This window comes from Eumetopias jubatus, unplaced genomic scaffold, assembly GCF_037043125.1.
Source record: "Eumetopias jubatus isolate StellerSeaLion01/CBP00866 unplaced genomic scaffold, mEumJub1_p1.0 scaffold_129, whole genome shotgun sequence".
In the NCBI taxonomy this organism is placed as follows: Eukaryota; Metazoa; Chordata; class Mammalia; order Carnivora; family Otariidae; genus Eumetopias; species Eumetopias jubatus.
Window position 1 is genome coordinate 261,802 of NW_028274935.1, and position 72,089 is coordinate 333,890.

Sequence of the window (72,089 nt, forward strand, 5' to 3'; positions counted from 1 at the left end):
TGGTTGTACTCACTCCGTGGGGTGGAAATCTCATCTGGTCTCAGGGCTTTAGCTATCTATCTGCTTATGTCCCCCCTGCTCCTCAGCTTAAAAAAAAATTCTAGCCAGGCTCCTTTCCTTGGACTGTACAGATTTGTATATCCAACAGCTCATCCACCCTCTCCACCTGAGTGAATAATAAGTATTTCACATTCATCAGTGTAAACCGTACTTTTTATTTCCAGCACAAAATAACTTAGTCATAATTTTTCCTGACTCAGGAAATGGCCACTCTCTCTTTCCAGTTTCTTCGGCCAAGCCTTAATGCCTGCAAGCCCTCTCAAGTCTGTTTTCAAAACATACCTAGAACTTAATAATTTTTGATATTTCTACTACACAGGTCCAAGTGACCTGTCTTCTGGATGATTGCAGGGCACTCCTAACTGGTCTCTCTGCTTCTGACCTGTCCCTTCTAAGTTACTTTCCACATTGTACCTAGAGTGAGCCTTTTGCCCTCTGTTAGATCCTGTCACCCTTCTGCTCAGAGTCTCGTCGCACGGATTCCTGTCTCACTCAGGGTGAAAACCAACTCTTCACTGTTTGTGAGAACTGACGCTTAGTACGAACTCCTGTATGACCTCATCTCTTACTTCTCTCTTGCTGTTTGAACACACCAGAGCTTTTCCTGTCTCAGACCCTTGGTGTGACTGTTCTCTGTCCCTTGAGTACCCTCCCTCCAGATTTCTGCATGTCTTGCTCTCTCTTCTCCCATAAGTCCTTCCTCAGATGTCACCTTATTTGTGAAGCGTGCCCCCTCACCTGAGCTCGCACTCCCTGTTCCCGTAATCCTGCACCAATTGTCATTTGCCCCGTTGCCTGTTTATTGATGGGCTGTTTTCTTAGTGGAGTGTAAGCTCAGTGAGGGTGGGAGTTTTGTTTTGTTCACTGCTGTGTTCTCAGTTCTGAAAAGAATGCCTGGTGTACAGTAAGCTCATGACAAGTAATTGTTGAATGAATTGAATTTCATTTAGCTTCTGTAATAAATATTAATTGCCTTGGTCATCCGATCCCTCTGACTTTAACCTTGTAAGTCACGGAGTTTCTGCCCAGTTACCCTGTTTCTAGTGCTCTTGCAGCCCTACTCAGACTTCACTATTCCTTTATAAACAGTCTCCCCCGACGCTCAACATCTTCTTTTTTTTTTTAAAGATTTATTTATTTATTTTGAGAGAGTGAGAATGAGAGAGAGAGAGAGAGTACATGAAATGGGGGAGGGTTAGAGGGAGAAGCAGGCTCCTCGCTGAGCAGGGAGCCCAATGTGGGACTCGATCCCGGGACTCCAGGATCATGACCTGAGCCGAAGGCAGTCACTTAACCGACTGAGCCACCCAGGCGCCCTCAACATCTTCTTAGGAGACCCCCTCCGTTTACATTTCTTCACCAATAACTGGTTTCCTTTTTTGACCCATTGCCCCTACTCATAGGATTTTGGGAGGAAGTAGTGATGGTGCTAACATTCTCTTATCCATCTGGAGTTCTTAGTGGGCTCCCAGCAGTAGGCCAGTTTGATGCTTTTGACTCTTGGCTCCTTTTTGGTCACTGTCATTATGGTCCGTTGTCACTTTCCCACTCCACTGGTATTGGAAGAACATGAGGCTCGTGGTCTTCCTGTCCACTCTTAGTTTGTCATTTCCTAGATGACATTTCACAGTGGCTGTTCACACCTAGATCTAAGGTCCTTTTTAGTCATGTGGCCAACAGTCCTTCAGAAATCTATGCATAGGGGTGCTCCCTAGACTATCGTCACTTTGAATTGTTTCATTTGAGAGTCTTCACATTATTTTTACCCTGGTTCATAGCTCTAGTGAGACTGTATTTCTGCACACTTGGTCTTTGACAGGGACGAGGTCTCCCGTTCTTTGACCCACCCTCTTTTACCTATCGTTCCCATGAAATTAAATGGAATTTAATTTGAATTTAATATTTAAGAAGTTTCTCATTCAGCTGCTGTTTATTTTGATATGTGGTTTATTTATTGAATGATTATTCCCCCCACATTGATTTGTGATGCTTTCTATATGTAGAACCAAATTATATAAATTTTGTGTAGTAGATGTTTCATTTGTCTGTCAAGTTTTGGTGCCATCACACTCTTTAAATGTTACTGAAGCTTTATAGTGTGTTTGATATTTGGAAGGGATAGTAGCGTCTCATTGACTTTGGTTTTCAGAATTGTTGGTGTTGGTCTTGCTCTTTACACTTCCATATGATTTTGAAAACAGTTCGGTTAAGTTATGAAAAGAAAGATCTTCCTTGGGCTTTTTCTTCTGCAATGATATTAAACACTGGATTATTTGAGTTATTAGTTCATATAAGTTAGTATTTTATCAAAACTTTATATTAGCAAAATATCTAAAAATTTTTACTTTTTTAATAGATCAAATCCTTCTTGCATATAAATACCAAAGATGTATCTTCTATAATTTATTAAAAAAATGCCACAAATGTAAATGAACTGTTAATTTTTTTTTCCAGATATGTTTCCTTCTTTTTGCCATTCTCTACATTGTTTCCTACTTCATCATCACAAGATACAAGAGAAAATCAGGCAAGTAGAAACATTGTAGTTAAAACTTAGATCATCATGTCAGCTGGTCTGTGGTATTTGGGCTGTATACTGTGTCTGTCAGTGTGGTAGTATATATATTCAGTATGGCCATGATTGAAGGACACGATAGCCTGGTACTAAGAGTAAACAGTAACCTTCAGGGAATCTGACTGCTTGCAGGGTCGTCATTCTCAGACCTGAGCCCTCGTTTACTACCGTTCTTATGTCCAACCAAGAACAGTGTGGGGCTGCTCAGTATCTGGGAAATTCTAGAGTTTATAAGGATATATGAGTTCTTGTGACTGGCTCTGGGTTTGAACATGCATACCCTATCCCATCTTTTCTCTGACTACTAGACTATCTTTTCTTTCTCTAAAGTAATACAGAATTTAGAGTCTCCATGATACCATTTAGTATCAATTTAGGATTCAATCGTATATTATTCTTTTTATTATTTCATATATATCGTGTCTACCAGAGGGACCACTAAATCTTTGTTCTTTTTTTATTTAAAAAATTATTTTTATTTTTTATTCATATTTTTTATTATTATGTTATGTTAATCACCATACATTACATCATCAGTTTTTGATGTAGTGTTCCATGATTTATTGTTTGTGCATAACACCCAGTGCTCCATGCAGAACGTGCCCTCTTTAATACCCATCACCAGGCTGACCCATCCCCCCACCCCCTCCCCTCTAGAACCCTCAATTTGTTTCTCAGAGTCCATCGTCTCTCATGGTTCGTCTCCCCCTCTGAATCCCCCCCTTCATTTTTCCCTTCCTATGATCTTCTTTTTTTTTTTTTTAACATATATTGCATTATTTGTTTCAGAGGTACAGGTCTGTGATTCAACAGTCTTGCACAATTCACAGCGCTCACCATAGCACATACACTCCCCAATGTCTTTCACCCAGCCACCCCATCCCTCCCACCCCCCCACCACTCCAGCATTGTTATTATTATTTTTAAAGATTTTATATTTTTGAGAGAGAGAGGGAGCGAATATGCATGTGCACGAGCAGGGGGAGGAGCAGAGGGACAGGGAGGGGGACAAGCAGACTTCCTGCTGAGCAGGGAGCCTGGTGTGGGACCTCAGGACCCTGAGACCATGACCTGAGCTGAAGGCAGACAGTTAACTGACCGAGCCACCCAGGCACCTGTTCTTTTTTTTTTTTTTAAGATTTTATTTATTTGTAGAGAGAGGGAGAGAGAGTGAGTACAAGCAGGGGGAGCGGCAGGCAGAGGGAGAAGCAGGCTCCCCACTGAGCAGGGAGCCTGATGTGAGACTTGATCCCAGGACCCTGGGATCGTGATCTGAGCTGAAGGCACGTTCTTAACTGACTGAGCCACCCAGGCATCCCATCCCCTATTCTTTTTTTAAAAATGAACTTTGTGCTAATTCATTCACAGATTTTTGTGCCAGGGTTTTGTAAGGACCTAAACAGTTGCCTTACTGCCTTCTGTTAAATCTCAGCTATTTTCTATAAATCACAGGATTTTCTACCTGTGATGCTGGGCTAATAGTAGGTACCATATGAATACTTAAGGATTCCATATAATAGGGACTCTTTATGTTATAATATTAAACTTGTTAGACTTTTGAAAGCAGTCAGTAAATGCTTGCTCTCTAGTGTTTTAGTTTGGCTCTATGATTACACTAAAATACTTCCTAGAATCTATAATCTCTCAAAAATTTGAAGACCTGCAGATTCAACACAGTATCTTAGCTATTTTTAAAGTTGTTTTGGCATCAGGTTTTAATGATTATGGACATAGAAGTTGGGGGGAGAATTAATGACTATAAATGCATCATTTTAGGGGAAATTAGGGGATGATGAGCAGGAAAATTAGAGATTTATTAGATGATTTAGATGATTTTTAAGTATTTATTTATTTTGAGAGAGAGTGAGCAGGGGTGGGGGGCAGAGACAGAGGAGGAGAGAGAGCCCCAAGCAGACTCCCCTGACCCCTTCAGTCAGCCCGGAGCCTGACGCAGGGCCTGATCCATGATCCCGAGACATGACCCCAGTGGAAATCAAGACCTGGATACTCAACTGACTGAGCCACCTGGGCACCCTTATCAGATGATTTTTAAAGTAATGGCAGGGAGAGGTGATGAATACCCTGGACTTTAGTAGAGTGTAGGGAGAAGAACTGAAATTTATATGAAGCTATTAAAACGTTCTTCAGTAGTGGATGGTTAATTGGGGGTGTGTACAACAGTATAAAAATTGTGACTGTTATTTTATGGTCCTTTTGGTTGTAAAGCTATTTTGGGCAGCCCATAATTAAGAATGGAGATTGGAGTAAGAGAATGGCTCAAATAAACCATTGACACGGAAGCAGGTGGACACTCATAATTACAGAGACTTAGAGAGAGAGCCTTTGAGGACAACCCCAGTTAGGTATTGAGGAGAAGGAGGGGCCAGGGGGTGCTGTGCAATATTCTTGTAATTGGATCAGACTTTCTTTAGCTGGTAAATTTATGTGGGAGGACAGAGAGAAGGCGAGCAGCCATGAGGGAGAGGTAGAGGAGGTGAGCGAGCATTGGGGCAGAGGGTATCTGCTACTTGTAAGAGATACAGAACTTGATACTTTCCACTCTATAACTTGCACAGTAATTATGAAGTATTGAGGCAGTGGTATCTAAATGGTTTAGACTGGTCGAAGAGAATCTTCCTTATTACCATTAATAATGACAAACTCAAATCATAGAAAACTACATGAGTTTTAAGATTCTGACTTCTAATTTTATAGTAAAGATTTTTGTTGGATACTATCAACTAAAAAATTTCATTCATTAGCAATTATAATTTTACTTATATCGTATGACAGTAAACTTGATAGTGGTCCTAAGGTTCTACTAAGTTTTATTTTCTTGAGCAATAAATATTTGGAAAATTTCAATTTACATATGGTAGTTTTGTTAATCAGGATTTTGGTTAATCACAACACTCTTACCTAGCTACATTCTCTCTTACGTGATTTAATGAGATTTAAATTTGGATCCATGTTGAAATAAATACAGTGCATTTTGAAAATCAGTTCTTTTCAAAATAATTAAGTTTCTATTTTTGTTTAATTTCCTAATAAATTAATGAAACATTTTATTGAAGATAAAAAAATTAATACCTTAACCATTTTTACAGATGAACAAGAAGACGAAGATGCCATAGTCAACAGGATTTCGTATGTATTTTAAAATTCATTTGTTCTGTTTCAAATTTTGATGTCATAAATTCTTCAAATTTAATTCACACCTTTGGCCATAAATGTGGAAAAAATTCACCTGAAGTATTACAATGCTTTTATCGATATTAACCCTATCCTTAGAAACACATAGAAACAGATACCCAGTTGACTCTTGAACACCGTGGGGGTGAGGGACGCTGGCCCTGTGCAGTTGGAAATTGTGTATAATTTTTGACTTATCCAAAACTTAACTACTAATAGCTTACTATTGACTGGAAGTCTTACTGATGACATAAACAGCTGATTAACACATATTTTATATGTTATATGTATTATATACTGTATTCTCCCAATAAAGTAGCTAGAGAAAAGAAAACTATTAAGAAAATCATAAGGGAGAGAAAATACATTTATATTACTGTACTATATTTATTAAAAAAATTCACTTGTAAGTGGACCTGTGCATTTCTAAGCCATATTGTTCAAGGATCAACTGTACATGGAAAAATGAGGATTGATTGTCTCCTGTTAAAATTTGCTTGTTTGAGGAGCTGACAATTTTACCTTCAGAGGTTTTAACCAGGAAGTGGGCTTATGGTTGGGGAAGTTGCTGGGCCATAAGAAAGAAAACTCTTGGCTGTTTAATGGTCTGCTGAGAAGGCTGTGACAGGCTTGGAATAGGGAACAGACATCTCTTCTAGTTAATCGAACATCTACCTGCTGTGAGCAGGGAGACGGACTCAGATGGTTCTTTAGGTTCCCGATAGCTCTTTTTCTGCTTATATATGCTGATATATGATTGATGTACCCTTTAATTTTTTTTTTGAGGTATCAAACCAGATGGGAAGCAGTGAGTTTCTTTCTATCATATTTTGCTTGACTAAAATTTGAAATCACACAGATGTAACTACATTGGAGAGATTATTATTCCAGGATTCTTTGGATTCTTGAAAAATTTTTGGCGTAGTCCTGAATTTAGACAAAAGTTAGAAATATAACAAAAAAGAGCCTTTTTGCCCCAGAACTGTTTGAGAAGTTGCTGACCTGGTTCTCCATTTCCTCAGGATACTTTTGTATATAATGCCTATAAACAGTGCATTCTCCTGTGTAGCTACCATACAAACATCAAGGTAATGAAACTGATGCTGTACCACTCCTGCCCCATTCAGATTTACCAGTTGTCCCGTTCATGTCCTTTGTTGCAAAAAGATCCCACTCAGAATCACACACTGCTTGTAGTTGTCATGTCCCTTTAGTTGCCTTCAGACTGAAACCCTTCAGTATTTTCTTGACTTCCCTTACCTTGATACTTCTGAAGATGACAGGCCAGTTATTTGGATTTGTTTCTTCGCGATTAGTATCAGATTATTCATCTTTTGCCTGGGGTGGGGAGGAGGTGAGGGGAAGGGAGAAAGGCTGCCCGCACTTACGCACACATTCACGGATACTCTCATGTCCCCGGGGATATTATTCAGCCATAAAAAGGAATAAGGTACTGACACATACTACAGCATGTAGGAACCTTGAAAACATCATGCTAAGTGAAAGAAGCCAGACATGAAAGGCCATGTAGTGTAGGATTCCACTTATGAGAAATATCCAGAATAGGTAAACCCATCAGTGTCATATTGATGGTTACCAGGGACTGAGGGGCGGGCAAAATGGGGAGCAACTGCTTAATGAATACAAGGTTTTATTTTGGGGTGATGGAATGTTCTGGAACTAGAAAGTGGTGGTGTTTGCACAACAGACCAGAACACATCACTTAGACTGTACCTTGCAGTGTATTCTGTGAAACGGTGGCTGTGCCTCGTTTCCTTGTGAGGAGGCTCAGGAGCCCTGACCTCCCCTTCTGCTTTCATCAGTTCTGCTGCCATCGCTGTTGTGGCGGGTCTGAGGGTTCTCCTGGCAGGTGGCTCCTGCATCACGTGCCTGGAGCTGGCATCCCTTTCCTGCAGGCAGACGGGTGTACTTACAATAAAGACAGGAGAGGGCGCGGGGCGGCGGGCGGGGGGGGCACCTGAGAGAATCAGGGCTGGTCCGTTCCCCCCCCCTTGCCCAGTAATCCTTTTGGCTTTCACCGCCTGTTTTCCCCCTTGTGTGATAGAATGAGTGAGAATGGAAGAGGAAGGTAGATCTGGGTTCAAATTCCGAACTCAAGATTAACTTAAGATCAGAAGAGATTGAGAAAGATTTGTTTTCTCTGTGTGTGAAGGAGAGCTGCCACTTACTCTGTCATGCTGTTGTGTGGATTAAATCACATCTGCAAAACAATCCAGGGTTGGTGCTCGTGCACAGTGTGTGGGAATTTGGGGTTGCCTCCCTTCTCTCCACCGTCTTTCCTTGCCTTGCCCCCTCCACCAAAAAGGAGGAAATGGAAGGAGAGTCCTGCTGAACAAAGAGAAAAAAGGGGAAGAGCTCCGATAAGTTTTTTGTTTTTAAGATTTTATTTATCCATTTGAGAGAGAGAGAGAATGAGAGATAGAGAGCACGAGAGGGAAGAGGGTCAGAGGGAGAAGCAGACTCCCCGCCAAGCAGGGAGCCCAATGCGGGACTCGATCCCAGGACTCCAGGATCATGCCCCGAGCCGTAGGCAGCCGCCCAACACACTGAGCCACCCAGGCGCCCTCAGACAAGTTTTTAAGTGTAATGATTGGCAGCACTACCTGGCCACTTGAAACAGGGATCTCTGCAGCTGGTTCAGCACCCATGTCAAAATGGAAAGCCTTTCCCTTGGCCGTTCTCACCTCCCGTTAGACCCACGTTTGCTTTCTCCTTTGCTCCTTTGTTCTGTTCTCTGTTTGTATCTACTTGTGCCCCCAAATTAACTTTGCAACCAAAAACTACATTTTATGAGAGCTACTGTTGGCTAGTTAGTTGATTTGATTTGGATTTAAGTTATTGATATAAAAATGGAATGCCTAACTGGTGAAACTTTTGGGAGCCCTTGCAGGTGAGAGGAGAGTCTCCATTGCAGGAAGTAGGCCTGGCATGAGGTATCAGAGCCCGGGGGTGACCTGGTGTGGGCTCTCAGGGTCCAGGAGCCGGGAGGGAATTTTCCCTGCAGAGGGAAATCCTTGGTGGAGTGTCAGCTTGAGCGGTGACGAGGGGCACTCGCGTGTGTTCAGGGGTGCTCTGTTACAGGGAGTCAGAGGTTGGGGAGGGCATCCAGGCAGGATGACAGAGCCCAAGCAGGCTGAGGAGGGTGTCCCCAGAGGGATGGCCTGGCCTAGGCATCAGAGGTCCGTGGGGAGGGAGGTGGGACGGTCCAGAATGGGGCGTCACCTGAGCAGGAGGGCGCCTCCGCAGGGGGCGGGGTGTCAGATCATTTCCAGGGGGTTGGTCCATTAAAGGTGAGGGGAACCATTCTGTAGTTAAGGGAAAGGGAGAAAAATGAAAATGAACAGGGTTGTTGCATTGCAGTTGGACTTGCAAGTGAACTATCAGTGTGGACTCACGGTTTTCAATACAGAGTTGTTGCACCAGATCTAGATGTGAAGGTGGGTGCGTGTTAGTGTGTATATGTACATGCAGGCGTAGTGCATACTTGCATTCCTTGCCTGTCCATTGGGAGCATGACACCCCAGGAGCAGTGAATATACTTAGCCCTAGATCTGTGCTTCTAAATACAACTTTCCACTGATAGGAACCAGGGCTCCTTGGGGAAGAAGCTGACTGCAGGGGTAGGAGAGGGGAAGTTCCAGGCTCATTTTGTATGTATGGTACTGCCAGAATGCAAGGAAGTGCTCCAAGAACGATGGGGTGCATGTCTAAAAGACCCAAGAGCCTTGAAGGGCTTTCACATCAATCAGGGACAATCTGAGTGTCCGGAGAACGGTTGTAATGGATCCTGCACAGAATAAAATAGAACAATCTTGAGTCCATCCTGATAGGCATCAGTAAATGAATAAACTTTTTGGCAAGGAACAGGGTATTTTTCCTAGTTTCAAACTTAGCTTCCCACAAAATACTTACTAATTAAAAGTGGAAGAGTGATGTTAGAGTCAGAGAGCCCTGGCAGACACCGTCCTGCCCAGTGGTCAGTCAGAACGTAGCCAGCAATGGGGCAGACAGAAGTTCTAGGCCACCTGGTAGCCTGCGGAGAGGTGTGAAGCGTGGCCTCCGTGGTGCTCCTGCCTTGTGGACATGACAGACGAGGCCGGGCCAAAGCTGAGTCCCGTGTTTCCCCGCCGGCCCGCTCCAGCTGGGGCCTTCTCCGTCACGGGCGATACCAGCTCTACCCTTCCCATTCTCAGGCTGAAGGCTCAGCGTCAGCCTTGAGCCCTGGCTGCCCCGACCCCAGGAAGTCCTGTGGGTGCTGTCCTCAGAATCTGCTCCGTTTCGGAAGGTGACTTCTGTGAAACGGCACTTTAATCTGAAGGGCACTTCAGGAGGTCTGCAAGCTATGACCACTACTGCTCTTTTTCGATCTGGCCTTCCCTTGGGGACCCCTTGCCAGCATTGACCTGACCTGCATCGGCCTTTTCTGAGTAGCTTTCATGCTAGGTGCTCACAGGCAGGGTGAGAGGGTGGCAGCGGCGCTCTGTATCCAGAGCCCAGGCACAGTACCTGAGATGCAGTAGATTCTGCAAGTGTTTGTTTATAGTTAGGCTTTTCTGGATCGTTTATGATTTCAAATACTTTACCTATTTGCCCTCATAAGCTTAGTTTTTTGTCAGATTACTGGTCCCGGTTTTTGATTTGGAAACTCTGGTTGGTCTTGCTGGTTATGTGGTCAGTGTCGTGTGAGCTGAGAGGAGAAGCATTGACTGTTGAGAGGAGTGTGGAGAGTGGTGCTGAGGCTGCTTCGCAGGGCAGATGACATAAAGCGACCCTAGGGTCAGAGCTGACTGTGCCCCAGAGCACAGAACCGTGAGACGCATTGAGGTTTGGTGTGTGAGCAGGTGGGTACATCACACTGTATGTGGGAGTCTGTCGTGGCAAGAGGAGCCTGGCACACATACTGGAATAGCTGTTCAGGACCTGGAATGGTGAACTTGTGGGTTTGATCCTATTTTTAGCATTGGAAGGAAGCAATGGTAGCGATTGGGATAACTTCCTCCCTTTACTTGCAAGGACAAAACCAGAGAAGCACGCTTCAGGCCACGGGCTGGTAGTTGCCAGAGTTGGCAGTGGACCTGGCTGGACATTTTTCCTAGTGCGTTTCCCAGGAAACATGCCCACTCAGCAAAACAGCTTCTAAGCCTTCTTCTGTGTCTGATTTGAGCTGTATTTTTGGTATGTATGATATGGTCTACATTTAAACATTTTCGATGATTTACTGAACAGAGGTTTCGTGGTTGTTTTGGCTTTTAAGTAGGAAAACACTTCTGTTGGTTGCCACAAGATGGCATTGGTCTCAAAGTTACTCTAGTGGATGTGTATTTCAAGCGTTTATTACGTGTTTTTTTTTTCTTATGTGTTACATTTATTTTCACGTTCTTCCTATATTGACTTTAATGGGATGGATATTAAATTAAGATTCCATCTCTAATGTTGGTGAGGTTTTCTTTTCCTTTGCCTTTTAAGTCTTAAAAAAATCTTTTAAAAATTAGATAAAAAATTTTAAACATTTCAGACATATATATAACTGAGAAAGTGAAAGCCCTTTAGAATTCCACTCTCCTGTGGGATTGTTATATATTGTGCTAGGTTTGTGTGTGTGTGTGTGTGTGTGTGTGTGTGTGTGTGTACCTCTATTTTCCTGTGTGTATAAATGCATTTTTTTGGGGGGGGGAGCATGTTTTCTATTTATTGTCCGTGCCTTTTCAGTTTTTTTAACTTAATTTATCTTAGACATTTCTCTGTATCAGTATTTATTAGCAATATCTTATTTTTAAAAATGACAAATAGTGTTTTAAATACTGTTTAATAGTAGAATATTTAATAGTTCTCTACGGTTTCTTAGTATAATTTATTTTGCCTTTACCCATTTTAAGAGGTAGCTGACCAATGGCTTTGTTAAGTTTTTTTCTCTTGAAATAACCATTTTGAATTGATTTGTTTTTCATACTGTTTTCACAAGTTTTTGTTTTTTTTTCATCTGAAATCAGCTTTTGCATTGCTGTTAGGATGTATTTGCCAATGTAGTTAATTAAATGCAATTGTGAAATAAATATTTAAATTTAAAAGAGGAAAGAGACTATGGCTTATTCTTTGTAAAATGTGCAAAGTACTCTGTCTTGTGTATGTGATTCTTCTAGGGCCTGCTCGTTCAACAAGTTAATGACCCTTTTCACAGAGTGAGTAGTTTTAGAGTATACCTAATTGAACTTCTAGTATCATATATATATCATTTGTCTCCCAACTACACATATTTAATGAAAATCTTATGTAACTTTTTGGATTAAAAGATTTAAGAGTTTTTATCCTTTTTAAATTCCTACCGTATTCCTTGCTTTTTTCAATAGCTGGTGACAATGATCTCTTCTCTTCCAGGTTGTTTTTGAGCACGTTCACTCTGGCAGTTTCAGCTGGGGCTGTTTTGCTTTTACCCTTTTCAATAATCAGCAATGAAATCCTGCTTTCTTTTCCTCAGAACTACTATATCCAATGGCTAAATGGCTCCCTGATTCATGGTTAGTATATATTGCTTAATATCACAATGAATGTTTTCATTTTTTACTGCACTGTATTTTTAGATTTGCCTTTTCTTAATTTCCTTCATAATTTGCATCTTCCTCCAATAAACCATGAGTCCTTCATAAAATCAGAAAACCAGATTTTTACTTACTATTCCTATTCTTAGTTGTGAAAGGCTTTTCTGTTTTACTTAATCAAGAAGCAGTCTTTATACTTAATGATTTGGTAAGTTCTCATTTAAATATTTAGCAAGAGAATTTTGGTTTATCTGGATATGTCAAAATAACTCAGCCTCCATTTAAGACCTAAGAATACTAGCCATAGTTTTCTACTTAATTTATTTTCTGTTACTTTTGTTATTTAAGAATGTATAATTGAAGGGGGAAAAACTCTTTTGTCAAGTACAAACTTTAAAATTAATGTGGTTAAAAAAGTGACTTACTTACTGTGGGCAACATGGTATATTGCTTGGAGGCCAATTAGACCTGCATTCCAATCTTGACTCTGCCATTTCCTGGAGATTTTTAGTGAGGTGTATGACATTTTAATTTTAATTTATAAAATATATTACAAGATCTAATACATAGATCTTTTTTATATGTTTCATTGTCCTTCCCCCTTTTATTCTTTTTGAATTGTGATATCTTTATATGGAAAGCACATCAGCTTTTTATTAAATTTTTGTAAATATGTTCTAGTTATTTTTCTTTTTAACTTTACTTGCTTTTTATTGACAGAATTTTTAACATTTGTATATTGTCCAGGGTCCAGTCTTTTTTCTTCCTTTGGTTTCTCTAATTGTTTTGTGTTTAGAAGATCCTTTCCCTTCCTGATATGTGACAAATACTCTCTTTTTCCCCCTCATTTTCTAAAGGTGACTTTTTTTGTGCATAACTGTTTAATTCATCTGGAATTTATACAGACAACTACCATTTCTCTCACTCCTTTGTGTTTAAAAAAAATGCTTCGTTTGCTGGAGAATATTTGGAAAACAATATATGGTGAAGAAAATTAATGTTACCCACAATCCTACAACCCACCGAGCTATTGTGAATACTGTGGTCTGTAATCTTCAGTAAGGTGTCTTCCTGTGAATACATAACCAGATGGCAACCTTCACGGACTCACTGATGATTTATGTTTTCCTAAATCAACATGTGAGTGGGAGGTTTCCATGCCATTAACTACTTTTCTGTGCAATTTATAGTAGTGCCTGGAGCTGTTATAAGCATGGATTGTTCCCAATTTTTTTTAACTAAAAGAGCTCCAGTGTACATCTTTACAAATATTTGTCCTTAGGATAAATTTCTGCAATTCACTTTCTAGGTAAGCACACTTTAAAAGTTTTGAGAAGATGTTTCCTGATTCCGAAAAGCTGTGTGAATTCCACTAGTGGTTTCACTTTCACTGAGGGGCTCCTCTTCCCAGAATGTATCTTCATCAACTGTGGGTGGTACTTAAAACCTGCCAATTCAAGGAGTGCTTGGGTGTCACAGTTGGTTAAGTGTCCAACTCATGGTTTCTGCTCAGGGTCATGAGATTGAGTCCTGCATCAGGTTCCATGCTCAGTGCAGTCTACTTGAATTCTCTCTCTCTGCCCACCCCCCACCCCCTGCAGTAAATCTTAAAAAAAAAAAAAGTTCCAGGTCAGAAATATGAAACATTTCCCCTCTTAAATGTACATTTCTTTAATTACTAGTAAGGATAGACATTTACAAAACATACTCAGAGGTCATTCATAGTTATTTTTTAGTAAATTGCCTACCTATGTTTCCTTTGCCCATTTTTACAGTGTTTTCCCCTCCTTTTTTTTTTTTAATTAAAATTTTAATTCCTGTTAGTTAACATACAGTGTAATATTAGCTTCAGGTGTACAGTGCAGTCCTGCAGCACTCCATACACTGCCCCGTGCTCATCCCAAGTGCTCTCCTTAATCGCTATCACCTATTTCATTCATCCCCCAACGACTCCCTCCCCTCTGGTAACCATCGGTTTGTTCTCTATAGGGAAGAGTCTGTTTCCTGGCTTGCCCCCCCTCTCTCTTTTGTCCGTTTGCTCATTTGTTTTGTTTCTTAAATTCCCCATATGAGTGAAATCATAGGGTATTTGTCTTTCTCTGACTGACTTATTTCTCCTGCATTATACTCTCACTCTATCCATGTTGTTGCAAATGGCAAGATTTCATTCCTTTTTACACTTGCAGTTTTTTTTTAAGTAATTAGTTGTCTCTCAGAGGTTAATTGCAAACATTTTCCTCCCATTTGTCCTTTAATACTGCTTAAACTGTTTTTTAACATGAAAAATTTTAACATTTTAGTTTAATCATATATTTGAATCTGGCCTTTGTGGTTTCTGTCATGCTTGAAAGTAGAAACAAATGGAGTCATGATGCTCTGTAGGCCAAATGAATTCAGTAAAATGAGGACTAATTATTAACTGAATAAAAAGAAATTACTCCATTTTTTTGCTTAGCAATTGAAAAAAACTGAATAAGCAAACTGAAATTGATACAAAACATAAATCCTCTACTGAAAAGTCAGCTATTATTATGAAAGGCAGGAGGCAACCTGGAAAGTAATGGCTATGAATGTTTTGGTGAGTTTTTTTTAGATGACATGTTTTTTGTTATTAAAAATACTTGGATAATATATAATTTAGAAAATGGTTTTTATATGTATTGTCTAAAATGTTTGAGGAAGACTGTTTGGCATGGTTCCCCTTGGCCCTAGCTTTCTGTAAAGCTATAGGTACTATAGCACATACATTTTTCAGGATTGGGCTCCAGGTGTTCTTAGCAGCAGTGCAGGTGGTCTCAAGCTGGGCTAACCAGTATGACAGGTGAACTGGCCTTTGTTTCCAGTTTTACTGAGTAGAAATTGCATGCTATACTTAGTGACCTTCACATACTCTAAATCAAGGCTATTTCTTTTATTCTGTTTATGGACTGTAAGTAAGAGCTACTAACACATGACATGCCATATATTTGGAGGCCTTAACTCTGGAAGTAAATATATTTGTTTTATTGGTAGTCTTTCTCATTATAATGTAAGGTGTGTAAGCTCAAATATTTTGTTTATAAATTAGGGCTTAGAACAATGATTCCCACATAGTGATTGCCTAATAAACCTATTGAATGAATATGTGATAGACAATAATTTTGAACTCCAATAAACCACATCATCTGAAAGTTGGGGAACTAGAGGAAGAACCTTCTAAATGATGTCACTGCTTCTAAATGTACCCTTAGGAATAGGTTTCAGGAGGCCTGGGATGTAAGCCCTGGACATTTTCCTTGAGGGTTTTATGACCCCTGGCTTTGTTTCTGCTAAATCTTTGGTAGGTCTGTATCCTTTGCTGCATGTAGTGAATTTCGTAAATCTCTTAAATTCATCTTTCTCTTCTAAATTCATAGCTTTCTTTAACCTTGTTGATGACATTCAAGGGAGTGCTTATTATTAGTCCCTTAGATTGTCTTGGGGTTGAAGATTTGTCAACCTTAGACATACTTGCTTCTTGGCTTTTAAAAAATCATTAATGGGGCCAAATTATGGTAATACTAAGACATGCCCTGAGGCGTGTTCTGTGTTCTAGACACGCTCTTCCTCACTTCTATTGTGGAGGAGGTGTCCAGGTTCCCCCTGGGGGTCAGAACTCCCTTCCTTGCTGGTTGATTGAGAGGCATGAGGACCGCAAAGTGCTGGACAGTAGTCTGAACTTCCATTTCAGTGGAATCATTGTTGTGTCTCCTGGTGGAAACGTTCCTCCCTTTGGAGCTAGAACTCTAGTCTAGCAGCACTGGTTCCTAAGGTTACAGGAACAGGAGACAGAAAGTTTGCTAGTGGGTCATTACGGATAATGGTGAGTGCTACCACTCCCGATTCTACTCCTCGATTCTACCTGTGAACCCCGGTGATGGGAGAAGTACCACCATATATTGAATACAGATTCAGGGCGAATACAACCTCCTAGAGTACCTTTCTTCAGCCCTGCGAGGTATGGCCACCTAGCGGGCACCGTAACAGTCTTCAGAAGGACATTCCACCATTCTGTCGAACCAGCTGCTTCAGGATCGTGGGAAACATGCATGACCAGTGAATTCCGAGGGCATGGGCCCATTGTTGTTCTTCTGCTGTGAAGTATTTCCTAGATCAGAAGCACTGCTGTGATGATGGTGGGCAAGGCATTCTGAAAGTCCACAGACAGTAGTTTTGGCAGCAGCTTTGCACGAAGTTCAAGGCATATCTGTACCCAGAGTAAGTGTCTGTTCCAATAAGGACAAATTGCTGCCCTCTCCATGATGGGAGTGGCCCATTTCAGGGAACCCACCACCAGGTAGCTGGCTAATCTCCCCTGGGTGTGGTGCCATATTGAGGTCTCAGTGTTGGTTTTTGCTGCTGGTGATTAGGCATGCAGTTGGTAGCCATAGCCAGGTGAGTGTGATGAGTAGACGTGCACACTGCTGAGCCCGTGCCTAATCTCTACCCTGCCATCGTGGCCACTTTGCTTATGAGCCCATTGGATCATGACGGGTGGCGGGGAAAGAGGCTGACTGGTATCTGCAGAACAGGGAGTCCCATCCACTTGATTATTAAACTCCTCCTTTGCCAGGGTCCCCTTTTGATGAGCAGTCACATGGGACATGAATATCTTCATGTTTTTTTTCCCCATTCAGAAAGCACTGTCTGTACTACCTCTGCCCCAAATTTCAATTTCCTTGTTACCAGTTTTCTAGTCATGTTTCTTCCTGACCTTCTAGCCATATCACTGGACACAACCCATGAATTTATAATTACGTGTCTGGTCATTTCTCCTCCCAAGCAAAGTGAACAACCAGGGGCATCGGGAGGATTTCCCTTCACTGCTGTCTCAGAGGGCTCTGGTGCTGCAGCTGTCCACTCTGGGTGGTGTCGTGCAGAACCATCTGTAAACCAGGCCTGAGTCTTTTCTTCCCTCTGTCAGCGGATTGTAGGGAACTCCCTATGAGGCCCTAGGCGCAAGTTGGGGAAGAGAAGTAGTAGAGCAGGAGTGGAGACCATGGGCATTTGGGCCACTTGTTCACGTAACTTACTTGTACCTTCAGGGCCTGCTTGGGCCTGATCTTATGTATACCACTTCTGTTTGATGATGGAGTATTGCTGTTGCATGTCTGATGTTACAGGTCGGTGGGTCAGATAACAAACACCCTGTTCATCATGGGCAGCTCCAGTCACATGGTAACTTGGTGGCTCATGGTCAAGTGTTCAGTCTCTTCTAAGGCCCGGTAACAGGCCAAGATTTACTGTGTTAATTAAATTAAATTACAAGTGTTACTTAAACGAGAATGGTTATCTGTGCAGGGCTGTCCTTCAGGTATATCCCAGAGGGGCTGTAGTGCTGTAGGGCTTTGCTCTAAAGTCCTACGGGCCTGTGCTGTGATCCATCTATAGCGCCTGCCAAAGGCTCCACGCAGCATTCCTGCCTGCCGTGGACACTTCAGGCATCTCTGGGTTTGCGGATCAGATGGCCTACATAACAGAGCAACTTGTACAGCGGCCTATACTTGTTGCAGAACCTTCTCTTGTTCTGGACCCCACTGTAAACTGGCAGCTCTGGGTGTCACTTGGTAAGTGAGCTGCAGTAACACACCCAGAGGAGGAATAGGGGGCATATGTTACCTTCAAAATCCCAAGAAGCCCATGGACTTTGTGCCTTTCTTGGTTGTAGGAAGAGCCAGATTCAACAACTCATCCTTCGCCTGAGAACAGAGATCCCCACGTCCACACACCACTAGACCCCTAGAAATTTCACTGGCCCTTCACTGAAGGCCCCTGAATTATTTTTGGATTTATTCTCCACCTTCTGACATGAAAATGTCTTACCAATAAGTCTAGAGTAGTGCTCTAAGTAGTAGTGCTACTTCTCGCTCACTACATCCAGTCGGCACAGTGTCATCATTAGTATGGGCCACTGTGACATTTGGTGGAAGGGAAAGGCGATCAAAATTCCTGCAAATTAAATTGTAACAGGGCTGAGGAGTTGGGGTGTCCCTGAGGTAAGACAGTGAGGGTGCTTTGCTGGCCTTGCAGCTGAAAGTAAACTTCCTCTGGTGGGTCTTATGGACAGAGATGGAGACAGAGGCCTCTGTCACATCAGGAGTCATACACCAGGTACCACGGTATGTGTTAATTTACTTAAGCAGTGAAACCACATCTGGAACAGCAGCTACAGTGGGAGCCACCACCTAGTGAGGCTTACAGTAATCCACTGTCATTGTCCTAAGGTCTGTCTGTTTTGGGGATGTGGGAGTCACTACTTCTGCGTCTTTCAAACCCTTGATGGTGGCATTAATCTCTGCATTTCCTTTGGGGATGTGGCATGACTTTTGGTTTACTGTTTTCCTAGTTAGAGGCAATTCTGGGGGCTTCCACTTGGCGTTTCCCATTGTAATAGCCCTTACTACACAGGTCAGGGGACCAGAGTAGGGGTTCTGTTAGCTGTGAAGTATATCTATTCCTTATGCATTCTGGCACTGGGGATATGACCACAGACCTGGTTTGCAGACCCACTGTGACACATGTGAGACCTGAGCTAACACTCAGTTGACCAGCTGACCTCCATAAGCCTTTGCTCTGACTGGTGGGCCGCAATGATGTTTTGGGTCTCCAAAAGCAGTCCCTGAAAAGTCTGATGATTTCGTTTACCCCAGTGCAGTTATATCATCCATATTCATTTGTCAATCATTTACCATCTTGTAACACTTAACGAGATTTTCTTAAGTTGTTACTTGTCTTTTTGTGTTAAGCTTTTGTGAATTTATGCCAAATTCTTTGAGGTCTCAGAATATGTCTGAAATTCTCTTAATCTCCCACGGATCACTGCTCCAGTAGTTTCACACTGAAATTGTCCAATAAAGATTCATCGGTGAGTGAATAAAAGTTATTTATTGTGTCATTAGGAATACCTTGGTAAAAAGGAACTTAATTTGAAAACAAATGTAATGGCTTATCCTGTAAAAGTGTCAGTATGGATGGTTTTGATCACTTGTGCCTTTAGTGTGTAAATCATATGGATTAGGCCACTGTATGTGTTGATAATGCTTTAGTATGTATAAAAATATTTAGTTTGAATTAAATATAGTGTCTGGATTTGGGCCACTTGGGTTTGAGATGTTACATGTTAACCAGATTACGTTAGAATGCCACTTCACTTCTGTGGGCCAGAATTTAATAACATAAATAAATAAAATATTACCCTTAGTTTTAAATCTGTATCGTGTAGCAAGATGTATCTCTGTCTACATGGGGAAAATGATTAAAATAGCTTGGAAAATGTGATACACAAAAATGATATTGGAGCTAGAATGGGGCAGAATGGTAATCTGGTCATTGGCAGTTTTAGCCCAGGGTCTTTTTTGCTTGTCAGCTGGATGTCGTGAGGTGTGTCCCATCATTCACTTAGTGTGGGTATGACATGCCGGCAATGATAGTTATAGGATGGTACAAAGAGAGCAGAGATGACAAAATGGTAGCTAAAATTTGTATTGTCACTTTTATTGTTAAAATTGAAAAAGGGTAAAAAATGGACAGAAAAAGAAAGCATCTATTTGTATTCACTTTCTTTGTATCTTGTTAAAAACCTAGCAGAAAACTATGAAACTTTTCAGTTCCATAAATTGAAAAACTGATACAAATGCTTAATGGGTTTTCCTTTCGGGGTGATAGACATGTTTTGGGGTGAGATGGTGGTAGTGGTAGCATGATTTGTGAATGCACTAAATGCATTGAATTACTTCCTTATTTAAATGGTAATTTTATGTAATGTGAGATTAAAGTTAAAAAATAAACAGGAATAAATCTTTGGAAGGTAGGAGAATGATGGAGTTAAGTTGTAGCCTTAAATAAAGTCAGGAAATAATTCTTCAGGTTTTTGAGGTATCCCCCACTGGGGGCCAATTTTTGCTAAGCCGTTCATACTTATTTATGAAAGAGACAGAGACACACGTTTATAACATGATTGCCTAGTTGACATTTAGGTCTGTTAAAAGATAACCACCATGAACCTGACTAGTCTTTTCAAGGTATGGGTGTTTTATTTTGATTTTTCAACAGGAATAGACAATATGCTATTGTGGATATCATGAAGGAACTATGCAAAATCCATCTTTAATTTAGCCATTTTCAAGTCCCACAGAAGATTAAAAAAATCAGACTTCTAGATTATAAGCAATTAAACTTAAAAATAAGTATTACATCTACTTATGTATAGATATTAAATCAAAGTCAGTCCTTCATAAAGTTTAATATACCATTATTAGTTAAATGTTACTAGTAGTTTCTAATTAATTGGTCTTAATAGTCATTTGTCATAGTATGCATCACCGTAGTTACTGGATAGTAATGGAGGTATTGTTTATAAAAATTTTAAAAATGAAACAATCTAAGTGTCAAAGTAAGAAATTTGCTTAATTGAATTTTGGTAAATCCTAACAGTGGAGTGCTTTCTTGGCCATTATAGATGATGATGTAGAAGAGTATTTGTTGATAGAGAAAGATGTTGAAAAACATGTTTTTCCCTGGGTGGTAGGATTAATTACAGGATATAGACATTTTTTTGGTGCTTGTATTGTATAATATTTCTGCAATGGACATGTATTGCTTTTTTGTTACAAGAAAAAGTTATATTAAGGTAAAAAGTTTCACAACTCATTGCTAAAGTTGTTTTTTAATTTTTGTTTTTCTTCTAATAGACGGAAGCTGTTCTGATTCTGAGGTTCACACAATACTTACTGTTCAAAAGCAAACTTGTCTTTCTCTAAGGCTTCTGCTTTCTTGGTAGAATTTTTTTATTATATAACTCACTTTTTGACAATAGCGTTAGATCCTCAATTCCACTGCAATACTGATTTTAACTTAGATTTGTCATTTTAGAAATTATTGAATATGGCTGAACTCTGATTAATTTTCTGTTTTAAATTCATGAAGTGTTTGGTCTATATGATAAATTGTAGATCATTTGTTTCATAGTATTTTATGTCAGATTTTGGAATATTTTGTGACTCCAGCAGATGGAGCTAGAAGTTAATGCATCCTATGGTGATCTGGCAATTCAGTTTGGTTTGGTTTGAAATGAAGTATTCTAGGATTAGTAAATAACCTTTGTTTAAGTTCAGATACATCTTTGGGAGATAGGCATAGGACATCTTTCAGAAAGGCTGTCGCTGATACTGATTTAGACAAACTACAAGGTTTTTGAATTTTTTGGGTTATATTGAAGGATTTTAGCTATATGAAGTAATTTTAGCCTTTTGAAGTAGAGAAATTTGATTATTTTTATTTTATAAATTAATATGTAGTCATATAAATAAGTTATATTATAAATATTAGTCCTAATTTAAAATTAGGAAAGTTTCATCAAAATTACAGAATAATTCTTAAGGGATATTTACGTATATATGTCTGATGTATGTTTGTAAACTGTTGGAAACTAATTAAGTCTTAATTGTCAAGAATATAATTACTACTTAGGAATGTATGTTAGATATATTTCTCTATATTAGATGTTTTTCTCATAGTAACTTTAACTTATATGTTGTAGATTTAATAATTAAATTAGCATAAGCTAAGCCTGAAACTTTCACATTTACTTACTCTGGTAAATACACTTAATTCTTTGCATTTAATTATTTAGACTTTGAATAAAAACTGGTTATTTGTGTAGATGATTATTCTGTTAAGATAAGACCTCAGCTCTCAAATTCTTTGTGTTAAGTGAATATTTCTTGCAAAAATAAATACAGTGGAGGTTCTGTATCACGTATCCCTTTCTACAATTGTGGTTGTCAAAACCATTAGTAGTAATGTTGAGTCTCCTGGAAAAGGGGCAATTGGGGGAAAATAAAAAAAAATTTAAATGATATATGTATATATATACACACACACTTATGTATTATATATGCACACATATATAGCATATACATATGTACACACATATATTACTTATATATAAAGTTCAGTATGTAAAAATGTAGGCATCTAATTTCCTGTCAAACTAAATGAGTTGGTATTCAGAATCTTTGTGATCATACTCATCATTTTCTCCACTTGTTCTGCAGACATTGCTGCTTGTTGATATCTGTTGATACAGATTTCTTTATTTAGCTTTTCTTAATTATCTTCATTTTAAGTGTGTAGGTTAGTCAGAGCAGATACTTTTTCTGATTTGTGAGCTTTTGCCCAAGGCAGAGTTTTATTTCTTTTTTCTTTTTTTCAAGATTTTATTTATTTATTTGACAGAGAGAGACACAGCGAGAGAGGGAACACAAGCAGGGGGAGTGGGAGAGGGAGAAGCAGGCTTCCCGCGGAGCAGGGAGCCCGATGCGGGGCTTGATCCCAGGACCCTGGGATCATGACCTGAGCCGAAGGCAGATGCTCAACGACTGAGCCACCCAGGCGCCCCCAGCGTTTTATTTCTTAACTTTTGATTTTCAGAGAACAATTTGTAGTTTTCTCTGCATGAAAGGAGACATATATGATCAGAAGGATGAATTCTGGGAGTACGTGTATTTATAGTTCAATAACAATAAAAAAGTTCCTTTCTGTGCTACGAATGTTGTTTCAAATTACAAAAACTAATAAAGTTTTACCCCTTATTATAAAAGTATAGTGGATTTTAAGCATTCAGGGGTTTATATTCATGGTGGCAACTATTTGAGAGCAAGTTTTGAGCTCCCTCCTAAGTGGTAATCTGTGACTTGGCTGAAGCTTGGATTTGAACTGTGTTGTCAGTGAGGCTGGTAAATAGAGTGAATGGCATGGCTGACGGGAAGCCCAGCATTTTGTTGGGAGATTACCTAACAGGGATTTGGAGAATTGTGAGTTTCACAACAAGGTTTAAATATATTTCATTTTTTTTAAGGGTCTTTATTTGCTCCTTATAGAAAACTAATAATATGTAGAAAAGTAGGAAGCAAATCATCCATAATTTTAGTACATTCACATTGTTAGTAATTTGGTGTATTTCTTTGCAGCTTATTTTCTGTTTCTGTTTTTGGTCGTTGTTTATATATATATATGTTTATATATATATATTTAAAGATTTTATTTATATATGTGATGAAGAGAGAGACAGCGAGAGAGGGAAGACAAGCAGGGGGAGTGTGAGAGGGGAAGCAGACTCCCCGCTGAGCAGGGAGCCGGATGCGGGGCTACATCCCAGGACCTTGGGATCATGACCTGAGCCGAAGGCAGACACTTAACGACTGAGCCACCCAGGCACCCCTGTTTTTATATATTTTTAATGTGTGTATACAGGTTTTTGTTTTGTAAGCTTTTTGGGGTATAATTAATGAGAATCATGCTTTTTAAAAAAATTTTTAAAAGATTTTATTTGAGAGAGCAAGTGTGAGAGACCATGAGCTGGGGGATTGGCAGAGAGAGAGGGAGAAGCAGACTCCCTGCTGAGCAGGGAGCCCGAAGAGACTCGAAGAGACTCGGGGCTCCATCCCAGGACCCCAGGATCATGACCAGAGCTGAAGGCAGATGCTTAACTGACTGAGCCACCCAGGAAGCCCCTAATGAGAATAATTCCTTAGGGAAAGGTTGAGAGCTGATTTTAGCTGTAAATCACTGTCTTGTCTTTATCAGGTCAAAGCTGGTGTGCATTAGAATTTTTCAGTTGTTTGGAACATTTACATTATTTTGAGATGGCTGGCGGGAGGCACTGACATTTGTTTAGTATTTGGTATGTTATTTCTCTTCTTTATGAGAGCCCTATGAGTTAAGTTGTAGCCTATTTTATGAGGACACAGAGTTGAAGTTCCTTTTCCAGCTCATGTATAGCTGATAGATGCAATCTTAGGCTAGTCAGACATAAAGTGCCACTTACTCAGACATCTGGCCTCAGGACTTTTAGGCCTTTTAAATCATGAATAGTGTGAATGCCTTGTTTTGTTAGAGGACATTATAGCACACAGAGTACATATAGTACAGTCAGTGTTTTATCAGAGTTGGATTTGTTAAAACCTTTCTGTGTTTGATGTTTTCAGAGGCTTGGGTGTACATGTGCTCACATATAATGTAGAAGTGCTACATGTAGAAGTGCTGAATTCTGTTTCAGTGTCTTTCAAACTAGTGCTGAATTCTGTTTCAGTGTCTTTCAAACTGATCAGAAGCTCCACTAATTTTGTTTTACACCGATGGATAGAATTAATAAGCTGTCATATTCTCAGTTTAAACATTTCCTTTAGTAAAATCTTATTAAACTGATAGCTTTTTTCAGCAGATAATATTAACAAAATTCAAAATATTGTGCTTTCTTCATCCAGAATGGTAAGTGTGAGATCCATACAGTAGTGTAGAAAGAGCAAGAGATCTTGGATCTGATCCTTTGTCCATTATTTGTAAGTTTTGGAATTTGTGTGGCATTTATTTAACCACTTTTAAAAATTTTAAAAAAAGAATTTGGTTTCTGAGTGAATTAAACAAGGGATCTCAAAGTTCTTTTCTGCTCCAAAATTCTGTGTTTACTTGTTATTCTTGGTGCATTAAAAGTACACTTTTGCTTATTTTGAATAAATCTTAATTTCAGAATCTTACAAATGTATGTCTACCCTGCTTAAGTATTTTGCTAAAGAGATCTTTATTTAGACCAGTAGAAACAGGAAGAGAGGTCCTTTTAATTTAACACAATTCTTTGAGAAGATATAAAACTGGTACTTTTTTTCCTAAGTGATTTTTTTTTTCCTTTCAGAGTGTAAATTGAAAGTAGCAGGTATTGAATAGTATAATAGGAGCTTAACAAAGTGAGGCTTTGCAATGATTTCATTATGTTTAATATGTTTTTAGGACACTATGTTTTTTTAAAAAAGATTTTATTTATTTATTGACAGCGAGAGAGAGAGAGAGAGAGACAAGCAGGGGGAGAGGCAGAGGGAGAAGCAGACTCCCTGCTGAGCAGAGAGCCCGATGCGATGCGGGACTTGATCCCAGGACCCTGGGATCATGACCTGAGCTGAAGGCAGATGCTTACTGACTGAGCCACCCAGGCGCCCCTAAGATACTATCCTATTTGATTAGAGTGCACTTTCTAAATGTATCAAAGAATATAATGGGCAGGGTATAGAAAAGGGAGAAAAAAGAATAAGCATGATGGTTTTGTGAACTATCCTAGAGGCCCACTATAGAATGTGTACTGGAGCAGTTATATTTTAGGAATTTAGGGCAAGAGAGTAAAGAGAATGGATATTTTACAATAGGGTAATAGGGAACAATTTTGTCTAAGACATAGGAGTTGAGGCTTAGGCTTTATTGAGTTGTGTGTTGAAACAATTTAAAAAAGGGTCAAGGACCTCAATAAGTATTTGGGAAGTCAACTTCAAACAGTGGGTAACTACCCATTAAAAACAGCTTTTTAAAGATTAACAAATCCATGAGGACAGTGAGTAAAGAATGAGTGATCTGCTATGGTATTTTATGCCCAGAACATTCCCTGTGTTTATTGTTTTATCAAAAACTAAGGCTCAGGTATGAAGTAAGAAAAATTAAAATCAGCATTCAAGTTTAAAAGCTACATATAGTCTGGCCAAGATGAAGTAAGAGAGACTGTATATACCCTGTCACCTAAAACAACTAAGTTTTCAAGAAAACCTAGGCACTGAAGAATAGCAATTCAGCATATAAATAAATACATTCAACTGCTGGAGGGTGCTGCCGAGAGAATGGGGGTGCAGGCTATAGTTGGGGGGCAGGTGACTGGAGGTTCTGGGCAGAGTACTAGACAGGTGAGAGTTGCACAGAGAAACATCTTGTTTTACAGATGAATAGAATTAAGGGACTATCATAATCTCAGTTTAAACATTTCTCTTTGTAAGATCGTATGAAATGGATGTTCTTTTGTGGGGGGAAGCTGAAATGAAGGTTTTCGTGAGGTTGCATTCCTTATTGGAGGCTCTGGGGAAGAATTTGCTTCCGGGCTCATTCAGGTTATTGGCTGAATTTGGTTCTTTGTGGTTGTAAGACTGAAGTCCTCCATTTCGTTGCCAGGTGCTGGTCTTTGCCCTAGAGGCTGCCCACCTCTTATGTTTTTCATGTGACCCCCTCCAGAAAAAGTGGCTTGAGTTCCTCCCTGATTTACCCTTCTACTGCTTCTCTCTGACTTCAGCTGGAGAAAGTTCTCTGCTTTTAAAGGTTCATTGGGTAGGTTTCACCCACCTGGCTAATCTAAGATGATCTGTCTCCCTATATTAAGGTCTATAGCCTTAATAATTATATCTGCAGTCTTTTTGGCATGTATGCTGGATTGGATAATGGTCCTCTTTCCTGCCCACCCTTCTTTCCCCCATCAGGTCCACCTAGAACCTCAGAATGTGGCCTTATTTGGAAATAATGTCTTTGAAGTTGTAATTAGTTAAGATAAGGTCACACTGGGTTAGGGTGGGCCCTAATTTAATTACTGGTATCCTTATAAGAAGATAAAACAGAGACACAGACACACCTGAAAAAGGCCATGTGAAGACAGGTAGATTTGGAGAGATACTTCTATAAGAACTAGGAATGCAGCTACCTTGTCTCTACCAGAGATAAGGAAGGATTCTTGTCTAGAGCCTTCAGAAGGGACATGGCCCTACTGATACCTTGATTTTGGACTTACAGCCTCCAGAACTGTGAAAGAACAAATTTCTGTTGTTGGAAGCCATCCAGTCTGTGGTACTTTGTTAGAGCAGCCCTAGAAAACTAATATACCATGTAATGTAACATATTCACAGATTCCAGAGATTAAGATATGGACATCTTTGGAGGTTCACTCTGCCTACCTTGAGTCTACAACTGAGTACAAAGCAGGAAAGGAAAACTCATAACAAAGAGAAAAATAAGTCAAAACTGACTTACAATTGACACAGATTCAGAATTGGTAGACAACGTTTTCATGAGGTTGCATTCCTTATTGAAGGCTCTTGGTAAGAATTTGCTTCCAGGCTCATTCAGGTTATTGGCTGAATTTTGTGGCAAAATATAAAAGTTTTTATTATATGTCTTTTAAAAAGATAATTGGGGGCACCTGGGTGGTTCAGTTGGTTAGCGTCTGACTTCGGCTCAGGTCACGATGCCAGGGTCCTGGGATTGAGCCCCTGCATCGGGCTCCCTGCTTAGTGGGGAGCCTGCCTCTCCCTCCCCCCCGGTTGTGCTCTCTCAAATAAATAAATAAAATCTTTAAAAAAATAAAAAGAGGGGCGCCTGGGTGGCTCAGTTGGTTGAGCGACTGCCTTCGGCTCATGTCATGATCCTGGAGTCCCGGGATCGAGTCCCACATCGGGCTCCCTGCTCAGCAGGGAGTCTGCCTCTCCCTCTGACCCTCTTCCCTTTCATGCTCTCTATCTCTCATTCTTTCTCTCGAATAAATAAAATCTTTAAAAAAAATAAAAAGATAATTGGCTGCTTAAAAAGTAGTAACAATGTATTGTGATTTTATAGTATATACAGGCAAAATTCATGACAACAATAGCACAGAGGCAGAAGGAAAGAAATGGAAATATACTATTGGAAGGTTATTATGCTGTACATGAAGTATTATATCACTTGAAAGCAGATTGTGATGAGTTAGGGTGTATGTGATAAACCTGCAGATAACCGTAAAATAGCTCAACAAGGAGATACAGTCAATAAGCAACTGTAAGAAATAAAATGGAATCATAAAAATTAATCCAAAGGAGCACAGAAAAAGAAGAAAAAGGGAAGATAAATGGGACAAATAGAAAACAAAGAGCAAATCAATAGACTTAAACCTGACCATATCAGTAAACATTAGTGGTCTAAACATTCCAATTAAAAGACAGAGATTGGGGACACCTGGTTGGGTCAGTCGGAAGAGCATGTAACTCTTGATCTTGGGGTTGTGAGTTCGAGCCCCACGTTGGGTGTAGACATTACTTAAAAATAAACAAATAAATAAACTTAAAAAAAAAGGCAGAGATTATCAGACTGAATAAAAAGGAAGGACTCAAGTATATGCTGCCTACAGTAAACCCATTTTAAATATACAGACACAAATAGGTTTAGAGCAATAGAAGAAAAAAGGTATACCATGCTAATTCTAATAAAAAGAAAGCTGGAGTAGGTATATTATTATTATTAGAAAAGGGTATAGATTTTGCCAGGCATAAATAAGATCATTTCATAATGACGAAATTCATCAAAACATAATAAACATGTATCTACCTAATAAGTAGCTATTAAATACATAAAGCAAAAACTTAATAGAAATGAAAGGATTAATGGTCAAAATCACAGTTCTATTCAGATTTATCAATATCTTCTTTTTAATAATTGATAGAACAAATTAAGAAGACAACACAGAAGATTTGAATAACATTCTTAACTAATTTGGCCTAATTTTCATTTATACACCACTCTGCCCAACAGTTGTAGAGTATACATTCTTTTAGCACAGTAGGCACATTTACCAAGAGAGACCATATTCTGTGCCATAAAATAAATCTCAGTACTTTTAGAAGAATTTAAGTCATACAAGATAGGTTCTCTAATGAAATTAAATGGGAAACCAGTAAAAGAAACATATTTAGAAAATCACTCAATTATTTGGTAACTAAATAATAGGTCAAAGAAGAAATGAGAAGGGAAGTTTGGAAGTTCTTTGAACTAAATGAAAACAAAAATAAAACATTTGAAAATTTATAGCACTAAAATGTCTATTTTAGAAAAGAAAAAAGGTCTCAAATCACTGCCCACAATTTCCACCTTAAGAAAACAGGAAGAGGGGAACAAATGAATACCGAATTAAGAAAATTGGAGGGCGCCTGGGTGGCTCAGTTGGTTAAGTGGCTGCCTTCGGCTCAGGTCATGATCCTGGAGTCCCGGGATCGAGTCCCGCATCGGGCTCCCTGCTCAGTGAGGAGCCTGCTTCTCCCTCTAACCCTCCCCCTCTCATGTACTCTCTCTCTTTCTCATTCTTGCTCTCTCAAATAAATAAATAAGTCTTAAAAAAAAAGGAAAATTGGAAATAAAAAAAGGATAAGGGGAGAAATCAGTGAAATAGAAAACAGAAAATACAGAGAAAGTGAGATCGATAAAATTGATAAAGCTGCAGCAAGGTTGATTAGCAAAAAAAAGAGAAGACACCAATTACCAATATCAGGAATGAAATAGATGACATCACTATGGATTCTACAGGTATTTTTTTATTATTATTATGTTAATCACCATACATTACATCATTAGTTTTTGATGTAGTGTTCCATGATTCATTGTGTGCGTTTAACACCCAGTGCTCCATTCAGTACATGCCCTCTTTAATACCCATCACCAGGCTAACCCATCCCCCCACCCCTCTCCCCTCTAGAACCCTCAGTTTCTTTCTCAGAGTCCATAGTCTCTCGTGGTTCGTCTCCCCCACCTATTTCCCCCCCTTCATTTCTCCCTTCCTACTATCTTCTTTTTTTTAAAACATAAAATGTATTATTTGTTTCAGGGGTACAGGTCTGTGATTCAACAGTCTTATACAATTCACAGTGCTCACCATAGCACATACCCTCCCCAATGTCTATCACCCAGCCACCCCATCCTTCCCACCCCCCCCACTACTCCAGCAACCCTCAGTTTGTTTCCTGAGATTAAGAATTCCTCATATCAGTGAGGTCATATGATACATGTGGATTCTACAGGTATTAAAAGGATAATTAGTGCACATTGTGAAAACCTTTATGCCAATACAACACCTTAGAGAAATGGAAAAATTTGGAAGGCAAAAACTACTAAAGTCTCTCAGACATTGTAAAAATGTTACAAATGTTCTCACAAATAAAACTGTAGGCCAAGAAGACTTCACTGTCAATTCTATCAAATATTTAAGGACGAAGCAATACCAGTTCTACACAGACTCTTTTAGAAAAATAGAAATGAAGGAACACTTCCTAATTCATGGTGCCTAGCATTACCCTGATTCCAGAACCAGACAGACATTACATGAAAAGAAAATTACAGACTAATATCCCGCATGAACATATATGCATAAATTCTAAACAAAATTTAGCAAATCAAATACAGCAATATATAAAAAGGATAATACAGTATGACTTTTGAAAAATCAGTGAATGTAATTACTATATTCAAACCCTAAAAAAGAAAAGTCACCACAATACATGCAGAAAAAGCAGAAAAAAAATTCAACATTCATTCTTTTTTTTTTTTTAAAGATTTTATTTATTTATTTGACAGAGACATAGCAAGAGCAGGAACACAAGCAGGGCGAGTGGGAGAGGGAGAAGCAGGTCTCCTGCAGAGCAGGGAGCCCGATGCAGGACTGTATCCCAGGATCCCGGGATCATGACCTAAGCCGAAGGCAGACGCTTAACGACTGAGCCACCCAGGCACCCTCAACATCCATTCTTGATAAAATCAGCAAACTAGGCATGAAAAGGAATTTCTTCATCCTAATAAAGAGCATCTGTAAAAACCCTACAGATAACATCATGCTTAATAAAGACTGAATGCTCTTTTCCCTGCGAATAGAAATAAGGCAGGGATGTCCCCTCTCACCACTTCTATTCAACATTGTTCTGGTGATTTTTAGAAAGTAAAGGACATTGAGGTTGGAAAGGAAAAAGTGAAACTGTTTCTATTAACAGATGATATGGTTGTCTATATAGAAATTGTGATGGAATCTGTTCTTAAAAAGCTATTAGAACCAATAAATGAATTTGCAGGGTTGCAGGATACACGATAAATATACAAAACTCAATTGCATTTCTATATTCTCGCAATGAATAATTGGATATTGATTAAAAAAAACAAGCCCACTTGTGTACAGTAGCATCAGAAACCTGATATACTTAGGGATGTGTGGGACCTATATACCATAAACTATAAAACACTGCTGACAAAAATTAAAGAATGCCACAATAAATGGAGAGATATACCATGTTCATGGATAAGAAGACAATGTTAAGATGTCAGTTTTCCCCAGATGGGTCTCCCAATTAAATGCAACCTCATTCAAAATCCCAGCAGGCTTTTTTTTTTTTTTTGTAGAAATTTAAAAGCTGATCTGAAATTCAGATAGGACTTCAAAGGACTTAGAATAGTCAAAACAACTTTGAGAGAGAACAAAATTGGAGGACTTACTACCCAACTCGAAGACTATATTCAGGCCATAGTAATCATTGATGGTGTGGTATTGGCATAAAGATAAATAGATCGACTCGATGGAATAGAGGATCCAGGAATATATCTACACATATATTGTCAATTTACTTTCAAAGAAGGTGCAAAGGCAATTTGGTGGAAAAAGGGTATTCTTGTCTACAAATGGTGTTGGAGCAATTGGATAATCATAGGGAAAAAAATGAACTTCAGTCCATACCTGGCACCATATACAAAAGTGACTCAGAGGGATCATAGATCTAAATGTAAATCTTAAAACTGTAACCCTTGTAGAAGGAACCATAGGAGAAAGTCTTAGTGTTACTGGGCTAGACCATATAATTTCTTGGGTAAGATGGTCTGTAAAAGAAAAAATTGGTAAATTGGACTTTGTCAAAATGAAGAAATTTTGTTCTTTGAAAGATACTTGTTAAAAAAATGAAAAGACAATCTACAGATGGGGAGAAAATATCTGCAAATTATATACCTGATAAAGGACTTGTATTCAGCATATATAAAGAACTTGACAGACTCAACAATAAGTAAACAATCTAATGAAACAATGGGCAACAGACTTGAAGAGACTCTTCACCAAAGAAGATATACATGGGTGGCAGATAAGTTAATGAAGATGTTCATGTTATTCTTTATTGATTAGGGAAATGTAAATTAAAACAGTAAGGAGATACCACTTTATACTTGTTAGAATGGCTAAAACTGAAAAGATTCCTCATAGCATATTTTGGTGAAAACAAAGGTTTTGTGTTTTGTTTGTTCCTGTGTCTCCTGTGCTTGGAACGGTGCCTTCTAAATAAGGGTGTTGAAAGAACGTTGGTTTCCCATTTTCTAAAGCACTGAATGATAAGTGCATGTGATAGATTGAATTTATGCTTAGCATAATTTTATCTTTAACTTTTGATTTTATAAGTATTATAGGCATTATTTTGGCACGCCTGGGTGGCTCAGTTGGTTAAGCGACTGCCTTCAGCTCAGGTCATGGTCCTGGAGTCCTGGGATTGAGTCCCACATTGGGCTCCCTGCTCAGTGGGAAGTGTACTTCTCCCTCTGATCCTCCCCCCTCTCATGTTCTCTCTCTCTCTCTCATTCTCTCTCAAATAAATAAAAATCTAAAAAAAAAAGTAGGCATTATTTTGAAAATTGTTTTAAATTTGAGTGTTATACCTATAAAAGGTATAAGATGTTTGGCCAAACATAATCCCAAAGACAGACTTAGTCTTCTTTTTCTAAATCTATTTTTATTGTCATCTTAGTACCTTTTTATTGTGGTTTTACAAGAGTACAGAATGTGTCAAAAAGGGAAAAGGTAATATGAATTTGCCTGCCTCTCTTACATTTTCCTTCCCACTTAGAATTGCTTACTTAAACTTCTATGATATAGTGGTTTTTAAAAATCCCAGGAGTTAGTTCTGCCACTGGCTCTGCAACCTTGGCTAAGTTATATAACCAGCCTGTTCCTCTGTCTTGTTGGGGGATTCCTATGAAGAGTATGTGAGTTTGTATAATATTGGTAAATCACTCAGAATAGTGCTTGGCACAGAAGGGCTCAATAGATGCTAATTATTACCCTTAGTGTTTTTACTAGGCTTAAGTTAAATGATATTATGCATGTACAATGTCTAGTAGAGTATCTGGCATTTATTAAGTGCTCAGTAAATGCTAGTGGATCTAATTTAAATATTCAGTTGCCAGTATGTCTAAAGAGACTGTGTCTTTGGATCTCTGCATTTGTCATATCTTTAGTGAATTTGTTTTAGGACATGAGGAAAAATATTTCTAGTTTCTATATTGGCTTTTCCTAATAGGTTACAAGTTACAAAGTTACAGAAATTTGGATGTGTAATTATTTTCTCATTTCTAAGTTTAGGTGATTCGTTAGTCCACTGTCCTCAAGTTTATGTTTATTTTTATTAGTAAAAAGTATAGATCTTCGACTAATACCATAATTTAGCATAGTAATTTTTTTTTACAAGGCCTGTCTCTAATCTTTATTCTTTTTTTTGCTATCTCCTTATAGGCTTGTGGAATCTTGCTCCTCTCTTTTCCAACCTTTGTTTATTTGTGTTGATGCCCTTTGCCTTTTTCTTTCTGGAATCAGAAGGTTTTGCTGGCCTGAAAAAGGTAAGGGAATCATATTTTGGAATTCAACTTGTCAAATTAAGAAGTATACGTCATTCATGTTGAACTAGTAAAAGCAGGCTTGAGCCACCATTTGAAATACAAAAGTTTAATTAGTAATAATAACATCTTATTAATATTAATCATGTTGACAATACTATTAATAATAGTGCATATTGAATGATTTTGTGTGCCCACAGGGAGGAAGTCATCTTTTGGCCTTTGAATGTTTACTTGGTGGAATGTTTGTAGAGAATAAAGCTGATAAAATAGCCATTCTTCCTTTCCTAGGCTCTCTCGCATTTAGTTTAAAGCATGACATGAAATTCTCAAAATAGTAAAACATATCTTGATGTAAAAGTTATTTTATATCTAGTATTTTCAGAAGAGTAGCATTTTATAAAATCAAACATGCCCTGGAGATAGTCAAATTCTCAAGATACTGTGAGTTACTGATCTTAGTGAATGTGGGAGGTTAGAAGTGAGCAAAACAGGAGACTTTGCAAGGGCATCTTAAACAATCAGTCCAGACTGTATCAGTGGTAATAACTTCATCTGTCTTTGAATATAACATTTTAAAGTGAAATGAACAATGTTTCTGTTTATAGCTTGTGGAGGTCTTTGCTATAAACATTTGGAATATAATGCAAAGATTTAAGTAGTTAATACTTTTTGGCAAAAATGAGTTCTAGGTTACAGTTTATTTATAGACACATTACACCTTTTTAGTTGTTAGTTCTAGTCATATTGTGATACATGAAGTGAAAGTATGCCTATGTATGTTATTGTTGAATAATACTATAATGCCAGTTCCATAAATTTGGCAAGGGAAGCCATAAACTGTGAATTTATATGACTTTTTATTTCATATAACTTTTTATAGGTACTTAGGAATGAAATTGTTTAGTTTCACATTTTGATAAGTCTTCTGATTTTAAACCTTAAGTGCAGCACTTTTTAGGTCTGTGTGTTGAAGGATGCTGGGAAAGAGTCACAGAGGTGATAAAGTATTGTTTTAGTGGATGCACCTTTTTGCTTTCTAGATATTATTCCATACTTGAATAGTTTGAAGCTGAAAAACTCAGCGTTGATTTCATATATAGTAAATGTGCTGAGATCAGAATGGATGGTTGTATTTGGTAGTCAACCCTGACATTGAGAAAACTGGCTTTGGTATATTGGAATTGTTTTTTATCATGATGTATTTGAATTATTTAAGTCATCTGTATAATGTGAAAGAATTGTGTAGTTTCAGTTTAAAAAGCTCTTTGAGTGTTTATGACTTCTTGAAGAAATTATAGGAGTTTTGCTGAATGGGATTCAATACAAACCTTCCTTTTGTAAGGAGAAAACTGAGGTCCAAATATATTAAATATTATTAAATTGTCTAAGGGCCATATATGTACAATTCCAGAACTGGTACTAAAACCTAGGGTCACTTTTAACCACCCCAAAGTGGTTGTGATCTTCACACGTCAACACTGTGGAGTGTACTGAGGCCGCCCAAGGGGATGAGGTGGCCGAGGACAAGTGAGGCTGGAGCAGAGAAGAGGGCTACACGGCCTGCTGCGGGGGGAGGAAGCGGAGGGGACTGCTGAGCAGGTCCTGCCAGAAGGCAGGGGAGCAAGAGAAGTGTGGTTTTCTGGGAGCCAGAAGACAGAGTTTCTAGAAGAATGGAATGGAAAGAACATCAAGAAGAAGTGAGGGCATAGGAGACACTTGAGAAAGCGATTTCTGTATAATTTTAGAGCCAAAGCTTTTGATGGATATTCATTCATTCAACAGAGTTTTACTAAGCACCTACTAGAAAGTAATTATTATGCTACTGTAGGACCTTGCTGGGGACAGAAATGAAGTCAGGCCTTCTGCCTCCCAGGGGTAGGTGGAAGGAGAAAGAAGAGGTGCAGTCGGCCAGGACGCAGCGTGATGGACTTTCACACCGCTGCGGTGGGGGGCACTGCGGAGTGAAGAGCTTGATTTGCCTAGGGAATTGGGGGAAGGCACGGGTTCTGACTGGATTGCGGGAATGGCTGACCCTTAGCTACAGAACGGAGAATTGGTGAGAGATCAGGGTGCGTGGAATCTTGTTGGGGTCACATCCTGGAGGCCTTGAATCCTCTGCCAGTTAGTTTGGATTTTGTGCTCCATTATCTATAGATAATGGTGTTGGCAACAGAATTTTGAAAAAGATTTTTGCATCTACTGTTTTATTTGAGTATGGAGATAAATGCACATGTCAGAGTTTAAACATATGTCACTAAGGGAAGGAGTACATGTGGAGACACCACCATACTGAATCGGTCACGCACCTTGTCCTGCTAAACAGCGTTGCAGCATAGGTCCCCAACATTGTTGTGCTGTTGTTTGCGTTAAATATGCAGATTGTTCTTTTGTCCTATCTCTGCCTTGTGTGTAATCTTGCCAAGTACAAAAACAATTGGTAAAGCTCAGTGTTAAGTGTAATTTCATATTTGGTAGTATACGCTTCTCTACCTAATTTATACTCTTTATAAAATTCTAGTTTTTAGTTAAATAGGTTATTTTAAAAAACAGTGTGTAATGTGGACAGACCTCTTGTCTCCAAATTGTTTTCCTCCCTTGTTGTGAACTAACCAACTAGAAGAGGGACTTGGCTACATTTATTGGAGTAGAATTACCATCTCTAGAATAAAAAAAAGACTGACAAAAACCCCAGTGACATGTCACTGTTCTCTTGTTCCCCCTTGTAGACTAAGGTCCAAGGGGAGAAGCAGCTTGAGGAAGGACACAAGAAGGTACTTGAAGATATTTCATACCTACCACTGTAGAGCATTCTTTCCTCTAAGTTTTTTACGTCTAGTCTCTCTATACACACTTAAAAGACTATTCTTTTCTAAGCACATCTTTGTTAGTCTCCTCAGAATCCCTCAACATCACCAGCCCCATTTCGTGATCTCAGAGGGGACTGATGTGTTGGATGACTGTAGGGTACAGTCGACATGACCAGTCCAGGTGATTCCCCAGCTCAGCGAAGGATCTAAAGGAGGGCAAGGAGACAGAGCTCAGGATGGTTGGTTACCATTTGTCCAACTTGCATCTCTGGACAATGATTGGGCGTTGTAGGAACCAAATGAAAGAACTTGGTCTTTAAAACTCTTAGAGGAGGGAAGGGAAAATGGGGCTGTAGCCTGGAGGCAGAAGAGGCAGAATGATTCTGCTCTTTTTGCACTGAGGGGCCTGTGGCAGAGAGATGGAGGGTGAGGGTGCTAAGGTGAGGAAACCTGCCCTTTGAGTCTCACAGCCTGGGCCAGTTTTTCATCTGGACCTCACGTTCTCTTTCTGTAAAATGAGTATAGTAATGATTGTTACCTTACTGTATTATTTAAGGATTAAACGAGAGGAGATTATTCATGTAGAACACACAGCCCAGGGTATGGTAGCTATTAGTGCTGTCATTCTAGAGCTTAATGCATTTCACCAGTAAGTGTTCTATGGGGCCATCAGAAAGCAACGGAGTACAGTACAGTCCGTTCTTAATTATTCACATATTATCTTGGGCAATTTTAAGGTTACAAATTATTTTTCCCATTTTGAAATGACATGGACTGAAGCAAAATCAAACCTGCTTGAAGATAAGGTGCATTCTACACCCTATTAAAATTGTTTGGAAAGTTTTAAAATTGAGGTAATTGTGACATATTATTTTAAATATTCATATTTTTCAGTTTTAAAATCAGTTACGTGAAAGTTGCAAGGGTTATTAGCATTGCATGGTTAAGTCTTAAATGTGTAAACTATGTTTGAGCCTTTCATTGTTAGGCCTTTCTCTAATACACGATCCTAGGAGTTGACTTGTGCAGGTTTTACATCGTGTTTGTTAAGATCTGTAGTTCTTTACACAGTGTTGTAGACTGTATCCCAGACTTGTACTGCTGCCTCACTGAAGCGAATGTATCACAGACATTGACTTTTAACACAGCTGGCTAGCAAGGATATTCCTTTGTGTATATCCTTTAAAGCTTTTTGCTCATTGGCATTAGACACATCTAGTCTGAAGGGATATTGAAGAGGGCTTAGAAAACACTTCTAATTGGTAGATTCCGCACAATGATTTGAGTAATGACAAACTTGAAATATGGTTAAGTTAAATTTCTTTTTTATTCCTTTGGCCACCCTCCTGGTGCTGTTTTACTATGTCTAAGTCTGGTGGAGTCCCTAAATGGCATATGGCTCCACCATACTCCCATTGATTCCCCTGGGCAATCGATTTTAAAACAGCCCCTTGCATATTGTGCCGAGACGCGGAAATTGGCCACTGGCCACGGGCGGATGCAGAGCTTGAATTGAAAATCAAATTAAGCAGAATTCTCTACTTAGTTTTTAATTAAACCACTATGTTAATTCAAACAGGACATTTTAGGCCTGGGGGGTTGACCATGCCCTTTTAAGGGCCTTAAATAAGCCTTTCTTCTCTCTCCTTACCATGGTGCATGTTTCTATTTTATTAGGACCATCTCCTCACTATTCCCATTCTTTATATTCTCAAGGGTAGGAGAATGTAAATGGTTTGGATAAAGCAAAACATTTTTTTAGTAAGAAGGTAACTTTTATCTTAGAACTCTAACTTATTATTAGCACTTAAATGTTTATCAAATTTATATTATTAGTCACCTTTATGTATTGTGTCAAGCATTATATTTGTTCATGTGTGTTTGAACCTGATCCCATGCTTGCATCTTAATGTTTGTTTCAGTTCTGATAAAAACGGTTGCATCTGCTGAGTGTTGTGTGTTGTGGTGGAGATCCTTTCTCTGCAGTTTTTGTCTTGGTCACTCAGTCATATACCAGAGTACAAGGGTATTGGGGCCGACAGCACTGCTGTTCCTGTCACACCTCAGATCAGCTGTGTGGTTTTCTCTTCCCATTCTGCCTCGCGAGGCCTCTGGATTATGTGGGATGATGTCAGAAGATGTTTGCTGATTGCATCGTGAACTCTGAGGGTCTAACCTCTGGCCAGGGTTGAAATAAGGGTTAGGAATATATTTATTTCATATTATATTTTAACATCTTACTTTGAGTTCAGATGTTACGAAGTAAAAATTCAACAATTTAATGAAAGTGAAAAAAATATAATCAGTGACAGATTAATTCGCAAACCAAAGATGTTTCTGGGAGTAACTTTATATCGTGCCTCACCTTAGTGCCTATCTTTGATTTGAAGCCTTGGCATAAAATTTAACATAAGCGACAGCAACATCCTGACCAATTATCCAGCTATATCCAGACATCCCCAAATGTCCAGAACATAGCACACGGTCTGTAGGATTAAGAGGTTAACTCCTATAACTTCAAACGAAGTGCTTGATAATAAAAGCAAAAAGTACAGAATTTGAGGTAACTTCCTTTCTTAATGAATTAGACTGACCAGGTGGAAGCGAAGAGCCCGGTGCCGGTGCCGGGAAGGCCTATAAAGCTGAGCAGTGTGACAGCACAATGGAGGAGGAACAGAGATTGTTTGAATATGTTTCTATCCTGTGTCACAGTGTGAAATTGTCCTGGTTTATGTCCCTTTTGGCAAACTTACATAAAAGTGACCTTGTACTGTATTTTATGACCAGATGACTTTTCCCCCCAGTGGCTAATTTGTATCAGGCCTCCATGTGAAAGAGACACAGAAATGAGTAGGAAGTCCAGCTTGGTCTCAGGGAGCTTTCATGGCATTCTTTCGTTATTTTTGCTCGTTTTTGCCACTGATCATCCATAAATTGTTGGACATGAGTGAATAAGGAAGTGCTGCTTAGTGTTAGCGGCACATGCGCGTATTTGGCCTGGTTTTTGTGGGTGAGAGGAAATCGCATACAAACAGGAAAACTCCTGCTGGGGAACTTGCAAGGAAATTTACCTTGGGTGCGTTTTGATCTTGGTGTTTATTACAGAAAATGGAGTCATATCTCACTAACTATTGTTATGTGTTAATTTGATTTTCCCAACACCTTCAAGAAAAAAAAAATCATTCAGTAATTTATTAATAGAATTCCTCTGCCCTCCCCCACTTGGGAGCACTCACTGTTTTCCATAGAAACAACATGGATAAAGATGATTATTTTTAAAACGTTTGATTCTGGTAATGTTGTTATGCTCAGGGTTCTTTTTGGAATTGTTAATCTACTGTAAAAGGCGTGGTTATAATGATTTATTGAAGCTTGGCATATGGGATCTCAGAGAAAGATGTATAAAAGTACTACTTTGAGGAAAAGAATACATTTGTTTCATTTAAAATTATTTGAGTTTATAAAGATTTTGAACTAAAAATCATTTACTTCATGAAATGATCTTAATTTTGTCACTGTTCTTAGTATAATGTCATATTGGAGGGAACTAAATTATAATTTCAGTAACAGTAACTGTTACTGTTAAATAGCAGCTGTGTTTCTAAAAGTTATCACTGGTATACCCATATACTTTGAGATGGTATGAGTGTTGAATTGGACCAATATATAGCACTTTCATCTTTCTGTCCTATCAGAAAATGAGAGATTTCTACTCTAAGGCTAAATTTTCTCTTTATTTGCATAATCGTATAGTGGACAAATTGTGAGCTTTGGCATTTAGACTGACTTAAATCCTGACTCTTCTCCTTACTGACGTGGGACTTCAGGCATGTTTCTTAGTGTCTGCATCTGTAAAATGGGCTGGCAGTACTTATCTCGGTGTGGAGTTGCTGAGGGTCTTGTTTGTCTCACCTACCATATGAGATGCAGTAGGAGCAGCCACTCTTAGTAGGTGCTTAAATGTATTGGCTGTGTGGAAGTTGATATGAAACATCAGGAAGATTTGTGTAGGATTATTTTTTACATATGATAGCAAAGCTACATATAAGATACTATTGTGGTGTCAACATACTTTATTTATTTACTTTTTGAAATAGGAACTGCCTTATCTTGTAACAGTATAAGTTGTAAAAATATAGGTATTATGTTTAATAGGTAACTAGACTTCAAACTTTATTTTATATGATGATTAAATTATTAACTAAAAGTCTCACAATTTTGGGCTCCTTGTTAAATGAAGAGTTTTAGTATGGACGAAATAAAAAATAGGTTCAGATTTTAAAGTAATTATACTCGTAATTAAATTGGCCCTAAAAAAAAAAAAAAGGCGCCTGGGTGGCTCAGTTGGTTAAGCGACTGCCTTCGGCTCAGGTCATGATCCTGGAGTCCCGGGATCGGGTCCCGCATCGGGCTCCCTGCTCGGCAGGGAGTCCGCTTCTCCCTCTGACCCTCTCCCCTCTCATGCTGTCTCTCTATCTCATTCTCTCTCTCAAATAAATAAATAAAATCTTTAAAAAAAAAAATAAATAAATAAATAAATTGGCCCTACTACTTCCAACATTCATGAAACAATTTTATGGAAATAATCATTGTCGATTAGAGTCTCTTTTCCAAAACTTTTCTTGGGGGGGGGACTTGAAAACTATCTACCCTTGGCTGGAATAAACTTTATTTGAAAGTAAAATTAATGTCTAATTTCATGCTGACTAGAGAGCTGCTTACCTGGTTATGGCACGTTATGCCACATGCCCACAGGTCCACAGGACGGCTGGAGTTTGGGCTGTTAAAATCTGTTTGGCATTTAAACATATTTATTTGTGTATAAAATAATTTATTCAGCATGGTACAGTGTTAATCTTCTGATCTCTATGAAATGTTTGCCAGTGTATAGTTGAAACTTGGTATATTACTTTACCAACCCATTTATTTGGCCCATTTGTATGGGAAATAAATGTTGCATGAGCAGATAAATCAAAGGCGATTGGATTGTTTGATAGGTTTTTTTTTTTTAAAGATTTTATTTATTTGACAGAGAGAGAGAGACAGCGAGAGCAGGAACACAAGCAGGGGGAGTGGGAGAGGGAGAGGAAGAAGCAGGCTTCCCAGTGAGCAGGGAGCCCGATGCGGGCTCGATCCCAGGACCCTGGGATCGTGATCTGAGCCGAAGACAGACGCTTAACGACTGAGCCACCTAGGCGCCCCTGATAGTTTTGACATTAGGGAATATTTTAGGTTGTGATATACCTACTTTTTTTAAAAACTGAAGTTATTAGCAGTTTCATTACTTAGAAATTTACTGGTTTGCACATCTGGTAAGCAAAGGAAGTTCTTATCTAAAAAAGACAAGTTCTTACTGTTCTAGAATGATTGAATTTTAAAGCACTGAATTGTCAGAAGTATATATATGAATGTATGTTCTTTTAGTTATTAAAAATAAGATTAGCAGGCAAAAACTGAAAAAATAAGGCTATATCAACAGAAGAAAAATTTAGAATTAAGTACTGAAATGACCAGTTCTTAGAAAACATTTCCTGTTATCTTTTTTTTAGAACACAAAGAAGAAATTTGAAGTTGTTCAGAATGCTAGATTTAAATACTTGTATACTTTCATATTTTAGTTGGGATTACTTGATATTTAATGTTTCTCTTTACACATTAATTAATGAGTATTAATTTTTATTATAAGCGTGGGATTTTTTTTTTAAACAGGCGTGGGAAGGGCTTAAAATGTTTTAAAGCTTTTTTGAGTTATCATAAAGATTTGTCTGATCTCATGATGACTTTTGTTTCCTTCTTAAATGCCCAGAATTAAATTATACTTCTGATTTATTTTTTTTAGAAGAGATGTAATAAAGTACCTTACCTTGTAATAAGAACTTAGTGCATTAGATAGCTTAAAAGTACTGGATTCACTACTATGAATAACTTCTGAATAAGTGTTCTGAATGTTCCTCTTTTCTTTTTGCCGTTACCTTAGTTCAGGCTTCATCATTTTTTGCTTGGATTTATTTAAACCACTGTCCTACTGTTTTTTCTGCTTCCAGTTTCCTTCCTATACAATGTACTCTCCACACTGCTTTCCAGCATTCTTTTCTTAATGATATTGTGTAACTAACCTCCATAAAATCTTTTGATAGTTTTTAACTGCCAACAAAATGAAGTCTAAAATCTGTAACGTTATATCTACAACTCTGGAAATTTGGCTTCCGTCTGTCATTTCGGCCACATTTTTCAGGAGGCTCCCCTATTCCCCAAGCTGTATCCCCCTGAGCTCCTCACCTTGCCCAGGACTTTCCAGGTGCTTTCATGGCCTCCTGTCTTCATGTGCTGTTCTGCCAGGAAGCCCTCTACTCACTTCCCAGTGGAATCTGTCTTTTAGTGCTACCTCCTGGTGCTCCTTAAGTCTTTCTGGTGGGCCTCCTTTGTGGTGACCTGCTTCCTACCCCTGCAGTTAGGGATTGTAATTCTATTGTGATTGTTTGTAGGTGTGTCTTTTTCTCTTATTTACCATGGTATTCCCAAATATATATACTTAGCCTACTGCAGACAAAGCTTTTGTACAGGAAAAATAAAGCATAAAAGCTGAGTAGGTCTTAGGTTCCATTGGTTTGTCAGAGGAAGGATCTAAAAATGCATCAATGCTCCCCTTTCTGGAGGGGGCTGGTTATGGGTTCCTGCGTGGTTATCTTTCAGGGTGTGTTATTTTTAGAATCATTTTAGAACCTCAACACAAATGAAGACATGAGAGTTTGCATTGTTTTAGTACAGCTTAGGCTTTTAGTCCAGAACCTCCAGGTTAAATTATAGTGAGGCTCTTCACTAATGAAGTGAGTCTTTACAGGATCTTTACCATCCTTGGCTTGGTTTACAAAACCGTATCTCCCCCACCCCATCCTGGTTCTTTAGCTGGCTGTTAGGAATGAGCCCCACAGTCACCACCGTGTTTGCCTGTTGGGTGAGACTGGTAGTTCTAGCTCTCTTGTGCTAGAGCTCAGCCTGACTGTAGCCTGCCTGGCAGGATGTTGACCACCTGCCAGGGTGTGAGGTCTTCCTTCTCCTGGCCATGCCCTTCAAGGGCCACGTGTTCAGCAGTGGAGCTTTCCTCTGTCCATAGTGCTCCATTCCCAGTTTCCTTCTCTGCCTGGCCTGTCAGTGGAGGACTAGCATGCCTCCTGGGTTGGAGTGCCTGAGAGGCAGGAAGACAGGTGCTAGTGTTTACTTGTGATAGAAATTGATGAAAAGTTAAACTTTGAAAATAGCGTTAATATTGTTAACCTAATGTCTTCTATGCCAAATCTGATTCTCACATAGAATAGGCACTAGCCTCTTTTTTCCCTGCAGCCAGGTATTATTGAAGGTTCATGCCTGCTTTGTATTTTATTGTTTTTAAACTGCTTTCATATATTTCATTTGATTTATTAAATATCTGAGAAGTAACCAAGGCAAGTTATATTGCACATTTCTTATAGATAATGTCTTGAAGCCCAGGTTTCTTGGGAAACTTCCAGGACATGGTCCATGGCAAAGCTCGTAATAGACTCCGAAGAGTGTGTTTTCCCTGTGTTAGTATTTACTAATCAAATAGTTCTCAAACCTTCTCAAGATTAGAGAAGGGTTACTGCAGTGCAATTCTAAAAAGAGATCTCATACTATTTCTATTTTTAAAAAATCAATAAATGTATATTTTTTCCTTAAAAGAAAATATCTTGAGAGCTTGTGAATGTGTATTTGGTGAGATTGCCAGGTTTTAGTGGAGATTCAGGGAGCATGCTCATGGTTGCAGTACTCCACTGATTGATCACTCAGGTGAACCCCACAAGCCACAGTAGTGGTTTTGAGCATTGTGTGTTTTCTTTTTTAAAAATTCTTAGTCATTTAGTGCTACAATGAATGATTGTTTAAATACCATGAATCTAAGGGGCACTGAGGTTTAAGTGCAATGTGGATAGAGAACATGCAACTAATAATAAGACAAATCATGATTCTGCAGACCCACCCAGTAACTCCTCACCGGGTTGTGGTGAAGGTATTTGCCTCATTAAAAATTCTGTACTGCACATTAAGATGGCCCTGGAGCTTCAAAATTAATGCTAACCAGAGAAAATTGAATAATAATTTTATCTAATTTGGCTTTTTATGTATTAAAAATAGACAACTTGGGCCTGGAGTGTTATTTATTGAGGAACATTTGCAAATAACTGCTTGAAATCTTCTCTTACTTCAATATGTAGAAATAAAATATGAAGGTTATAAGAAATAGTTTTTTAAAAGTTTGAGACGTTAGAGTTTAAAAAAATACTGTAAGATGTAATACATAGAGAAAATTTAGTCTATATATTTTATACATAAGGCTTTGTTTAGGCCTGCTTATATGATGTTTGATGCCAACTCATGAATTTTTTTTTAAAGATTTTACTTATTTGTTTGACAGAGAGACACAGTGAGAGAGGGAACACAAACAGGGGGAGTGGGAGAGGGAGAAGCAGGCTTTCCGCTGAGCAGGGAGCCCGATGCGGGGCTCAATCCCAGAACCCTGCGATCATGACCTGAGCCGAAGGCAGGTGCTTAACGACTGAGCCACCCAGGCGCCCCCAACTCATGAGTTTTCTTACATAGTTAGTTTAAAGGAAGTTAAATAGCATCTATCATTGTTAAAGAGAACCAAGTCAAAAATTTAATTGTATAACCAAATCCCTGTATGATTAAATGCATAGATAAGTTCCAGGAAAGCAAGAAGATCTCCAAAAACTAAACTGAAAAGGCACCAAAAACATGAATAGTGAGTAGGTGATGCCCTGGCTGCGTTGGTCAGGACAGCGAGGTGGTTATATGGTGACAGAGGATCATAGGCGCATAGAGGCAAGGAGATGGAACTGAGGCCCCTCTGAAAACCTTCAGCAAAAGGGCCTCCTTGTTTAACACAGACACACAGACACATACACACACACTCACACCCTTTGCCCACTGATAGGGGAAGACTGTACTGTCAGCCTTAGTTCTGGTTAGAGAGTTACTGCACAGGCCTTTACCTCCTAGGAGTTGGGGTTCAGTATTTAACAACTGGTGGGAAATCCCAAGACAAGAAATTAGCATAAAAGTTGTTTCAAAGCATTATGCATCATTTTGTCATTTTAACCTAGTGTGTAATACTTTTAAGTAAATTTTAGTTAAAAATGGTTTATATAAATATATAATTAAAGTTGGTTTTAGAAAGTTCATTTACTATAATTCAAGATTCATAATCCATATATGTTTTTGACCTGGTCCTATTTAACTATGACATGTGTTGTTTAATTGCCTTTAAATTAATTGTGTGAGAAAACTCAGGCCTGACAATAAATGTTACATAAGCAGGCCTAAATAAAACCTGGTTTCATTTTATCCTAGCTTTTGTACACTTTAAACTTATACTCTTTCTTAGTAATTTGATATTGGTTTAGTTTGTTAAGTGTTATCATCCCTCAAAGTCAAGAATGAATAATGTAGTCTCTTTTATTTTAGCTACCCTTTTCTGTGAGTTTTTACAAAGATCTAGTATTTTAATCTATGTAGTTAATTTTGTGAGGTGATTAAAAAGAATGAATCTAAATTATTTTTCTCTGTATTCAATTCTAAGGCAATTTATATAAGAATATTACTCTTATCTATTATTTTAAATATTTTATTGTGTTCTGATCTTTTCTATATTTATCTATAATTTTTGGATTTTTTGACTAGAAGCTTATAGCTCTTAGAATCACTGCTCTTTTCTTATTTCCCCCTTTTTTTTAAGACTATAATTTCTCTATAGATTTGATCCCATCTACTTTCTATCATTTAGGGATTTCTTAACATTATTAGTCTACTGATGGCAGTCTTGTCTTCTAGCATAGTTCATTCAGTTAATTCCTGTTGGCCATTTATTGTATGCTTGGTATTATTACAGCTGCTAGGGATGGTGCGGATTAATTGATTGATTGATTATTATATATTTTTCCTGTCTTCTATGATAATTCATCATCTTGAACCAATCTCCCTGATTGCTCTTTTCTCTCTACCTGTTAACTTTACTGGCCCTTTATCTGGAATACAGTGTTAATTTGCTAATTGTTAATTTGGGGACATTCTTGGGTCTTTTTCCAGATTGGGAGATTTTGTGGTCTCTGTTTGAATTGTCTCTGATTTTGTCAGCAAATATGGGGGTCCAGTCTTTCCTTTTGGCCTCTCCTCTTTAGCTTTGTAAACTGTTTTGGCCTCTCATGGCCTTACTGTTCAAAGAAGATCTTTTTCAATCTAATGTTCAGAAATCCTCAAGATTCCAAGATGGTTTCTACAAATGTACACATCCTTCCTGAATACATCTGTATTGTAGGATCCTTAATGTTTACTTTTCCTATGTCATATTGGGCTTGCATGAAGCATACTTATGAGGCTGATGATTTTGTTTGATTGTCCTATGTATCTTGACTTCTGTTGCTTTTTCATTAATATTTTAATTTTAGACAATTTCATAGAAAGCCAATTAATCTGTCATTATACTTTATATCATTCAGATTACCTGTCAATATTTGTGTTTGGAGTATTGTGTAATTATAATTAGTGTGTACATATAGTTTATATCCTTTTTATTTTAATAATTTATTTTGCATACATAAATTTTCTGGTGCCAGGAAGAGTTGTCCAAGACTTGGAAATGGGCAGAGGAGATCCTGGGTGTTCTGTCAGTGGAGTCCTAGGCATTGTGTAGTAGACCGTGGTGGTCATCCGATTTTGTAGGGGTGTGTATCTTTGGCTGACTTTCTATTGACTTGACTATTTTACATCTCTTTAGGATTAGAGTTAACTTGTAGGAAAGTAAGAGCAATGAAAATGATTCTGTCTGATAGAATTGATTCCTTTTCTATACAAAAGATAACGCCAAACATTTTATTATGTTGTCCCATAGGATACTATCCAGTTTTGCATCTATTAGCAAATTGATTTTAGCATTTCCAGTTACCTAAGTATATCTGTGTTTTTCACATTTTTTTTAAAAGATTTTATTTTATTATTTATTTGAGAGAGAGAGAATGAGAGATAGAGAGCACGAGAGGGAAGAGGGTCAGAGGGAGAAGCAGACTCCCCGCAGAGCAGGGAGCCTGATGTGGGACTCGATCCCGGGACTCCAGGATCATGACCTGAGCTGAAGGCAGTTGCTTAACCAACTGAGCCACCCAGGCGCCCTGTTTTTCACATTTTTGTTTGACCTGGTCTTAACAAAAATTAAAACCATCTGGCTCTGCTGGTAAAGGATGTGAGGAACAGAAAGGATCAGGGTACTCAGAGGGGAGCTGCAGTTAGCAAGCAGCAGTAATACTGTAGACGACATAGAAAATGGGGGTTCTGGTGGTAGAGCGTCTGGTAAATACTTAAAAGTGTCCACCAGGATACAAGCTACCAAGACACGTCACTCAGAATCAGATCCTGCCTATCTAGATCTATTTTCTAGATTCACTTACTAGTTCTACCGTCACCAGAGTCAGGAGGTGATAAAGAGAACTGGGAGGGACAAAAACTCTTAAATATAAGGATGAGTAGGGACTCAGAAGAGGACCTGACATTGGGAAAAGCCAACACTGTGAGAGGTACCGAACTCAATGTATTGCTCAGAATAAATAGACAAAGAGAAGATTTCAGGGAGATTTAAAAATATTTGATCTAGCATTTTAGACATTTTTTGGCGGAGGGAATTAAGGATATCTTATTCTCAATATTGCCAGAAATGAAAGTTCTATAGTCATTAGATTTAAAAAAAATCAAGTCCAGACAGTTTGCAAGATATTTTGACCAGACTTCAAAGAATAGGTGACTTCAGTTTCTTTTTTTTTTTTTAAGATTTTTAAATTTATTTTTTGACAGAGAGAGAGACAGCGAGAGAGGGAACACAAGCAGGGGGAGTGGGAGAGGGAGAAGCAGGCTTCCCGCTGAGCAGGGAGCCCGATGTGGTGCTCGATCCCAGGACCCTGGGATCATGACCTGAGCTGAAGGCAGATGCTTAACGACTGAGCCACCCAGGCGCCCCTAGATGACTTCAGTTTCATACAAATTTGTTCAGAGATTTGAAGATGGAACGAACACTCACAGTTTTATGGGACTAATATAATCTCGATACTGAAAGTAGACAAGGACAGTATAAGAAAGGATCATTATAGGCCATTCTTATTTGCGAATACTTGTGAATCAGAAAATATTAAGGTGAATTCAGCCATGTATGCAAAAAATCATCATCAAGGAAAATTTTATTTCAGGTATGTAAGATTGGTTTCACATTAGAAAATCAATGGCTGTAATTCATATTAGGAAAGTAAATGAGGAAAAAAAAAGTCAAGCGAGCACCTCCAAAGAGACACAAAACACATTTAGCAAAATCAGTAACCATTCATGATTAAAAAGCAAACTAAGAACTTGAGTGAACTTTCTTAACTTGATAATGGATATCTACTCTAAGTCTGTAACTGACATTGTACTTAATGGTAAAAATGTAAATAGTATTTACTTTAAAATTGGGATGCCGTCTTAAATCCTTTATTTCTAATAGTAACACTGTAATGGAGTTACTAGTAGTACAATTTAGACAAGAAAAGGAAAACTTGAAAGGAACAAATAAAATAGTCATTATTTTATTTGTTAGATGATATTGTCTATTGAAAAATCCCATAGAATCTAAAGATAAATTATTCAAGTAAAAAAAAATTTAGCAAGGAACCTGGATATAAGATAAACATAGAAAGGGCGCCTGGGTGGCTCAGTTGGTTGAGCGACTGCCTTCGGCTCAGGTCATGATCCTGGAGTCCCGGGATCGAGTCCCGCATCGGGCTCCCTGCTCAGCAGTGAGTCTGCTTCTCCCTCGGACCCTCCCCCCTCTCATGGTCTCTCTCTCTCTATCTCATTCTCTCTCTCAAATAAATAAATAAAATCTTTAAAAAAAAAAGATTAACATAGAAAAAATTAATATAGATTAAAATAGAAAATTAATATAGAAAACTCAAATAACAACAAAGAAAATCTAATTAAAAATATTTTTATAGTAGCAAGATAGCCTTAAGGTATTTTGAAATAAATTAGACAAATGATATGCAGAATCTTTATGGAAATAATATATGGAAACAAAAAATCTCATTGAAGGATGTTACAGGAGACTTAAACAAATGGATAGGTTATTCTGTGTTTATGACTTTCTTTATATGGTAAAAATAACAGTTCTCAAATTATTTTTTAGAGTTTATGCAATTCTAAAAAGAGTTCCAGCAAATTATCTTAAAGAATGTAATAAGCAGATAGTAAAATTCTTATGGAGGAACAGAGAGCCAAGAATAGCCAAAGCAATTTTGAAGAACATGGTGATGGTACCTGTTCTATCAAATAAAAAAGGAACAGAGGACTGGAATAGACATGTCTCCAAAGAAAACATACGTGTGACCAATAAGCACATGAAAGACCTCAGCAGCACTAGTCTTTGGGGAAACGTAAATCAAAACCGCAGTGAGGTACTTCTTCACACCCACTAGGATGGCTGCTAACAACTGCCAAAACCCCCAAAACAATAACAAGTCATGGTGAGGATGTAGAGAGAACGGGACTCTTGTACACTGTTGGTGGGCATGTAAGATTGTGTGGATGCTGCGGAAAACAGCATGGTGGTTGCTCAAAAAATTAACATAGAACTACTATATATGATCCAGCAATTCCACTTCTGGGTATACACACAAAAGAATTGAAAGCAAGAACTCCACAGATATTCCTTTATTTATTTATAAAAGTTTTTATTCAAATTCCAGTTAACATACAGAGTAATGTTAGTTTCAGGTGTACAGCAGAGTGAAACACTTGCATATACCTCCTGGTGCTCATCGCAAGTGCACTCCTTCACCCCCATCACCTATTTCCCCCGTCCTCTCGCCCACCTGCCCTCTGGTAACCAGTGAGCCTAGGGTCCTCCTTCTCCACCGCCATCTTCCTCTCTTTCCTTCACAGACCTTTCTATGCTTATTTTCCTGGCAGCATTATTTATAATGGCCAAAAGGTGAAAACAACCTAAGTATCCACCAATGGATTAATAGATAAACAAAATGTAGTTTGCATCTACAATGGAATATTATTTCACCTTAAAAAGTAAAGAAATCTTCTGACACATGCTGCAACATGGGTGAGCCTTGAGAGCATTATGCTGAGTGAGGTAAGGCTGACACAACAAGGTAAATACTGTGATGCCACTTATATGAGGTCCCTAGAATGGTCAAATTCATTGAGACAGAAATAGGATGGTAAGTGCTAGGGGCTGGGGGTAGGAGCAGGAAGGAATGAGGAGTCATTGTTATAATGGGTGCAGAGTTTCAGCTGGAGAATGTGAAAAAGTTCTGGGGATGGATGGTGATGGTGATGGCAGAACAATGTGAATGAATGTATTTAATGCTCTAGAACTGTACATTTAAAAATGTTCAAAATGGTAAACTTTATGTTCTGTGTATGTTACCACAATCAAAAATAAAAGTAAATAAATGACAAAGATGGCAGTTCAAATTAGTGGTTCCATTTGGCCACTTTGGTATGGAAGTTTGGTGCAGTTGGGAGGGCCACATGGGTGCCGCAGTGGTTGTGATGATGTTCCTTTAAGTTGGGTGGTAAATCCATAAGTATTTAATAGACATACAGAGCTAAACAGTATCCTGTCATTATTTAAAAATAGGAAGGAACAAAAGGTTATTTATTTCTTGGTGATGGGCTCACATTACCCAAATTGAAGCTGATAGGTAAAACTAAAATGCCAATTTATTGGTTTTCAGTGGAAAACTGTAAAATACACATGCGTGCACACCTATCCACCCAAAGCAGCTTTTACTGAGAGCTGGAGGGAATGTGGAAATCAGGGAGAGATGGGCCCAACTCAGATAATGGAGTGAGGGCAGATAGCCCTAAGGTTTATGTAGTATTTTGGAATTCCTAGTGCTTTTTGTGTGAATGTACTGTTTGCCATATAAGCGATGTGACGCTACATCTAAATCATGGGGCAGTATTTTCTATTATATTCTACACTTTAGTATTTTGTACATTTTGCTCTAGTAATGTGATAAAAACCCTAATCTCTGTTTTGTTGTGTCTTTATTGGAGTTTATGCTTGGGTGTTTTATGAAACCAATAGTAAGGTATTGACTTCTTTTGTATTGTATTAAGTGTCTTACGGGACTACTGAGGATTTGACCTCAGCATGAGTTTGCTATTATGGGATTGAAAATTAATGTTCTAGTAAAAGAAGCTTTTATGTATTTTGCTTTATTTCTTTTACTAAATTAGAGGTTTGTCTTAAATATGTTTTAAGCATTCTCCCCCACGTCCCTATTTCCATGTCAGTTTGTCTTTGGTGTCTTATTTCTGTTGTGTGAGGAAGTGGAAAGCACAGGCTTTGAAAGCTGACAGACCTGTGTTTACTGTGAGTGCAGGCAAACCTTGAACAGGGTGACTGTAGGCAGATTATTTAACTTTTTGGGGTGTGAGCTTTCTCATTTATAATACAACTTACCTTCTAATTTATCATGAAGGTTCAGTGAGCACATATAAAACAACTGGTAGGAGCTTGGCAAATGTCATTTCCCATCTCTTTTCTGTGAAATTGATAACTAAAGATTATTGGAAAAGAAGTAGAAGGAAAGGTCTTTACTGGCTGTCCATTAAGTTATTTTGATATGATGTAGTATACCGAGAAATACTTTTTTTCCAAATTTAGAATTACGTTTTAAAATTTTAATATAAATTCTTTGCAATCTTTTTATGGTTCAGTTCTTTTATTTACTTGTTTCATTTACTTGCCGTATTAATTTATTTACTTGCAATCTTGAGGATTTTTGTTTGTCTAACATCATGGGAAGTTTCTTATAAATTTGAATACAGTGAACATCTTAGTTAAATAAACTGGCAATCATAGTGTTTTTATTTTATCTTATCCTAAAATACTCTGTCAAATTTTAATAGCTTGAACATCTTATAGTTTTAATCTTTCCATCTTAAATAGATTAAATGCAGAAAATATTAATATTAAAAATATTTCACTGTAGCTTAACAAAGCTTTCTGTAAAGCTGTTTTCTTTGCCCTGGGACCAAAACTTTTTTTTGTCCAAATTCTTAATGATTACCTTGGGAGCAAAGGGGGGAAATGTGTGACACTCTACTGATGCTTGTTTGTAGCTATTTTCATGGTTTAAAATAATTAATACCTGCCTTTATTTTCTGTTCCTTATTAGTGTTTCTGTCAATCTTCCCCAGATGACAGCATATATGTTTGGTGCAGTCTTTTTTTTTTTTTAATTAATTTATTATTTTTTAAAGATTTTATTTATGTATTTGACAGAGAGAGAAACAGCGAGAGAGGGAACAACTTAATTTAACCTGTTACTATGTTGTGATGGTTGTAATTTTTCAAAATAATATTGATATGAAACTAGTGTAATTATGTAGCTTGCTTTTCTTAAAAACAATATAGTGTTTCAGAAAGTGTTAGCAGAAAGAAGTACTTAGTTTCGATGCTGTTTTTAACTAGTACATTGAGTGCTTATTGAACTATGATTTTAATAAAAGGGGTGGAGTTTCATTAAAGTAACTTAGGTTCATGGTTTTTGGGAGGGATTATCCCAGTATTTATACTGGGGATAAAAATGTTATGGAGTTCTTGAAATCTTAGTAATATATGATAGAGGATAAGCATTCAAAAGTACTTGAAAGAAGTACAACTGTTTAAGTTCAAGTTCTTATAGTTTGTGATCTTATTATATTCAGGAGACTTTCCTTACTTTTTAAGATAAACATGGAAACCTTTTCCCCTCTGGCAATGTTTTGCCACTTTGTTATTTGCAGGGTATTTCAGTAAGTTATTCTGACATCTGGCACATCTTTCAGCTCAACATATGCGAGAATAGAGTTGATAGGAACCTTCCCCTTGGGGATCCTAGCTCCTCATTCTGACTCTTAATGGAAAAATGAGCAGTAGGCATATTTTTTGCTTATATGCTGTCCTGCTGGTGATTAGTGGTAGCGATAAAAGCTCTCTCAATGCTTTCATTACTTTTGCAGGCAGAATCACGTACAAAAGTTTAAAAATCTCACATATTCCATGCCACAAAGCCTGTACTTTTTAGGCTTTGTCATACTTTTATGGTCTCAAGAAAGGTAGTAACCATAGTTTATGTATTTTTGGCACTTGCAGGAGCCAGTCAATTCTGAATTAACAGATGAAGTCTCTGGTTATTTAGAGCCCCATTACCCCTCTTCTCTCTGTCCTAAAGTTGTTGAGGATAAAAAAAAGCTGCCACGTTGCATTTAATGAAAAAATTTATATTTTTCTATTGGTGTTGCTAAAGCTCATAAATGTGACACTTCACTGGTTTCAAGTTGGGCTGATTTTTGTCTCGTTTAATTAAAAAAAAAAAGAATACAATTAAAAGAAAAACATAACTGTCCTGGCCTCCTAGTGGACTGAGTCAGAATAACGGTTATTTCTTCCTACAGCAGTTATCAGTATTTCATAACAGGCATAATCCTATCCAACAGTTTTGATGACCTGCTCTGTGGCAGCCTTTTCTGTACATGTAATATTGCTAATTCACTCTTTTGTGCTTAGATTGATAACTGAAAATGAGCAGATTTCTTTTTGTGTTATTTACTATTTTTTTTAAAAGATTTTATTTATTTATTTGACAGAGAGAGACACAGCGAGAGAGGGAACACAAGCAGGGGGAGTGGGAGAGGGAGAAGCAGGCTTCCCACGGAGCAGGGGGCCCGATGCGGGACTCGATCCCAGCATCCCGGGATCATGACCTGAGCCGAAGGCAGACGCTTGACGACTGAGCCACCCAGGCGCCCTATTTAGTACTTTTCAAAAGAAATATTGATAGTAAATTTTGAACCACTTATGTGATTTGACTACAGAGGTCTTTTTTTGCTAAATGATTTTTATATGACTGCTTAAGCATGTGAGTATACATTTTAGACATTTCTTCTTGATATTATTCATATATCTGTAATAGAAAAAAGCATCTTCTTGGAATTACACAGCTTGTTTCTTTTTAGAAAAACTGTTCACATATAATTTATTTTTTTTTTAACACAAAGAGATTTATTGAAGGACTTGGTTTGTCAGTGTATGGGAATAAGTGTGTGGGTCTTGAACCTTAGTATCAGTGTTAGATGGGTCATATGTAGGCTGCATTTTAAAAACTTTTTCTTACTGAGAGAATGTAATTTTTCTTAATATAAACAGAAGGGGGCAGTTTTTGAATTAAAAGTAGATTACCTCTTTTTGACATAAATGCTAATGAAAATACTAAGTAGAGCAATAGCATGTTAAATGAGGTTACTTTAACCAAGCTGTTTTTCAAATAATTTTATATCAAGGTTAAATTTAGAAAAATAACCAGAAGGTAGGGGCGCCTGGGTGGCTCAGTTGGTTAAGCAACTGCCTTCGGCTCAGGTCATGATCCTGGAGTCCCGGGATCGAGTCCCACATCGGGCTCCCTGCTCAGCAGGGAGTCTGCTTGTCCCTCTGACCCTCTTCCCTCTTGTGCTGTCTCTTTCTCTCTCTCTCAAAAAAATAAATAAAATCTTAAAAAAAAACAGAATAACAAATGGATTAAAAAAAATAACCAGAAAGTACTTGAGAGTACAGAGAGTACTTATATCAGATTTTATTAGCAACAGGCTGTTAATAATCTTCTCTGATCAATATGGTAACCATTAGCCATGTGTGGCTATATAAATTTAAAAGAACTAAAATTACATAAAATTAAAAATCAGCTCTTCATTCATAGTAACGACATTCTAAGTGCTTGACAAACACATATGGCTAGTTGCTATCTTATTGGATAACACAGAACATTTCCATCATCACAGAAGGGTCTTTTGGACAGCACTTTTGTATGCTATTAAATCATAAATAATTTGTTTCATCTATATTTGTTTTGTCTTTAATTATTTTGTCTACCATCTAAACAGCAGAAGACAGAGTAAGACCCAGCTTTAAGGATCTATGTGTATAGCACCTCATTTTCTTAGAAGTGATGCTAATGAGATTTGATGTTTATGTGTTGTTGCATTAATGCACCTGTTTCCCTGTTGCTGGCCTGTACTTCTGTTAGCAAGTTCTGACTAAGAGTGACACGATCAGAGTTGTGTTTTGCAAAGATTGCATTCCCACTGCAATGTAGGCAACAGGTCAGGCAGAAAGAGTTAAGAGTTGCATTTTGGACTACTAGCTAGCAAAGTAGGGAGTTGTCCAGGTGAGTTGGATGTAGTGGCAGAAAGAGAAGTGGATGGATTTAGTTGTAATGACACAGTAGAATCAGAAGGACTTGGTGTTTGAATAGATCAGAGTCCAAGGTGTGTGTGTGTGTGAGAGAGAGAGAGAGAGAGCGAGAGAGAGAGAGAGAGGGTGCAGCAGCAAGGGGGATGATAAGGATGTTTGCAGCATCTGGAAAAAACAGTGGGTAATGGTGCCATTAATTGGGGTATGTAACACTGAAGGAGCTTGTTTAGGGGCTAAAGTGATGAGTTTGACTTTAGAATTGTTTATGTACTTGTGAGATACTTGAGGGGAGGTGGCCGTTTAGATGTATGGATCTTGGTCTCAGTGGTGAGATTTGGACTAAAGATGGAAACTTTAGAGCCGTTGGTTACGTGAGGAGCCGAGATCACCCAGGGGAAGAACAGAGCAGTCTATCTGGTGTCTTCATCACATGAACTGGCTTCGTCAGAATTGACTGAAGTGTCTTTGGGCTGGTTCTCAGGGATTGGCAAGCCCCTTGGTAATGCTGACATGTGCTGAAGTTTGAGAAGCACTAATCCGGCATGTTGAAAGGATGAACATCTAAGCCTGAGCCATGGAAAAAAGGGATCTGAGGCATTTTCCTTTATATAAAGAATGAAAGAAAGAATGGAGACAGAGAAACCAGAGATAGGGGAAGGAAGCTGAGGGATGTGCAGTCTCCCCAGTTATGTCCTACTAAGGAAGAGGTAAGGGCAGCTGCAATTTGCTAGAAAGCAGGGGATGAGATTTAGGGTCAAGGAGAATGGAAAACATTTAAAAAATCATTGAGGGAATCGTTAGCCAGAGATCAGCATAAGTATTGCCAGGTAACAGCAAAGACCCACTTTGGAATGTAGTAGCACATGTTTCTCAAGATTTTGTAAATTTCTTTCACAGGACTGAGAATTCAAAGGAATGAGCCACCAGTGGAATTAAGGTAGTCTGGTGGAAATCAAAGGGACCAGGAATATTAGAATATTATTGGTACTGGATTTTCATTAAAATACACAGTTCAACATAGGGTTTAAGCAAGTGAAAACAAGACTGATTGGAGGAGTTGGGTGGATTGAGGGAGTGGAGGTTATAATGATGAAGACACAGTGTAGGTTAGAGGACTGGAGGTATCAGAGAAATATGGAGCAGTCTCACAGTCTGAGATCTTAGGATGGGTCTGAGAGACGAGGGAGTCAGGCTAGTGGATGTGCTGTCTTACAGGTCTGTGAATGATAGGTGACAGATGGAAAGAAGTTGATAAGCTGGCATTAGGAGAAATAAATTTAATCCAGAAACACAAATGATAGGTGAACTACAAAGCCTTGGAAAATTTAAAAACAAAGGCAGTAATTTGAGCCGTTACAGTTAACCCTTATACTGTGCTTACTAAACACCTAGCCTAATGCTAAGCATGTTACTTATTTTAACTTATTTGATCCTTATAATGACCCCATAAGGTAGGGATAAACCTATTTTATGAAGAAATAAACTGATGCACAGAGAGGTTTAGAAATTTGCACAGTGTTACACAGTTGGTCAGTGATGGGACCAGGCTTTGAACCCAAGCAGTCTGTTGCTGGAGTTGGGGTCCTGAACTAGCTCGCTATACTGTCTCATAAACTGAAGTTGGATATTTTAAAAATTATTTTTCTGAGTGTCAATCTCTTGGAAGTTAGTTCTTTTAAGAAAAAAATTAAAAATTAAAAACAACATTAATTTGTTCTCCTATTACTTAAAGCCCTGCACATTCACTCTATGAAATTTGGAAAATACAGAAAAGGACAAAGTCTACAAGAAAAATAGTTCCTTGTAATCATAGTCTTTTTAGTTGGCCTTGTAGCGCTTGGTGTTACACGAACATGATAACACCCCTACTCTCTGGGAGAAGGGGCTATGACCAAGCTCCACCTGTAGCTCAGCCTCTGACAGGCATTAGCACGTCAGGTCCTTGGGGGACTCATACTTCTCCCACTTGCCTACTGCTTGGGTAAGAGCATTCCCTGCTAGATCTTGGGAGTTTTCTCATTGCCCCTAACCCAACCTTGTGGGCCCTTATTTGTTCTTCTCTAGAAAGCCATGTTAGCTGCCTACCCTTGTCACCCAAAGCTGCAAGAATTGTGGAGGGTCTGAGATTTTACTGTACTTGCAAGCTGACAGTCTGCTAGATTCCTGCATGGTAGTTGTAGACATGAGACTCCTGGATCAGAGACAAAGGACTTCATTACTCAGAACAGGCAAGCCATGAGTTTCCTGTTCTCCAGGACAACACCCCCACCCCCCAGCTTCATGGGGGCAGTGTGGCTCAGGTGGAGGCTTTTCCTACAGTGGGCTCAAGTCATAGCTGAGGAATCTCAGGGGAACCCACAAATGGGCTTCAAGCAAACTTGTCTGTGCTTTGCTCTGTATGAAACAGACCTGCTTCAGAGAGACAGCGTCTCTATTTTCCAAGGCTGTTTGCTAGCCAGACATCCTTAATAAGATAGTCCAGGGGCTCCTGCGTGGCTCAGTTGGTTAAGCATCCAATTTGATTTCGGCTCAGGTCATGATCTCAGGGTCATGGGATTGAGCCACTTGTTGGGCTCCACTTTCAGTGGTTTGTCAGCTTGGGATTCTCTTTCCCTCACCCTCTCCCCCTCCCCCCTGCATGCATGCATGCTCTCTCTCGAAAATAAATAAATCTTAAAAAAAAAAAGTCCAGAACAAGGTCTATCCCTGCCTCTGAGATGCACAGAAATGAGAGAGGCCCATGGAGCATTAGCTCCTGAAGCAGAATAACATATTTGAAGAAAAATACATTTAATTGCCAACAGATATTTCTTACCAAAATAACAGAGGAAGTGTGTAAATCTTATGGTAGATTGATTCCCCAACACTTAATATCATCGTAATGGTTATATACTTATTACGTTATTACAATTGTTTAATAATTATATTATTAAAACACTTTTTGGGGACAGTGGGTCTCAGATGGTTCCAAGGATCACTACTGTTTTGTATCAAACATGGTTGCAGTGTTTAGCTCATATGTCATAACACTTAAGACACATGTGTTAGGTGTTTTGGGAGCCCTTAGTATTCCTAAGTTCTGGTTGGAGGCAGGCAGGATTTGGGCTCCAGTCAGAGATAGGAGGAGACAAGCTGAAAGGGTGTTACACATTCTCATCAAAGCACCTGTTCTTTTTATCTGTTACAAGCTTTCCACGTAATATTTGATGTGTAATAAGAAGATTCTTGCTTACAAAAAAAGACTATTGCTCAGAAAGAGAGAAGGAAGGAAAAAGAAATTACCATTAAAAGGTGGCTGTCTGGGCCACCTGGCTGGCTCACTTGGTAGAGCCTGTGACTCTTCATCTCAGGGTTGTGAGTTCAAGCCCCACACTGGGCGTGGAGCCTACTTAAAAAAGAAAAAAGGGGGTGGTGGTCATGTTTTGGTATCCTAAGTGGTTTGAAAGTTGTGAAGTGCGGGTTTGGAGAGTTCTTTAGGAAAGCTGGAGTGTGTTTTTTAGTAGTATGTTTGGGGACTGTTCATATTTCATCTTACTTGAGTCATAACTACTGTTAGATCTGATGCGTTAAATAAAATACAAGCGTCATTTACTCTGGTCCACTGACCTCCCTACTGGAAACACTTAAGGTGTGGTGACTCCACACCTGGGGACATCTTTTAACCGGCCGAGGGCAGTCCTGTGTAAGACTGGGCAATAAGAGCAGGCCCCTCCAACTCTTTTATCGAGAGACATGGATTTACTTCTAATTTTGTTTGTTGTATTCCATGTACATTATAGTATAAAACAACAATGTGAATCTTTGAATTTAGGTATGGATTCAATCATTTGGTGACTTTTCAGGAATATAAGAAAGTTGTTTTTATTCGTTTGTTTGTTTGGCTTGTCCAATAGGTTTCAAGTTTAGGAGCCTGGCCTCTGGTTTGGCCCTGAGGTCAGAATTTGTTTTATATTTAAAACAAAATTGTGCAGAAAGATGGTTTATTATATTCCAGGCACATGAAGTAATGGCGGTTTTATCTAATGTGAAGAAAGAAGTGTAGTACATAATCGATAACCGTGCACTGCGCCTGGCCTTGGTTTCTGCTGCGGGCTTTGCTCAGGGAGTCCCTGGGCTGCTGGCGGGAGCAGGGGGGACACGGGCTTCGGGAGCCGGAGGTGGTCGCTGGCAGAAGTCGGGGAGGGGGCACTGGCCGCTGCAGGGCGGGGGGAGAGGGGAGGGGGGCGCTGGCGGGAGCGGGGGAGGGGGCGCTGGCCCTGTGGGCGTGGGGGAAGGGGGTGGGGACGCTGGCGGCTGCACCCGCGGCTGCGGGAGCGGTGCAGGTGGCTGGCGCCGGGGGACTGGGGGCTGTGTGTGCTCGCGGGGTCCGTCGCTCCCATGGCTGCTTGGCCCCGGACCGTGGTCGTCCTCGAGGCCCTTGCTTAGAGCCACAGACAAAAATTCATCAATCTGTGTTTTAAAACCCGTTTTTGTTTTTTCTTTAAGATTTTATTTATCTGGGAGAGAGAGAGGCGGTGACAAAGATAGCAAGAGAGAGTACAAGCCGGAGGGAGAGGGAGAAGCAGGTCCCCACTGAGCAGGGAGCCCCGCGTGGGGCTGGATCCATGACCTGAGCGGCAGGCAGGCACTTGACGGGCTGAGCCTCCCAGGCGCCCCTTAAAACACTGCTCTGAAAAATGCTTTCGTGACGAATTTTTTTGGTTTTTTAAAGCTTGATGGTATTCTACATAATTTGGTAAAACAAAGGTAGTCTAAACATGACACTGTAAAGCTAGTGTTTTGTCTTCCTTATAAATAGAAATTTCTTCCCTTTCCAAAGAATTTTTGTGCTTTCTTACAGATAGAAGCCTAATTAATCATGAGATGAAATGAAATACAGTTAGATCTCCATTATCTTTTTCAGGGAATCCGAGCCCGAATTTTAGAAACTCTGGTCATGCTTGTCCTGCTTGCGCTCCTCATCCTGGGGATGGTGTGGGTGGCCTCCGCGCTCGTTGACAAGGACGCCGCGAGCATGGAGTCTTTGTACGGTCAGTCGGCTTCTCTCCGGGACCTCGAACCGGCCTATGACTACACGTTCGCTGTCGTGAACATTGTAGTGATTCTTTGTGTGGTCAGCCCTTGTTGTTAATTTACAGAGTTAACAAGTCTTTAGACAGGTTTAAGAAAATAAATGAGTGTTCCTGTGTTTGCTGTATTCAGAACGAGCAAGCAGCTTTTAAGATTTTTCTTTGTTTCTTAGTTGGTTTCTGTTCTTAAAATTCCATGGAGACTTTTTTTCTCCCTCCAAACAGGTTTTGCAAAAGGGGTATTTCCTTTTCTGTTTTAGATCTTTTTATTGTACAATTTAGAAATTATATGGTTTAGTAGACTCAAATAGACAATTATGATGTTTATCAAACATTATGGTCAACCTATATCTTAATGTACAATATTTTGGATTTACTAAAATATATTTGTGTTTCTTTACAGATCTCTGGGAGTTCTACCTACCCTATTTATATTCCTGTATATCTCGGACGGGATGTTTGTTACTTCTCTGTAAGTATTTTTCTGGCTTAATGTTGATGGGAAAATGGAGTTCTTTGTTCTAGAAAATTATACTAAGGTTTCCTGATGAAATTACTTAACAGCTTGGAGATGTTTTTAAAATTGGCCCTTAACTTTTTTTATGTTAAGATAAATTTTGATAAACTGAAGCCATGAAATAATACTCATGTGCTGTTCTGTAAGGAAAGCCTCTCTTGTGGAGAGACACACACACAGGCCCACACTCACTGAAGCATTAGATTCTACTTTTGAGTGGTAACATAGACCCTGTATGGTGAATTTGTGGTTTAATTTAGTTAAAATGTACTCAGTTTTACCTGAGGCATTACAGCATATCTCAGGGATATTATAAGCAGATAAATGTAGTTAAAAGGAGTTAAGATAATAGTTGTTTGGTTCTCAACTCCTTCAGTACTTGAAATTTTAATCTGTTCTTTAGTTTTTTTTTTTAATTTTTTAAGTGAAAATACTATTATTCAACTGCTAGAGTCTTGCACGTGCTAAGCCTTCTTCAGTCTTTGGGTATCTTTCATCTTTCACCTGTCATCCTCTCTAGCTTCTTTATTGATGAAGACTCCTCTGATAAAACACTGAGAGAATCTAAATTTGAGGCAAGACTTTTCTTACAACGATCGTCTTGGAGTCTGTTCTGTATTTTGCACTAGCCATTTATCAGCCTCCTCTCTGTGACCTCTCCTGCAGTGTGTACCCCTGTTGGCCTTTCCCGCATGTTCACAGTGATGGGTCAGTTGCTGGTGAAGCCAACAGTAAGTGTGTCATCTTGTTTGTTAAATGTGTTTACATTTGAACATCTTTTAGGTTGTGAATTAGCAACCAGGAACATTAGTGTATTTCTGTGGGCTTGTGACCTCCTTGTTATTGTTGCTTTTATTTTAATCTTTTTCATCTCTGGAAACAAATTTGTTTTTGCTTTTAAAATACTAACTATAGACACTCAGGTAGAAATTCTTCTAGCAAATTTTAAGACAAAATTTACAAATACTTACAGGTATTTTAGGTGTCTGTTGTATCAGTAGTAACTCTGTTATGTTTCAAAATTTACCACATATATTCCTTGATTTACAGAGCAGTTATGTCTCTGAGAAGTTGTCTGCATGTTACATTTTGATTATACTTTTCACTTGAATCTCAGAGTTGCCATATATTCATTTTTGATTTTCAGTTGGTAGTAATTCTTAGCTGCATTTAAGGAACTTGCCATTTACATTCTTTTCATGGGTCCTCACTGCCTACAGACTCAGGTCTGAATGACTCACAGCCTCTTCCCTCGTCCGCTGACCTCCAGCCTGTGCTCCTGCCCCCGCGGCTCGGACTGCACGGTCGCTGCTAATGGGCTGTGCTCCCAACGGGCCGCGTGCTTTCACTTAGCAGGCGTGTCCGGGGCTTTCTCCTATCAGTGCCCCCTGCCTGCTCCAGCCGCCCGACCGCCTCCTCAAGGCCGGGCTCTGATGTTGCTGCACCCACTGCCTACTCTTGAACCTTGCCTCACCTCTTCTTTAAGTTGAGATAATCAAGCTCCTTTCTCTGCACTTTTCATATTCCCCTTTGTTAGTACCTATTAAATTATTTTGGTTATATGTTTGTCTTTCCTATTGAGGTGATTAATCGGAAAAAATTTGAGGAAATATTGTAGTAGACATTCCTTTAGTAATGCTTGCTTAATTTTGAAAGATTTAAAAAAATAAGTGACAAATAATTTTTTCCTGTCTTTTAAAAAAATAAAGTTGGATTATTTAACTTGCTACATAAATGTATACACACTCAAAACATGCTATCAAATCTTGAAATTCACTTCCCTCTTGAAGAGGTTTCATGACACTGCATTCTTAATTTTTTCCTGATTCTCTGGCAGAGCTTTTCTTTTTGTTTTTTGGTCTCCTTTTCCGTTTTTATTTCCTAGCCCCCTAAGATAGGCAAATGTTCCAAGTTCTGTCCTTGGTCTAAAGTTGCTCTGCTCTGTTCTCCTTACCACCTCTGCCACTTTCATGACACTTCTAAATGTGTAGCTCTAGGGAGCAAAAGGCACCGAAAACAAACTACACCACATTGTAAATGCTATACCCGAATACTCAACGGAGCTGAAAGCTCAGCTTATAGAAAACCAAACTACTTACTTAGTGCCCTTCCCAAAGCTGATTTTTGTCCTAAACTTGTCTCTTTATTAACATTATTCTCGAAACTTTAATTATCTTCACCTCTTTTCTTGTTCCTAACATCCAATATTAATGATACTCAATTCAGTGTAGGCTCTATGTTTGTGATAAGTACTATATTTTACACACATTTCATTTAATTGTGTTAACAAACCCATAAGTTAGGTGGTGGTCTTATTTTATGGCTGAATTAACTGTAGTTCAGGGAGATTAAGTCACTTGTACGAGATTACAGATCAGTCATGATGGGGTGGGATTTGAACCCAGAGACTGGTTACAGACCCTGGGCTCTGGACCACTGTTTTGTTCTGCCATAAGCTCCAGAATACTCGAACCGCTTTATTGCTGAGTGTACTTCATACCTCTTCATCTCTGTGTTTTGCTTACAGTGTTTTCTGATCCAAATGCCTTTCCCCTTTTTAGTAAGCTAAGCTATCAGCTAAGAGGCTACTATTATGAAAAACACTCGCCAAAACTTTTTTCTTCCCACCTAGAATTTGGGGGTCTTTCTTCCTCTGAACTTTTGTAACATTTTATTTTTGCTTCAGTTATGACAGTTATTTTCACCCTATAATTATTTTTTTGAGTTCATTCTGTTTTTCCTGGACACTAGAACGTAAGCTGTTTGAGGTCAGGGACTGTGTTTGACTCATATTTAGGTCCCCATCAGCTCAGAGTGTGTAAGAATATAGGCTTTAAAAGGAAGATAACTTTTCTTTGCCAAACCCTTGTTTCTTGGCATATTATAAGATGGGGGTGATAACAGTCTGTTTTTCATTGGATTGTTGTAGAATCAAGGGGATGAGGCACACAAGCATTTAACACAAATATCGGTGTGCCATTCATTGTCACTCACTCACATGAAGACAGACCCATGGTGGTAAGTCACTAATGGATAGTTTGCATCGTAAGAGGAAATCTTTTTGTATGGGCTAGACCTTAAGAAAAGTAAAAACTGGATTGTGATCCAAATGGTAGAAATGGTGAGAATATTGATGGGAAAGAAGCTTGATATCATGACCCACAAAGATAGAGCCCCTGCCTACTGTAGGCTCAGAGCCTGTCTTGGATTAATTTAGCCCAGTCCGCTGCCTGTACCGGTGCTGTCCATCTGCCCAGTCTTTCCCATTTAGGACTCAAGGGTCATCTCCTGGGGGAGGCCCTCAGTGGTGGCCTGCTGAAGTGGGTCACCCCACCCTTTTCTCCTAGGTCGGTCAGCTTTTGTACTTATTTATTTGTGTGTTGGTATTTATTCTTATTTTACTATTTTATTTTGCTGTGCGTGTTCAACCTGTTGATAATAAGGGATTATCAATATTTGTTGAAATACTGGGAATTATTGGATTGCTCTAAATAAATTTTATAGAAATTAGGCAGATTTGATACCTGATAGGAGTTACATGCTTTGAGACTGCTTTTTATGAATGTACCTCATCAGGGAGCTGAAAGGATATACATATATAGGGTTTCTACCCTTTTGCTTTGTCCATCAACTTCTCACAATTTATTGTTTTGTTGGGAATAAGTAGTTTGGGTTTGAATGACATTAAATATATCAGCTCTGGGCTTCTTTCAGATTTTCCCCAGAGCTAGGAAGATATTTAGGATCATTTCAAGAAGGATACCTATGTTAACAAAGCTAGAATTAAACATATTTTAGCCTTTATCAGTTGTGAAGATAGTGCAGATCATATCCTATGTAATTGGTGATTGATTAGTGGTTCTTGTTTTTTACTAGTGTTGTACGGTATGGTAGTGAGTGGGGTATATACAAGCATAATATTTCTCTCGGGTTCTGTCTACAGAATGATTTTGATAATACCAGTATTATCGGGTCGGAGCTGGACGGGCTCTAGTCTGTGGGGGCACTGGCTCAGGCTCTCAAGCTGCTTCCACGGCTGGCTCGAGTCAGCACTGGAGCAGGTTCTAGTGCGTCAGATGGTTCTAGATCTTAGCTGCCACCAGGGCGGGCCCAGCCCCATGCCTCCTGCAAGGTCTGGTGCTAGAGATGCTCTAGCTCTGTATCTCCCCCTTGCGGACTGTAGGTGAGATGCTGACCTACTGGTTGGGCTGGGAGCTCCGAGGGCAGGGAGGGTGTCTGGGGGTCCCCTCTGAATTCCAGCAAACAGACACAGGTGGGGATGCTGCACGAGTGGATGAAAGAGTGAACACAAGTCTGTGGCCCAGATCTCTCTTCTGTAAGCAACATCCCCCACATCAAGGGGCTGCTGGGGGATCCCTGTGATTCACTACAATGTGAACTGATACCACTACCAGGCACTGTTCTGGGGTTGGGGACCCAGCGGTGAGGAAGCACGGTCCCTGCTCACGTGGGGCTGGCCGGAGCAGAGGTCAAACGAGGACTTCACGTCCCTGGCGAGAGTCTCTGATCAGGTGGGATCAGGTGCCGGGAGCAGCGGTTCAGGCCCTTCCCCCTTTCGGGCAGCTCAGGACCGACCTGTATGAGGCACGAGGTGAAGGTCATGCAGGATCCTTGGGCTGAATCCCCCCGTAGCCATTACCCCCAGGTAGCCGGTCCCGTCACCGCCCCGAGTTTTGTCATCCATGAAATGGGCAGGGGAGGAAAGCCGTTCGTGGGTTCAAGAGCCTTATCCAAGTGCGGAACCGGATCTAGATCATCTCTGGAGGGGGATTCAGCTCTAGTACCTGCCCCAGAGCTTGAGCCAGGTCCAACAGCGATGCGAGCCGCAGCTCCCGAGACTGGGGCAGCTGCAGCTTCAGCTCTTGCGCCAGCTCTGGGATCAGAGCCCGGTGTGGAGCCTGAGCAGCTCCGACACCAGCTACGGAACTGGCCAGCCAAGGGCCAGCACCTTCATCATCACACCCTCGCCATCGTGCGCGAGGTCAGGAGAGGGGCTGGGGACCGAGAGGGTCCCTCCTGGGCAGGTCACCCCGTGTGCTTTGGTCACTCCATTCAGAGCTCCCCCTCCCCACCCCTCCCACAGGTCACAGCCCCGGGCGTCCCCACCCCTGCTTCCCAAACAAGGCTCAAGGTGGACAAGCAGACCATGGATGTTGGAATTCGAGACTTGTACCTTAAACACTGTATACGTGTTGAACCACAAACTCCCCTTTATGGATTCTGTTGCAAATAGGGGATTATGGACACGGGTTTTCCCTCCACAAGCTGGGATTGAGCTGCTCACAGTAGGTGATGGGTGCACCTGCAGGCTGGGATGGGTGCTGCGCACTGTCCTCCCAGACAGGGGTGCCGTCACCCTTTCCTCCAGGGGACCTCCGCTTCCTCACGTTCTCCCCAGGGCTGCTGGTCCCCAGACCAGACACCTGCCGGTCTGAGGGTGACCAGCGCTGCCTCCATAGAGTTTTTTTTTTTTTGCCAGAGTCCTTCCCTGGTAGCTCCGCTTCTCTGACTCCCCCCGTGCCTGTCCCCACTTGGACTTGCATGCGTGTGGTCTCTCCCTGTGGAACCCAGTGACTTGGAGCGTGGTTTGGACCAGAGTCCGCTGAAACCTTTCTCTGGCCTGGGGTTGTGAGCAATGCATTGCCCTTTGGGGTGTGTCTTCCAGCTTTCTGCATTTCCCTGGTTTCTGTGTGGGCCACAGGAGGAACCAGCCCTGTCCTGTCTGGGGTCAGGCTGAGGTGTCCCAGCAGGAACAGGGGTCTCGGCCCCAAGATTGTGCCCATAATTCCTAAAGTGGCCTCTCTGATTACGTCTGATCTGTAACCCCCAGGCCTTTCAATATCGAATAAGGGAAATTCTGTGTCCAATAAATACAGAAGGAAACGAGTTCCCTTTGAAAATAGGGGGGCAGACGCAAAAGCCCCTATTGCGTGATTCCACGTACAGGAAACACCCAGGAAAGGAACAGAGAGAGAAAGCAGCTTAGGGGTCGCCAGGGCCTGGGCTCGGGGAGAAATGGGCAGGGAGGCCTTCTGGTTCAGGGTGTCCTTTGCGGAAGCAGATATTGTGCAGCAATGTTCTGTGGTGCGGTGGCACAGCATTGGGAATATAATTAATGCTCCAGACTTGTCCAACAGAAAACAATTAATTTTATTTAAAATAAATAATAAACAGCGTAGAGGATAAGGAAAGATAATATAACAGTTAATATGTACCAGAGAGAAAGAACACAGGGGGAGGGGATGAAACAATCTGGCGGGGCATCAGGGTCGGGTGATGGAAATAAGGGTAATTGTACAAGGGGCTCTCCCCACGAGGATGTGGGCTCTGGCTGTGGTTCTGGGAGCCCTGCAGGAACAGGAGGATGGGCAGGGCCAGATGCAAGAGCAGGGACAGGGGCCGGATGCACAGTAGGAGCTGGGTCATGGGCAAGTACAGGAGCACAGGCAGGGCCAAGGGAAGGGCCCGCGGCCCTGGAAAGCAGGGGAAGGGGCATCGGCTCTGGCAGGGGCAGGGGCAGGAACAGGGACCCAGGCAGGGGAAGGGGCATCGGCTCTGGCAGGGGCACGGACAGGGACACAGGTAGAGGAACGGACAGGTGCAGGGGCAGGAGGCGGGTCATGGGCAGGAATGGGTGCACATGCAGGGGCAGGGAAACGGGTAGGGAAAGGGGAAGGAGCTGGGTCAGAGGCAAGCACCGGAGTACAGGGAGGGGCAGGGCAATGGACAGTTGCAGGGGCAGAAGCCGGGACAGGGGCAAGAACAGGAATACAGGCAGGGGCAGGGGAAGGGGCAGGATCCAGGGCAGGAGCTGGGTCAGGGGCAAGAACAGTTGCACACGTCGGGGAAGGGGCAGGTGCAGGGGCAGAAGCCGGGACAGGGGCAAGAACAGGAATAGAGCCAGGGGCAGGGGAAGGGGCAGGATCCAGGCCAGGGGCTGGGTCAGGATCCGGAGCAGGGGCAAGAACAGGTGCACAGGCAGGTGCTGGGGAAGTGGCAGCTGCAGGGGCACGGGCAGGGGCAGGGACATGAGTGGGGGCAAGATTTGGGTCAGAGGCGAAAACAGGGACACAGGCATGGGCAGGGGAAGGGGCAGGACTTGGGTCAGGGGCCAGAACGGGAGCACAAGCAGGGGAAGGGGTAGGGGCAGGTGCAAGGGGAGGGACAGGGTCTGCAGCAATGGCACATACAGGAACCAAGGCAGTATCTGGGTCAGGGGCAGGGACAGGGGCACTGGCAGGGGTAGGGACGGGTCAGGATCCAGGGCAGGAGCGGGGTCTGGGCAAGGAGCAGGGCCACAGTTCGGGGCAGGCACAGGGGCCCTGGCTCCGGCAGGAACAGTGGCAGGAACAGGGGCAGGCTCTCCGGGCACAGGTTCTCGAGCAGGCCCTTCCTGGTCGGCGTCAGGCTCTCCGTGGGCAGGTGCTGGGTCAACTGCCGGCTCCTGGGCTCCTGCTGAAGTCTCTGCAGGCACCACCCCTCCGTGTAGAGCTGCTGATGGAGTTGGAGCCGGCTCTAGCTCCTTAGGTCGTGGAACATCTGTGAGAGGAGGAAAGCTCACCCCCGTGCCTGCTCTCCGTGGGTATTTGCAAGACAGAGCCCAGCCCAGAGCCTCCCAGAGAAGCCGCAGCCAGGAAGGAGCCCTCCCCGGGACGTCTCCCCGACTGCAGTCCACCCGCTGGGTGCTCTGCACACAGTCTTTGCTCCTGGCCCCACACCAGCCTCTCGGGGCTCCTCCCTGTGGGGCCTGCCACGACCCGTCCCCACACACCCACAGGCACCCCGCCCCAGGCTTCTCAGCCTCGAGCTCGGTCTCCGTGGGCTCCATTCCTGGAGCACAATCCAGTCAATGACCACCAGGGACAGTGGTCTGGGTGGTGTCGGAGGCCTTCCCCCGCAATCCCCAGCACCTGCTCCTGGGGACCCCTGTGGGGTCACGCCCCACGTCCCGGAAATATCACGGCTGTCCGCCAGCCTCCTACCGATTTCATCCGTGGTCTGCAAAGACAGGGACGGGTAGCCGGCCCAGAGGCATCACAGCCCTGCCCAGCCAGCCTCCCTGTCCCCCTGCCCTGTCCCCCTCCTGCTCCCAGATCAGACACATCTCTGCGTGCCCAGCCCTGCACGTGGTACGGTGACCCCCGCTCCAGGGCAATTGGGATAAACCCAGGGCAGAAGCTCGCATCCGCGCACACCCCGTCCCACCCAGCCACCCTTGACCTTGAACAAGACCTGCCCACTGGGTATCTGACCCCTCGTCAGCCTGCTCTTGAATGGGGTTGGCCCACCCTACATGACCCCTCTTCACACACACACACACACACACACACACACACACACACACACACACACACGGGTGGGGACCTGGGGCTGCACAGGTGGATTAGACCCTGTGGGGCTGGGTGGCCGGCTCTGGGACTCCTGGTGTCACCTTGTGGTCTTTCCGACCAAACGGCCAGAGGCGGTGGGGAGCCCTGAAAGGACATCTTGAGACAGCATTTGCTGGGCGCGCTTTCTTCCGTCGGCAACCTCCGGATCTGGGAACACAGCACGTGAACATCTTGGTTTCACTATGTCCAATGTAATGAGCTGGGCCGGGGGCTGTGTCTGGAATGTGGGTTCCTGGTTACCTGGGTTCCAAATTCTGATGGGCTCTGTTGTCAGGGAAGTGAGGTCACCATGGCCGGGGTCCCCTCACCCAACTTCCTCCTCAGACAAGAGCCCCAGCCGCGAGGGCCCCTCCCCCAGCTGTTCAATGCTGACCCCCCCCATGCCCCATCTATACAGTGACACCCTCACACCCCACCCCACCCACAGCCCACGCAAGGCCTGGGTGCAGCCCTTGTGTGAGGACACAGAGCTGGGTTCAGCCTGGGCTCCTGCACGTGCCCAGGGCTGTGACCCTCGACAGACTCTGTGCAGGCCCTTCTGCACTTGGGGTTTGGCCCCTTGACATGCTTCACTTAGCCGCTGAGGCAGAAATGCAGTCCTGTGCTGAGCCCTTCCTCCCAGCCTGCTGTGGCCTCGCCTGCTGTGGCCTCGGCGTGGCCGTGAGACGAGCGGGACGTGGCCGCCCTCGGTGGGAGGGGGACAATGGCAGCAGAGCCGGCACGAACCAGTCACGGACAGTCACCCCCCAAGGCGGGCGCAAGCTGCGGAGACCCCCGCCGCCCAGCAGGGCCGGCCTGCACCACCTGACCCCACGCTGCCCAGACGGGAAAGCTAAGTACATTCATGTCGGTTCATAGCACAGAGATCCTGTGGGTGGTCCTTACGTGGTAGTAGCTGACTGATGCCATTCTACTGTGTTCTCCTCGGGTGGCCCTAACCGCACCAGCGAATTGCATCGCCAACTACATACTGGTGACTCCACGTGTCCGGCTCCCACATCTCTCTGTCCTCTGAACTCCAGCCCCCCACGTGGCATCTCCGTTTGGGGGTCCTGGGCTCCAAGCTCAGCCCCCGAGCCTGCCTGGGGCTCCCTGTCCTCGGACTGAACCTCCCTCCACGGCCTGTGCTCTCCCCCCCCCATCCTTCCCTCCGCTTCCACCACTCTGGGGTTTTTCACAAGTGGTCTCCTCTTCCGCGGAAGCCCACCCAACTTCCCTAACTACCTCTGTGCCTCAGCTCTCTTCGGAATGTCCCTTCCTCCGAGAAGCCCTCCCTGACCCCTCCTGCTCCACCCGGCGTGAGTCAGACCTGCCGTTGTTTTGCACTCTCTCCAGACACTTTTCCCCGAGGCTGCGGTCGTGTGAAGGGCGGCTGCGCTGGTGCGAGCCTGTCCTGGCATCAGATCTCTGAAACTGAATTTGCCAGTTTGCCTCTCTCCGGCAGCTAGCACGTGCCTGGCCTGTCACGGGTGCTTGGAAATGTTGGGCAAATAAGTGGAAGACTTCCTGAGGAAGTGTAGGACGTCAGGGCCCACGGGGACTGGTGGCAGACGCGCTGTGGGACGCATACAGAAGGACGACATTGGTCCAAGAGCCGTGGTCTACTTCCCAGCAGAGAAGTGTGGCAGACTCTTTCCCCCACGTAATCTGGAGGGCGTGGGCAGAATGGGTCCGGTCGGGCATCCTCCTGCCTGGCCAACACCTGCCCTCCTATCGCCTTCCTATCCCCATCTCTCCAAGATCATAAAGGCGCAGCCACCTCCCTGCAAACTCACGTCACGTTGTGTGATTTTTCAGGATGCTTTATCCCCAGCCAAGGTGCTAACACCCCCGGGAATACATTCACTGAAATTTCCCCCCCTCCCCTTCCCTCTCTTCCCCTCCCTTTCTCAAACTTAGGGAAATTTAAGGTAGGCAAGGAAGGGCGGGCTGATTGAAAACTCAGCGGGTGCACGATTGCCAGATTCTTTTCCTCTCCCTGTTTCAGAGATCTCGATTTGGAGCCCACAGATTATTCTCTGTCCCTTTCTCTCTCTGTGCCTTGCATTTCCTGCTTTCTATCCCTTGCCCACCAAAGAATGTGTGAGGGGGGCTTGTTCCCTCCCGGGGGAGGGCCCCCTGGCTTTGCTGGGAAATCCCTGCTCCCACTCTGAGGTCTGGCAGGGACCAGGTTTGCTTAGAGCTGGAAGGGATTTGCATAGATTTGAGTCTGGGTTTCTTGCAAGTGTGAAGTCCTTCTGGAAGGAGGGTGCACCTGGTGGGCCCCTGAAGGCATGGGGCGGGGGATGGTGAGGTTCCAGGTGGGGGTGGTGAGCACCAGGGCCCTTGGTGCGCTCACCCTCC